Source organism: Mercenaria mercenaria, chromosome 18 (genome assembly GCF_021730395.1).
Source record: "Mercenaria mercenaria strain notata chromosome 18, MADL_Memer_1, whole genome shotgun sequence".
Taxonomy (NCBI): domain Eukaryota; kingdom Metazoa; phylum Mollusca; class Bivalvia; order Venerida; family Veneridae; genus Mercenaria; species Mercenaria mercenaria.
In genome coordinates, this window is record NC_069378.1 from 24,724,886 (window position 1) to 24,796,974 (window position 72,089).

Here is a 72,089-nt window from a genome sequence, read left to right on the forward strand (position 1 = left end):
ATAAATAAACGTATTTTATCTTTGCTATCTTAGAAACAACAGGAACCTCGAGCATTTCCTCCACAAACGAATGTGGCAGTTAATTCAGGGGAACGACGCACTTATTCAGACATTGTCAACAAAGAAATGGAAACGGTCTACACTGGTAAAACAAGGACCATTTTGTCAAACAATCATATCGAAACAAAAGAGAGTTTTGAGAAGGACGCACCGAGTGAAAATGTTTCTATACCATACACAACGGGTGAGAATAGTCTGTCAAAAGCTTCACTGGAAGTTTCACATATAGAATTCTTGAAAGTTCATAAAGCCGCCAGCACTACGGTACAAAATGTAATAATGAGATTCGGGCTTAAAAGAAACTTGTCTTTTGTGATTCCAACACCAAGGCATTATATATCTGTGGAAAAGACTTACTTTAGTGACCTTTGGCCGCCCCTGCCGAATAGAAAATATACGCATAAGAATAGAGTGCAGAATAACAAAGCTTCCAGAGAAAACAACAAATTTGATATCCTGTGTAATCACATGGTTTTTAACAGCAAGAAAGTTTCGAGACTCCTGCATGATGATTCAGTTTATATTGCCATTGTGCGTGAACCTTTTGATCAGTTCTTATCGGCAGCTTTTTACTACAAGTTCAAGTGGAAGTATCCGTATTTAGCGAAACTACCAAATGAAACATTTATTACTGACTTGATACGAAATCCTCGCCAAAACGAGGCTACCACAATGTCTGAGTCAATGACGTACAACTCAATGGCGTATGACTTTGGTTTTAATTTGGGGACTATAGTAAGTTCTCAGAATAAATCGCAAGAACAGTTTGACGAGTTTCTTAACGAGACGGGAAATATTTTTCATCTTGTTATGGTTTTCGAAAAATTTGACGAATCCTTGGTGTTGTTAAAAAGATATTTAAACTGGTCGTTAGAGGATATTTTATACATTCAAAGCAATACGTTTTCGTTAGATGCAAAAAGCAATGTGTCCAAAATATACAACATTACTGCAAATGATACTATCACATTTAGAAAGAGAAATAAGTTTGACTATGGTTTATATAACTTTTTTAAAGCCCGTTTAGAAAAGCAAATTGACAAAGAGATCTTATTTAAAGAAGAAGTTAGCCATTTCAAGAAAATACAACGTGACGTGCAGACATTTTGCCTGGAAGAAATGGAAGAAACGGTATATGCAATAATGGAAATGCTTGCAAACTATACATTCTCAGAGAAAATGTCTTCACAAGTTACGCGGCAAATGACATCAAAGGCGGAAAGGGAAACTTTTAAAAATATTACGCGGAAAGAACCCGAGATTAAACAGAAAGAACCTGAGAAACTACTCGCAGTAATAAATTCAGTCATAACATATAAAGAAATGACAAAAAGCCAAGCATCAGAATTACGCGAGTTGGCTAATTTACAAAGCAAAGAATCATTTAAATGGCCCCGTCAAGATCTTATAAGCCTGTTACCGTTGCTGTTTTATGATAAAGGTAAAGAAGTAGGCGATAAAACTCGCAAGGCTCATTTTCTCGTTTCAAAATCAAAATGGAACAAACAGTTCTTTGTTACGTCATCTGATTGTAAATTATTGACAATGGATGAAATGTCCCTGTTTAACGTAGTGAAAAATCAACATTTGAAGCTTCTGGTACGCAGAAAGTTTGGCGAGAATTTTTCTATTATCGAGGCTATTAGATATATATTAACATTTTATTAGGAATGTTCACACTAGGAATTGACATTCAAATATAATAGCAGACACCTTGCATGTGAACCGCTGCTAAAGGGAGAATTCCTCCTCGTGAACAGAATTGAAAGTGCGACCGCATTTACCATTACATGTCGAATACGAGGAACCTGTGAACTCTAAACAGTACCTTGCGTGTGGATATTTTTAATCAATTTTAGTCAAGAATGGGATTTGTTTAGACTTAAACATCTGCTTCAATGTAATTTTAGGTCATAGTTTTATTAGTTTTTAATTGAGACGCACCATGAGATAACCAATATAGTGGCTTTGCGACCAGCATGGATCCAGACAAGCCTGCGCATCCACGCAGTCTAGTCAGGATCCATGCTGTTCGCTTTCAAAGCCTATTGCAATTAGAGAAACCGTTAGCGAACAGCATGGATCCTGACCAGACTGCGCGGATGCGCAGGCTGGTCTGGATCCATGCTGGTCGCAAAGCCACTATGTTGGTTTTCACATGACACGGCTCAATTAACGATTAGCAACACATCTTGGTTTTATCACTATAATTATATGTACATGTGAGTGATGGACATAGTGTAGTATGAAATAACAAAAGTCTTATAATTCTAATGTATTGTATGACTGTGGACTGATGTTTTAAATATGTTAATTAATAATATGTACTTGTATTGTATGTACACAGATGAGACTAAATAAATTCTGCTCATTTACGCTAACATTGTTCACACTAAGCACTTGATACAAGTTACGTTTTTATTGGAGAAACTTTTAAATTGTGATCTTCCAATCCTGAATGACTTAATAAGATAAGAGATATTTTAGAATAAGAATAAATTTGATAAACATACTTTAAATAATTAATAATATAAATATAAGACCTGTTGTGTCACATTTGTCAAAGATTTGCATTTATATTTTGCTGACATTTATTAGAAACGCAAGTTTGAAGTTTGGTATTTGTGTTCCTTAATAAAACTCAAACAAAATTATGATTATCATTATTATTATTATACCAGATTTATGTAGCGCCCTTTTCATAATAACACGTTCATTAAAGGCGCTTTACATAGCGTAAACGAAGCCATACAGGGCGCGAAATTCAACCTCTACTAGTACAGATCTGACCAGAGGGACAGAGTGGGACATAGCCCCCAGAACAGAGAGAGAAATCCTTTTTCAGATACAGGCCGGTCCGGTTAACTTAGCCTAGACCTTTGCGAATAGACAGTCTGGTTCTTTAACGTGCTCGGTGTATAGCAGCACTGTTAAAAACACGGGGAAAATCCGGTCTGGCATGCCAGAAATATGCTTCTACAGTGAAACAAGACCAACTGATGTCACCAGAAAATGATCTGATCAAAATGATCAACGATATCACTGTACTTTTAATGAATTCTTTGACATACTACGAAACTGCTATGAACAGAACAATGCAGAAATTTTCAGACAACATACTCAAACATGTCTGATTTCTAGACACAATATTAACAGTTACGGACTTCAAATATCAATCATCCTATGAAGTTTTAATGACAGTAGGCCAAAACTATCTGTTGTTAAACTGAAACTGTTTTCAATCTCAATATTATTGTGACCTTGACCTCTGACCTACTGTTCCCAAATCAATAGAGGTCATCTGCTGACCACAGGCAATAATCTAATGAAGTTTGACCATGGTAGGACCAAGCATTTTCTAGTTATTGCGTAGAAACCAAATGGTTTACAACATGACAACTGATGGACCAACCGGCAATGAGCAAACAATACATCCCCCATCTTCTGTGAAGGGGTAAATACAAATATACAATCAACAAGAAACCCAAACAGGTGTTAGTTGCTCACCCGAGGACCTTGAATTTCTAAATTTAATTCTGATCAAGTTTGGAGTATTTATTTCATTTAAATGTATGTAATGTTTTTTCCTATCTTTTTGCTGTTACAGCCCCATTTTGTAACCACTGGAACAACTATGGCGACGGGTTGGATGAAGATCCATCAAGCATGACAAGAAGTTGATAAAACATTTTTCTACTCTTAGCTCCACAGCTAAGCTGGAATTTCTTAACAAAATAGACAAAACTTAAAGTTCATTTAATGATGATACAGACCATGTTCAGCACAGACTTTCTAGTAGTTCATGAGAAGAACTTACATGTACTTGAAGTTATTTCACCTTATAACAGTGGTGGCCCCTAAATGGAGCCCAAGTGGAACCATTACAACATACCTAAGAGGGATCCAATACAAGAATGCTACATTGGTGAAAATCCATCAGGCAGTTCTTAAGAAGTTGGTAAAAAGTTGTTTTTATTTTTTACTCTTGCAGTGGCAAAAGTCAAGTGGAACAATTTGAACAAATGTGAGAAAGATCCACAAAAGGATGTTATAGACCAAGTCTGGTGAAGATCCATCCAATGGTCAATGAGAAGACGCTGTTTAAATGTTCTTTTATATTTAGCCCTGTTGGCACTTAAAATGGACCAAGCAGTTCTAAGCATTTGAACAAATTTGAGAAAGGCCCATGCAAGAATGCCACAGGAAAAATGCTGTAATGTTCAACCAAGCTATTCATGAGTAGTTTAGTTTCTTTTCTCAGTTTTTTACTCCGGCAATCCTTGAAAGTGACCAAGATAAACTATCTGAACAAACATGTGAGATGTCCATATTAGGATGCTAAAAAACAAGTTTGATGGAGATCCGTCAAGTGGTTCATGAGAAGATATTTTCTAGTTTTTTTCTGTTTTTAGCTCTGGCAGCACCTAAAATGTGACCTTTGAATACATTTGAGGGAGGACCATACATGCGTGCTTCAGACCAAGTTTGGAGTTATTTTGACCAGCAGTTTAAGGGGTGATGATTACATAAATTTTTGTCGTAGGAGATAAAAAAAAGAAGAGATATTAAGGGTTAAATAGTCATTACTGATCACCTAGGTTATATAATATTTAGACAGAAAAAGTTCCATAGGCAGTGCTCTGTATACATGAACTTGCCACTATTGTTTGTAAAGTTACTAAGGCAGGCCTTTGCACAGTTTTATGTGTGATTCAACCAGGTTCAAAGTTTAGATGTGCAGGAACTGAGCCATATAAAATCTTAAGCTGTGGTTTAGTAACCCAAGAATCTGAAGATGGACCATGGTAAATCAGAAGATAAACTGCAAGAACGCATTTTTTATTTTCATTTTAACATGCTAATTGAAATATTATGATAAAAATTTAGCCGTTCAATTTAGAGTTCAATATTACAACAGTAATAAACCAGATGTCATGCCACAACCTGATGTCATGATGTTCTCTTGCAAGTGTAGGAGCCGATCCTCCTTTATCAAAGAATATACAAGATTTTAGTACTTCCTTTGTTTAACAAACAACACATTCTAGTCATGTTAGAATTAAGGATTTAAGCAGTGGAAGAAATCTGAAAATGGCCTCTCATATAAAATGACTCTCTGTCACTGAATATTTAAGGAACTGATTAAAATATGGAACAGGAATTTTACATTTCTTTTTAACCCTTACCCTGCTAAATTTCTATAATGAACTTGTCCATCTTTCAATTTGGACAGTACCATTAACTGTTAAAAGGGGTCGCAAAGGCAGAATTACTTGCGGACAACAGGCTAAAGGTTAATTTAGAAAATGATACTATTAATTAGTAACTTTTAAATAACAAGAGGGCCATGATGGTCCTAAAATACTCACCAGAGTTTCACAATTCAAAGAGGTATAACAAAAACATTTCTGCCAAATTACTTAGGAAACTAGCCTGGGGATTCAGTTGAGACTTTTAAGCTTTTTCATTGAGCTATACAGTGAAAACCTAACCTGCCCCCTGCTTCATAATTTTAGTACATGTTCACTCAAGGGATATTTCTGTGAAATCTGACCAGTGTTTTTTTTAGACAAATCAAAACTAGAAGGTATTTTTGCCACAAAAACATATGTCTTCCCCCTATGTATACCTTTAGCTATGGCGGCCATTTGTGCAGCGAAGCATAACATGTTGGCGATATGCACAACTAGGCTTGGTACATGTACTGATCATTCCTGTGAAGTTTCATCGATGTCTGTCCAGCAGTTTGACCTGTGAAAGCCGGACAAGATTTTTCTATTTTTAGCTCTGGTGGCCATTATGTGCAGCAAAACGCAACATGCCAGCGATATGCAAAACAAGGGATGGTACTAATCACTGTAAATTTTCATCAAAATCCAGCCAGCAGTTTGACCTGTGAAAGTCAGACAAGATTTTTCTATCTTTAGCTCTGGCGGCCATTTTGTGCAGCGAAGTGGAACATGTTGAAGATATGCACAACTAGACTTGGTACTGATCACTTGTGTGAAGTTTCATTGAAGTCCTGCTAGCAGTTTGACCTGAGAAAGCCAGCAAGCTTAATGTGGACAGACGAACCAATGGACGTACAGACGGCGAAGGCAAAAACAATTTGTCTCCCGCACCTATGGGGGAGACATAATAATATGACCACTCTTTAAAAGTCCACCTAAGGAACATTTCTGTGCAATTGTTTCAAAATCAATAGGAGATATCGTTTGAAGATTTTTTTATATTTAGCTCTGTGTGACAGACGGACAGACAGATGACATATAAAGCATAATAACAATACCTCTTCCCAATCACGAGCTTAAAAAGTAAAGACACGGTGATCCAATGAGTTCTAATGAGTATTTACCTGTTCTCGTTAAAGCACACAATCATGCTGTCTGTAAAATGTTAAAAGCAAAATAATTTGTTATGCAGTAATAATCTGATGTTAGTATAGCAGAAATTTGGTTCTTCTGTATACAAGTACCTTACTCCGGAAATATCAGTCTGAGTACTGTAAAAACACATATTTTCGCTGGGTCAACATTTTACAAATTTGAAATTTTGAGTATGTTCGTGAGGTTTAACATTCTCGACATTGTAAAAATTGTATCCCACTTGAATTTGAATTATACTAATAGTGAATATTTATGCGAGGATTAATTTTCAGGAGATGTAGGGCCTTGGGAATACAGCAGAAATTAAACCCTCATGAAAATTTCTGTTTTTACAATTACTGGTGTGTGGAAAACTGACCAAATTCCCATTTTACTTTTTTTATACATTACTAAATTTAAGTTGATTAAGTTCAAAAACACCTGATGTCACCTTAAAAAGCGTGCATTTTTCAACTTTAAAAGAAAATTTCAGCTTTAAAAGAAATTAGAGTTACCCAATTAAAAAGACCCGTCTTGTCACATTTTCATTTTTACCCGTTTATGCTTATTAGACTATGATTTTAATGTTTAAAAGCACTGCAAATGTTATTTCTTATTTTTCAATGGTAAAGAATTACACTTGAATGAGAAAGAATATGAATTATAAATAATCGGAAAATCTTTCCAAAATACATTATGATATTAATGTGTATTTTTACCTATGTTAACAAAAAGATACATGTATATCCTCCACCATCCAAAAAAGTAAAAGAAATCTAGACAGAAATTCACAGAACTATATAGATTATGACATTGTGACCTCATAACGCAATGTCACACTGCATTGGTAAAACGAGTACAATTTGGTTAAAACCATTGAAAATGTGTGAAACAAAAATGAAATTTATTTGTTTTACATGTAACATCAAGATATCTTTCACTTGTGAACACAACATGTTACATTTTCACTTGTGGCTGTGCTAATCCTGGAAGTCATTTTCGTTTTACCATCCTGCTTAAGATATTGAGGATATTTAAATATCTTTGTACTAGTGAACATCAGGTCTAACATTTTCATTTTGTTTTGTGTTTGGTAAAATGGCATTTTTCAACAGTATTTTAGTTATGTAACGGAGGGCAGTTAACCTTACCAGTGTTCCTGGTTTCTGTACCAGTATAAACCTGTTCTCCACAAGTAACTGCCAACTTCCCCACATGAATAAGGGTCGGATGACAAATGATTTCAGACACAACGTCTTTTATCAAATTGTCATTGACAACCGCCCTGCCCGTGGATCAAACTGCAGACCCTATGATCCATAGATCAGCGCTCTCCCTATTGAGCTAGGCCGGTTGTAATATTTTCATGCATGGCCGACAAGTGAAAGCTATTTCTTTCTTATATGTAAATCAAAGAAATATTCTTTTTATTTCAAATCTAATCAATGATTTTAACCAAATTATGCCCAATTTTCCCGTGCATAGGACAGTGCCACACACAAAGTCATGAAGTCACAGCTTTTATGCTGGTAAAATGTTAAATAATTCTATGGCATTACAATTTCATATAAAAGAGTATACATATATATTTTACATTTTATTGTTATTTATATACACCCATTTACCTGGTTTTTTTTTAATTTATGAAATGATTTCCTATCATTTATAATTCATATTCTTTCAAGTGTAGTTCTGTACTGCTGAAAGTTGAAACAAGAATGATGTCAACATTGTAAAACACATGCCCCTTGAAAATGCTTGATAGAATAAAAAGGGGACAAAAGCAAAAAAATCTGGCAACTTATTCCCAACTAATGATGAATACCAAGTTCCATTTGAACTGGATGGAATACGAAGGAGGTGTTGGGTACATAAGGTATTGGGAGTGCATGTAGAAGTAATACTGTTAAATCATAACAAGTGGACCATGATGGTCCTGAATCGCTCACCTGTCCCCACATGACCCAGTTTTGAACTGAGTATGACGTTTTTTTCTATTATTTGACACAGTGCCCTAGTTTTTGAGCTCATGTGACCCAGTTTTGAACTTGACCTAGATATCATCAAGACAAAAATTCTGACCAATTTTCATGAAGATCATGAAATATGTTCTACATGTCACAAGTTTTATTATTGACCTACTGACCTAGTATTGACCGTAGACGACAGTGACCCATCGAATAGCCTAGATATCATCAGGAACATTCGACAATTTTATGAATCCATTCAAGTGGCGCTAAGAAGCCAAGTTTCTATTTAAACTATGACCTAGTTTTTAGACCACGTAACCCAGATTCAAACTGACCTGATATTACAAGTTGACATTCATGCCAAATTTCATCGATCCCATGAAATATGGCCTCTATAGAGCACAAGTTTTTATTACTGTCTACTGACCTATATTGATGCACATGACCCATTTCGAACTGACCTAGATATCATCAGTCAACATCTGACTAATTTCATGAAGATTCATTTAAGTTGACCTCTAGAGAGGTCACAAGGTTTTCCATTTAGACCTACTGACAGGTTTTGACCACAGAGACCAGTTCAACTTTACTAGATACTCAAGATGAACATTCACCAACTTCATAAGATCCCATTAAAAATATAGGCCTCTAGATCAGTCACATTTTTTATATTGACCTACTGACAGTTATTGAGCAGACCATAAACTTCACCTAGATATCATCAAGATACTTCGACAATTTCATGAAGTCCATTCACATATGCTTCTAGAGAGTCACAAGTTTTCTATTTTAGACCTACTGCCTACTTTTGACCGCATTGACCAGTTCGACTTGACTAGAGATATCAGATGACATCAACAATATCATACAATCCATGAAAAATATGGCCTCTAGAGAGGTCACAAGGTTTTTTTATTATTTGACCTACTGACCTAGTTTTTGAAGGCACGTGACCCAGCTTCCAACTTGACCTAGATATCATCAAGGTGAACATTCTGACCAACTTTCATGAAGATCCATTGAAAAGTATGGCCTCTAGAGAGGTCACAAGGTTTTTCTATTTTTAGACCTACTGACCTAGTTTTGGACAAGTGACCCAGTTTCGAACTTGACCTAGATATCATCAAGATGAACATTCTGACCAACTTTCATAAAGATCCCATGAAAAATGTGACCTCTAGAGTGGTCACAAGCAAAAGTTTACGCACGGACGGATGGACGCTGTGCAATCACAAAAGCTCACCTTGTCACAAAGTGACATGTGAGCTAAAAAGGGCCGTAACTCATATTAAAAATCTGACATGACAGTCATTTGTTGGTTTGGGTTTAACACCGTTTTCCAACAGTATTTCAGTTATGTAAAGACCGGCAGTTAACCTAACCAGTGTTCCTGGTTTCTGTTCCGATTCAAACCTGTTCTCTGTAAATAACTGCAAACTTCCCCACATGAATCAGAGGTGGAGGAGAAATCATTTCAGACATGATGTTTAGGAGTACATACACCTCAACCAGAAATGGAACCCATGACCCCGCGGTCAGCAGATCTGTGCTCTCCCTACTGAGCTAAGTGGGCGGGCTGACCTGACAGTCCTGCAGTATGCTGAAAGTGCATACCATATTTTATCTAAATTCAATGGAAGCTTAGGAGTTGAGTACTAAAGGAACAGAGGAAGTTCTAATACGGCCAAGTGCAAAAAGAGGCACAGCTCAAAAATTAATTATTGGACTTGGAAGTTCTGACGATACGTCCCTTTCATGTTGACAAGGTACTTTTAGCTTCATTTGAAATAGATGGAAACTGTAGGAGTTGGGTACAGATGTAGCTGTTATACCAATGAGTCCAAAAACAAGAGGGCCATGATGGCCCTATATCGCTCACCTGTTATCATTGCACTTGAGGACAAGAAGGTCCTCAGAAAAAATATCTAAGTCCAAAGGACAGGAACAACAAAGGAAAGGAATTTAACCAAAAAGAAAAAAAAAATCTTACAAGGTATAGATATGTTAAAATACACCTAAAAATTGGAGGTACCATCCATGTTGTACCACAAGAAACTGGTCTTGTATTTTCCCTACGGCCAATAATAAAAAAGTTACAAAAATAAGCTATTTATAGTAACGTAAAAGGGAAGTAATTAAAAAAAAAAAATATTGTAAGTGGGCAAAAGAAGGATCTGCCAAATAAATCTGTTGACATAAATGAAATTTCAGATCAGTATCTTCATAAGTTATGGAGATATAACAATTTAAATTTGAAATAAAGGGAGGTAATTTGACATAAAATCAGTCCATACTTATCTATCCTGATCGTCTCAGTCCAACTAATAACAATAATGAAATTTCAAATAAGTCCTGTAAGTACTTACTGATATAAATCCATTTTGATTACAATCAGGGGAGATAACAGATATAAAATAACTCTGGAACATATGATTGGATCTGATTTGTCATGGAATCCAAGATTTATTGTTGCTGAAGATATTTTGGAAGTCTGTATCAAATAAAACCATAAATGAAGTATCTATATGGCTGCAAAAGCCAAAATAGCCGATTTTGGACCTTTAAGGGGCCATAACTCTGGAATCCAAGATGGAATCTGGCCAGTTCAAGAAAGGAAGCAAGATCTTGTGGTGATACAAGTTGTGTGCAAGTTTGGTTAAAATCATATCATAAATGAAGCTGCTACTGTGCAGACAAGGTCAAAATAGCTAATTTTGGCCCTTTCAGGGGCCATAACTCTGGAACCCATTATGGGCTCTGGCCGGTTCAAGAAAGGAACTGAGATCTTATGGTGACAGAAGTTTTGTGCAAGTCTGATTAAATTCAAATCATAAATGAAGCTGCTATTGTGCAGACAAGATCAAAATAGCTAATTCTGGCCCTTTCAGGGGCCATAACTCTGGAACCCACAAAGGAATCTTGCCAGTTCAAGAAAGGAATCAAGATCTTATGGTGATACAAGTTGTGTGCAACTTTGGTTAAAATCAAATCATAAATGAAGCTGCTATTGTGCAGACAAGGTCAAAATAGCTAATTCTGGCCCTTTCAGGGGCCATAACTCTGGAACCCATGATGGAATCTGGCCAGTTCAAGAAAGGAACCAAGATCTTATGGTGATACAAGTTGTGTGCCAGTTTGGTAAAATTCAAATCATAAATAAAGCCGCTATTGTGCAGACAAGGTCAAAATAGCTAATTTTGGCCCTTTCAGGGGCCATAACTCTGGAACCCATCATGGGATCTGGCCAGTTCAAGAAAGGAACCGTGATCTTATGGTGATACAAGTTGTGTGCAAGTTTGGTTAAAATAAAATCATAAATGAAACCACTATCGTGCAGACAAGAAATTGTTGCAAGACAGACGGACGCACGACGGACGAAGGGTGATCACAAAAGCTCACTTTGTCACTATGTGACAGGTGAGCTAAAAAGCGGCGTAAATCAAAAGCATAATCAGACATACATGCAAGTGTCCTGATAATATGCACATGTCCACTTCCATAATGATGATGTATACCATGATTCTTTTGAATTGAAAACTGTATTGAAGAGAAAATATGTACAAAAGAAAAATAGTTATGTCCAAGTTATGACGGACAGTTCAAATCTTATATGCCTTCCTGGGGGTGAGGGGGTGTATAAAAATTAAAACTCCAGTTTAAAACACTGAAGCTTTCTATTATATTATTTATCTTTTTCAAAAAAAGAACTCTAAAAAACATTGATTAAATGGTACTATTCCTTCATTCTTCATTTATGTACAATAAAAGAATATTAAACAAGAGCTGTCTCCATAGGATGACATATGCCCCCGATGGCACTTTGAATGAGTAGTTATGGCCGATGTTAGAGTTTAGGACCTTTGACCTACGGAGCTGGGTCTTGCGCGCAACACGTCATCTTACTGTGTCACACATTCATGCGTAGTCATTTTAAAATCCATGCATGAATGACAAAGATATGGACCAGACACGCCCATCAATGCACTATCATGAAAAATGACCTTTACCTTCTAAGTGTGACCTTGACCTTTGAGCTATGGACCTGGGTCTTGCGCGCGACACGTCGTCTTACTGTGGTACACATTCATGCCAAGTTATTTGAAAATCCATCCATGGTTGACAAAGATATGGACCGGACACGCCCATCAATGCACTATCCTTTAATGTCTAAGTGTGACCTTGACCTTCGAGCTACGGACCTGGGTCTTGCGCGCGACACGTCGTCTTACTGTGGTACACATTCATGCCAAGTTATTTGAAAATCTATCCATCGATGACAAAGATATGGACCGGACACGCCCATCAATGCACTATCCTTTAATGTGTAAGTGTGACCTTGACCTTTGGACCTGGGTCTTGCGCGCAACACGTCGCCTTACTGTGGTACACATTCATGCCAAGTTATTTGAAAATCCATCCATCGATGACAAAGATATGGACCGGACACGCCCATCAAAGCACTATCCTTTAATGTCTAAGTGTGACCTTGACCTTTGAGCTACGGACCTGGGTCTTGCGCGCGACACGTCGTCTTACTGTGGTACACATTCATGCCAAGTTATTTGAAAATCCATCCATCGATGACAAAGATATGGACCGGACACGAAAATTGCGGACAGACTGACAGACCGACAGACTGACAGACGGTTCAAAAACTATATGCCTCCCTTCGGGGGCATAAAAATCATACAGTGGTAAACAAAAAGAATTTTTTAAGGAAAGCACAACATGAACAAAACTAGACATACAATATCCACTAATTTCAAGTCTTAGTTTTCATCAAAATATGTCTTTACTATGTATTTTAAATTATTACATATTACTCATTTTTAAAACTAATTTAGGTAGTTCTGCATGTTTGAAACAAACTTTGAAGACGAAATAGAATTTAATTAAAATAAATTTAGTCAATAAAAATGATATGGTTTTGGTGCTTGATTTTTTTACTTGACTGATTTGAAAAGACTGGTCCTTCAGTCAATTTTCACAATGGGGTTCTACAGGAGATTTTAAAAACTCACTTTTGATGACCTTTTCTAATACAGAAAGAGTTCCACAATGTAGATTAAAATGAAACTTTTCACAGCTTGAGATTTATATAATCTGTTCAGTCATATGACCTGATGAAATATGTAGATCCACGTGCTTGACTTTTTGCTTTTACCCAAATATTAACTGGAGTCCTTTCATTGCTGCTTATTTTATGTCAGTTTTGTTTGTTTGTTTGACCTTGGGTTTCATGCCATTTTTCAACAGTATTTGAGTTGTGTAACGACGGGCAGTTAACCGAACCATTGTCCCTGGATTCTTTATCAGTACTAACTGCCAACTTCCCCACATGAATCACAGGTGGGAAATGAATGATTTTAGACAAAATGTCTTTTATCAAAACATCATGGAGACCCTACGATGCACCCAGATATCAAATTCATGACTCTGTGATCTGTAGATCTGCGTTCTCCCTTTTGAGCAAAGTGGGCAGGTATTATTTTGAATCAAAATTTAAGGTTACGAGGTAGGCCTTGAGAAACAAAAATCAAACAACACCAAATCATAGAAAGAAATATTTGTTTGACGTGAAAATTGAACAGCATGTAAAACATGTATATTACTTTACGAAACAAGTGTCAGTATACTGTTAAAAACATTGAATTCCAGAAAATGACTGCCTATAGGTGCCCCACTTCCGGACAGTCAAACGCCTTTAAAAACTCACCATTTTCAAAGAACTGTTACACATGTTCGTTTTGAGGCATTTGCAATAGCGTGCGAATGGTGAAATTTCACATAACAAGGTGGAACACAGTTTTCAGCAATTGTTTATCTTTATTTCTTTACAAATGGCATTCATTTGCAAAGGGAAACAACTTTTTCTAGACGATTACTTAAAATAGTCGGAAAAAGTTGTCTCCCTTTGAAAATGAATGCCATTTGTACTTAAAATAATCGGGAAAAGTTGTCTCCCTTTGAAAATGAATACCATTTGTAAAGAAATAAAGATAAACAATTGTTGAAAACTGTGTTCCACCTTGTTATGCGAAATTTCACCATTCACACGCTATTGCAAATGCATCAAAACGAACATGTGTAACTGTTCTTTGAAAATGGTGAGTTTTTAAAGGCGTTTAACTGTCCAGAAGTGGAGCTCCTTTAGGCAGTTATTTTCCTGAGTTCAATGTTTATATCAGTATACTGACATAAAATGCAGAACTACCTTAATTAAGTTGTAACATAATATCAAACTTAATATATTTCCATACTGACATTTCAATTTCACATCAGGTACACAACACCATTTGTGACCTCCTTTTCATACGAGTCATCCAATAAAAACGATCACTAATGACAATATATTCTACCTCACTGTTGCTACCGAACAAACTTGTATACCGAAATAGATACAAAATATAACAGTAATAAGTGTAAATGTGCATGTAATAAATAGGTTATTAGATGTGCATCGAGGAATGTGTACTTGTACTTTCGAAGACTAATATTGCACTTATGAAATTGCGCAACGCCTCCGCTGCAGAACTTGTGCAAATTTCTCGATACAAAACTAAAAACCTGCAATGATTTGTGTACTTTTAAAGCACTAAACACATAAATGAGTTAACAATACTGACACTAAATAATGGATGCATTTTTAATACAATCCAAATTGTTCATAAAGCATTGTGATCCACACAAATGAAAGAAAATATGTCACAATGATATTAGCTATGATGCAATAGTAATAAAAAACCCCAGATATTTTTAATTTGCAACACAGTTTTCTGACAATGTGCAAACAATTAAACTATGATAGAGGGGTCTGGAGCTGAAGTTCTGTAAATCAAATCGCAAAATGTCACCATTCATCCTCTTAGTGCAAAACATTTCAAGGTATTAAAAACTTGTATCCTGCTAAGCTGTCCAATGATATAATAAACAGTCTCCCTATTAAGGTAGGATTTATCCAACAACTCAGTTAATTTGAACTGTTCACTGATCTCTAGAACACATTCCTGACTGATGTTTGAGAAAATCTATGCTATTGTATTCCAACCCATCTTCCCAACCTCTTTTCAGTTTCAATTCTCTACACAACATCTCCCACAATCCCTTTCAACAAATCACCGGTCTGAAACTACACCGATGTTCGATTGCTTCCATGTTAATTCAACTCCAGCAATGTAAAAAAAGCAAAATTTTCTGAGGGCAAGTGAAGCAAATGTTTCCATGGTAACTAAACACTAAACAGACTGGACTCCATGGCAACGAAAAAAATTATTATAAAAGTATCAGAGGTAATTAAACAGGTTCGAGCCCTGTTTCAGCAATCAATTTAACGTCACTTTGCGTACTGAGACTGCTAAGTGTCTTTTTGATGCGTAACGCTGTTAGACGTGCAGCAGCGTTGTGGTACCAGCATTCCTTCATGATTCTAGCCATAACCCGCAATGCCTGAAAATAAGAAATGTAAGATATTGATAAAATGGTAGCAACAAGCTGGTGTCTTGGTTCCTTCTGTAAATTATGACGAATATTCTGTTTTTCTGAAAATAAAATTTAATTCGAAGTTATATTCATATAATATTTTTATTGAACTATAAAACTGGAAATTTTTATTTTTGATATGGTAAATGGATGTGTGTCCATAGAACACAGGTGCCACTGTCATTTTTGGTCAAATGTAACTTGTTGACAAGGCAGTACTAAGTAAACAAATTATCTTTATTATTAAGGTAGTTCTGCACTTCAAATAAAAAATTTTGTAGGCAGTTTTCAGTGTGAGACAGCCAGTATGAGGTAATGCTTTTCAACATAAGCGATTCATTTAGAATACTCCAATTCTGTATGTGTAAACATATTATTTTGATTTTTTGATTTCAATATCATGCCAATGAAAATTATAAAGAACTGATTTTAATAACATACATTTGTGTGAATTAATATCATAATTTGTGATTCAGTTATAAATCTAGAAATTCTATTTTTCTTAAGGCTGTGTCATTCATTTCCATGTGTATAACATGGGTTATTCTAGCATTCATTAGCCCAAGCCCAACAACGATCCTGGAAAATCTCAGCCCTACAAAGCCAGTTCTGAAAAGTCCCAGGCCTACAGGGTCAGACCTGAAAAGTCCTAGGCCAACAGAAATGGTCCTGGTAAGTCCCAGGCCTACAGGACCAGTCCTGGAAAGTACCAGGCCTACAGGACTAGCCTGGAAAGTCCCAGGCCTATAGAAACAGTCCTGAAAAAGTCCTAGACCTACAGGACCAGTCCCGGAAAGTCCCAGGCCAACAGAACCAGTCCTGGAATGCCCTAGGTCTACAGGATCAGTCCTGAAAAGTCCCAGGCGTATAGAAACAGTCCTGAAAAGTCCCAGGCCAACAGAACCAGACCTGGAGTGTCCTAGGCCTATAGGATAAGTCCTAAAAAGTCCTAGGCCTATAGAAACAGTCCTGAAAAGTCCCAGGCCTACAGAAACAGTCCTGGAATGTCCTAGGCCTACAGAAACAGTCCTGGAATGTCCTAGGCCTACAGAAACAGTCCTGGAAGGTCCTAGGCCTATAGAAACAGTCCTGAAAAGTCCCAGGCCTATAGAAACAGTCCTGAAATGTCCTAGGCCTACAGGATCAGTCCTGAAAAGTCCCAGGCCTACAGAAACAGTCCTGAAAAGTCCCAATCCTACAGGATCAGTCCTGAAAAGTCCCAGGCCTACAGGATCAGTCCTGAAAAGTCCCAGGCCTACAGGATCAGTCCTGGAAAGTCCCAGGCCTACAGAAACAGTCCTGAAAAGTCCCAGGCCTACAGAAACAGTCCTGAAAAGTCCCAGGCCTATAGAACCAGTCCTGGAAAGTCCCATGCCTACAGGACAAGTCCTGAATAGTCAAAGGCCTACAACACCAGTCCTAAAAAGTTACAACACCAATAGCACTAGTCCTGAAAAGTCACACACAAACAGGACCAATTCTGAAAAGTCCAAGGTCAACAGAAACTTCCTGAAAAGTCCAAGGCCTACAGCACCAGTCCTGAAAAGTCACACACCAACAGGATCAGTCCTGAAAAAGTCCCAGGACTACAGGACCAATCATGAATAGACCCAGGCTCACAGTTAAGATAACTTCTTGTGACCTACCTCATGACCCTGCCACCTATTTGGTATATCAGGTCGCCGTTTCTCTATACATACAACTTTCTTCATCTCCTCTAAATATGGGTCTGCAGGTACCATGTTATAGTATGGCTGTTGGTAATCTTCAAATATACCTGAAAAATGAAACTGTACTGTAAAAATCTTTGTATTTCATATATTTATTAAACAGCAATGTTGTGCCTTCTGTGGTTATCAAAAAACCTGTATTTGCAGGATGGCGTCTCCCAAGTGCCAATGTCAGCTTAGGTATGCTAGAAACTATGAAAGGAACACCTAAATAATATATGCCTAAATGCTATTAAAAGAACTGGATTTTATAAACCGTTTCATCATAGTTTAGTCAAAATCAATCTAGATAAGTGGGTATTTTTACGATTTTAAAAAAGTTGACTGATTTTGATAAATTATTTTTGGAACTGTTACGATGTTGTTCAATGGTCTTTTTGCATTGACCAAATTTTAGACAATTTCGGGGTCGTTACTGGTCCAAACCCGAAGTATCTGTGTTTTTCACCTACCTATTTGTAAAAATGGATTATAGAAATCCTTTTATGGCCACAAAGGAATATCATGCATAGAACCCCACTGAAAACCATACAACATCAAACTTCTGTGTATTATTTTGTCACTTTGATTTTGATCTCAAGCAGGTGATAATTTTTTGTTTGCCACCTAACAATCACAAATGTTACCCAAGTAGGTGTGAAAAAAAATTTGTGTGTTTGTATTTTGTATATTATAATTAAATAGGAATACGCCTACACATGCTGAACAATACTCCTATAAAGTTTCACGACCCTCAAGTCAAATAGATTTTAAAATACACTTGACACAAATTTTAAGACCCTTTGTCTTGGCAAAGTTAAGAACTGATGTTAGCTTTATCACAATCGTCCTACTGGTTTATAAGACATGGAGAGGACACTATGGACAGACAGACACTCATGCATGACTCCAACGCAGTCCCCATATACTTTGCATCTGGGGGTACAATGTCACTTGAAAGATTCAAATAGACAAATTTGGATTTGTGCAAAAACTGAACCAATTTCCAAGTCCAAAAAGGGCCATAATTCAGTTAAAATAGTTGACAAAGTTATGTATTCATGCCTACAGATAGAAATTGTTATAATAAATAAGTGATAAAAGTTTAAAAGTCATCTGTCAAACAGTTTACAGAAAATATGAACAGGTACGAAAAACTTAACCAAGATTTGTAAGTTAAAAGGGGCCATATTTCAAACAAAATCCTTGGTGGAGTTATGTACTATTGCCTAAAACTGGAAATGGTTATGGTACACAAGTGATGGAAGTTTCAAAGCTATATGTCGAAAAGATTTGTCAAAGTGTGGTCTGGTACAAAAAACTTAAGGTGTGACGCCAATGCAGACACCACCACCATGGCAAGTAGGATAGCTCTACTTAACAAGAGCTGTCTGATGACAGCATGCTCGACTATTCAAAGAACTGATTGAAGAATGGGGTCAAAATATTAACACAGATATTCAGACAAAAGAAAAAACAAGATTAGACAAACAATGTTCCTGTAGTTGTGGATTTCGATAAGTCTTGCACTAAATGGCAATGTGTTAACCAATTTCCAAGTCCAAAAGGGCCATAATTCAGCCAAAATAGTTGTCAGAGTTATGTACTCTTGTCTACAGATGGAAATCATGATAATAAACAGGTTTTCAAAGTTTAAAAGCCATATGTCAAATAGTTTTGACAAAATGTGGACTTATATGAAAACAGAACAAATTTCTAAGTCCAAAAAGGGCCATAATTCAGCCAAAATAGATGACAGAGTAATGTACTCTTTCCTACAGATAGAGACTATTATAATGAACAAGTGATAAAAGTTTCAAAGCCATATGTCAAACACTTCTACACAATATATGAACTGGTACAAAAACTTAACCAAGATTTCTAAGTAGAAAGGGGCCATAATTCAGCCAAAATACTTGATGGAGTTATGTACATTTGCCTATAACTGTACATGGTGATGGTTAACAAGTGTTGAAAGTTTCAAGGCTTTATCTCAAAAGACTTTGGCAAAATATGAACTGGTACGAAAAACTTAACCATGATTTCTAAGTCAACGGGGGCCATAATTCAGCCAAACTCTTTGATGGAGTTATGTGCTCTTGCCTATAACTGGCCATGGTGATGGTAAAGAAGTGTTGAAAGTTTCAAAGCTTTATCTCAAAAGACTTTGTCAAAAAGTGGACTGGTACGAAAAACTTAACCAAGGTGTAACGCCGACGCCGTGGTGAGTAGGATACTCTACTTATTCTTCGAATAGTCGAGCTAAAAATAGTCAAGCTAATAAACAACTGCATGGATGCTGTTTTAATTTTGCATAATACTTAACAACCAATTAAACATGAAATTTATTATTGACTTTCTTCAGAGTTCAACTTCTGAAGCATAACTGGAAGATGAGTTTTCACTTACCCAAAGGAGATATTTAGGAATGGATTATGGAGCTTATACAACAAAAGAGAATCTAATACTATCTAGCTTAATTCGTTCAATTTATAGAACAAGGCCACATTATGGCACCAAAATTACAGACATGTATTGGGTATTTTTGTCTGTTGGGTATATCCAGTTATGACCTAAACATTCCCTGTACAAGCCTATTATAGCAAATGCTAACTAATGCACGGAAGTGTTTTCAAAGAAATAATTGTATGTCATTTTTACCTAATAATCATACAAAAAATAAGAAATATTGAACATCAAATTGGCCATAAATATTTTTCTATTTCAAATACAAAAAAATAATAGAAAAAAAAAACAACTTTATTACCTCCCTTTAAATTTATGAGAAAAAAACTATTGCCTCCCTTTACTTCTCTATTTTTAGCACACCAGGGAAATTGTGATTTAATACCTAGTAATAACTCTGAAAACACTGCAAATCAGACATTTTTCAAGGTCCCAAATTTTTCTCATACACATTTAAGAAAGCACTCTGAATACCGAAATCTCTGCAATCTGAAAACCTGGCAACAAAGGAATATTTCTGAAAAAGGGACAGCAAGTGACAAATTTCTATACTGTCATTTTCATTTAATCTCAAGCAAGTGACAAAATTGTGTTTGCCAATTAAAAATCATAAATGTTACCTAAATAAGTGTGAAAAAAATCATCTGTGTATTTGTATCTTGTATATTAGCTACTAAGTCAGAAAGTGCAAAATATCTAAATCTAACAGGTGATTTTTCATAAAATGACATTTTTTTAGCAATATAAAAGATAATGATGAAGATAAATATTCTTACTGATCATCAAATACCAATATTCATATAACCGTCATGTGAAAACCAACATAGTACGTTTGCAAACAGTATGGATCCAGACTAGCCTTCGCATCCGCGCAGTCTGGTCAGGATCCATGCTGTTCGCTAACAGTTTCTCTAACTGCAATAGGCTTTGAAAGCGAACATATGGATCCTGACCAGACTGCGCAGATGCGCAAGCTGGTCTGGATCCATGCTGGTCGCAAACGCACTATGTTGGTTTTCTCACGGCGCAGCTCAATTTTCATTAATAATTAAATGCATTATGATCAATGTTCCAGACTTTTTAGGGGAGGAAGTCTTAAAGTCTTTATATCTCCATAAAAAGTTCATCAAAGTATCATTTTAACTGATGTTTTTTTCTTTTTAAGAAAAGAAAAACCTAAAAGACATCAACCCTTACCATGCTGGACACGATTGATTCTGCCTTTGCGACCAGTGAAGATCATGATCAGCCTGCTCATCCTGATCAAGATCTTCATTGTTTGCCATTTAGTCAGAATCCTTTTGGTAAACACCCCTTTAAACAGTTAATGGTACTGTCCAAATTGAAAAATGGATAGTTAATTATAGAAATTTAGCAGGGTACGAGTTAAGTGTAATACTGTTTGATGAAACATATAAGAATGAACATACACAACACCTCTCACAAATCTGTGCAAAATCCTCTGAAAACCAGACTTTGATTTGCTCCGGACAAGGTCTGCTTTTTAGAGTTTTTACTGTAGTTAACTGAAGTGAAGGGAATTTCTTAATGAGACTAAATGGGTAAATCTGAAATAAAACACCAGGAATACTCCTAAACATGCCGAACAATATTCCTATAAAGTTTCACGACTTTTTATTATAATAAGTCAAATACATTTTGAGATACACTTGACACAAACTTTAAGAACCTTTGTCTTGGCAAAGTTAACAACTGATGTTAGTTTTATGAAAATTTTCCTAATGGATTAAAAGATATGGAGGGGACACTATGGACAGACAGACACTCATGTATGACTCCCAACATATCCCCATATACTTTGTATCTAGGGGTACAATATTGCTTGAAAGACTCTTTGACAAATACCTACCCCCAATAGAACACCTTCTGGCGATCTCCCACAGCACCAAGCCAAATGAGTAAACATCGGCACGCTTGAAAGACTCAAAGTGATTCATATTTATAGTTTCATCGAGGACTTCTGGTGCCATGTAACGTTTCGTACCAACACGATTATTTGGGGCGATGTCCACAGCATCCTTGGCAGAATCATGGCGTACAGCTAATCCTGAAAACAGAGGGATATGGTGTAACCAGTCTTCTGCAAAAACCTATCAGATATTTAAAGGGGAGTGGATTTTACGGCGCATCAACACAAAAAGGTCATATATAGCCGAAAAGAAGTTGTGCTGAAAATGTAAACTGTGAAACATTCTTTTAAAACATTAATGTAAAATGTATATTCATATAATGGGTTAAAATATCAGTGGCAAACAATAATATTGCAAACTATGTGGAATATTTAAAGGTTGTACCTGTGAAAAATTTAATTTCGTAAAAAAGTTAATATATTCAAACCTGTATTACGCAGCCAGCCCATGGAACAAAACAATCTCACTGCTTATGGCAAGTGGCTACTTAATACAAGTTGAAAATAATGCAAAAAGTATTTTTCAGAAGTTAACTTTCTGGTTGCTTAATGCAACTGGCTGCTCTGATTTATTTTATTTTACTTATAGAAAATGAAGAAAATGTACATACCCAGATCTGCAATACAACACTGGCCGTTGTTTTTTACTAATATATTTTTACTCTTTAAATCTCTGTGGGCAATGGCAGGCTTTCCTGAAAATATATAAAACTTATAAATATTTTTACTTCTTACTGTAAAATCTTTTTCTTGTGAGGGGTTTTATTGCTGTATTCACCAACACAAAAATTAATTCCCGGGAGACACTATTATCGTTCTACTTTGGTTATTTGGCCACATATATACTACTCTACCATGGAAACCGATTTGAATTTGAAATACAGCTAATTTTAGCCTCGCAAAAATATCTGACTTTACGGTACACAAACTGTGCTTGGAAATGTTATCCAAAATACATACAGTGACATACATGTTCATTATTCCATATCTTTCTACTTAGGTCTTAAACGTCTACTGAAAATATAATATTATTTATCCTCAGTTTAAACTTGAATCAGCAGTGCAGTGCAATAAAGGGAGATAACACTTCATCTGTCATTAAAACTGATCAATGCACGCAACCATATAAAATTATTATAATTCAAAGTTATGCCAGGGTTTTTTCTAGCTAATTTGGGAACATAGCCTATACCCCCAAAATTGGGAATTTTGACATGTAAATGTTCCAAATTGGGAAATATTTAGTCCCATAGGATTTAGTAAGGATGTATTTAAGCACTTTCTCATACACTTGCTTCACGCTGTAGAACCTCTTTAACATACTTCCATTTCAAAATTGTCCATAATTTGGTCAATTTTTGTGAAATTTTGATGTAATTTTTTTTCAGAATGTAGATTGGGAATTTTTGCACTCATTTTGGGAAAAATACATACTTTTTAGCATTGGGAATATAGCCGAATAACGGCTATAAAAATGGCCGAAAAAAAACCCTGTATGCCTTTCAGTAAACTAAGAAAACTGTCGTGGCATCCTGGCAGGTTAAAGTTCACTTTGTAGTGTTAAGGCATGTTATTGCTTAGTGGCAAAAATATCAATTTCTGACGACAATTACTGAATGTCAGTGGCGTGCGGCAATAAATGTTATCATGCTCTCTGTACATGTCCATATCTTGTAAATAAGCAAATAACTTTTGATGATATTTTCATAAAGTATTGCAAACAGATCTATGTATTTGTTTTCTTTTTTGTCGCTCTGCCGACATAACTTACTGGTCAACCTGAAGGAGACGAGCTAAAAAGCATTCCCCAGAAAATACAAACATCAACTAAAGTTTATTACACTGATACAATTTTACCGAAGCCAATGCAACTACTCTGGTAAAACTAGTTAAATAATGTTTACTGATTGCTCAAAAAGGAAAATGACTTGAGCTTTCCAGAATTTCGAGCAATCAATACAGCGCCCAATATAAGGAAAATGACCAGGACTTTGAGGATTGATCGAGCTGGACCAGGTGCTTGAGTCATAAATGCTCCAGCAAGCTGTGTTTCATTCTAAGTTGATTTTCATATGCAAGTAAGCAGTTTTGAGTGAATACCAACTCCCCTATATCAACTGAAAATGATTAACCAATACTAAGCAATGGCTCTTGAAGGATGGGAAGACAGACACAAACAATGTTGCTTTTCTCAAGGGATAGTAACCCTTACCCTGCTAAATTTCTATAATGAACTTGTCCATCTTTCAATTTGGGCAGTACCATTAACTGTTAAAAAGGGTGCATACCAAAAAGATACTGACTAAATGGCAAACAGTGCAGATCATGATCAGACTTCATGAATGTGCAGGCTGACATTGATGTGAAGGCCGGTCTTGATCTGCACTGGTTGCAAAGGCAGAATAAATCGTGTCCAGCATGATAAGGGTTAAGTGAAATTGATCACATACCTTGTGTGCCCATGATTTCAGTGTGTAAGTGTGCAAGACCACAGGCTATGGACATGGACATTTTAACCATTGCTTGAGGACTGACTGGCGTCCTGTTCAGGTAGTCATACAGTGATCCCTGTTCATGGTGGTCGGTTACCAGCCACAATTGGGTCCAGGTTCCATTATCTGGAAAGGAAAATATTGATATACATATAACTTAAGTGATGTAAATATAGTGTCTGTGAAATCATTAATAACAGTGAGGGGCAAAATACAATATGATATCCCAACTAACAAATAAAATTCCTACTTTTAATCAAACGTTTGAAACCTGTAATTCATGAGCTCATGAGGCTTTGAAATGGTCACTTCTGCTGCAACCATTAAATTCATGTCAAAGCAATTTAACTATATCACTGCATAGGACTTTTAACCTGGAGACCGCAGTTTCAAATCCCAACCATGTCAGAATGTGAATGCCGCCCTTATTCCTAAATCCTGCATGTATATTGGTCAGAAACTCTGAAAAGCATGTTAAACAGCAGAGTTTCAAGTTCTTGTACACAATTCTGAATTCTGAACAAAATCTAGAAACTGTCTAACAGCAAGCCTGAATTCTGAGATAGGACACACATTCCTTGTTTGATAACCATCAAAAGGGAAGCTGTATAACACAATTAACAAATAAAGTGAAAATTTCCTAATATGTGAAGCACTAAATTTAACACATATATTAAATGGAGTTCAAGTATAAGACAGTTCTCCAAAACACAAACTGAGAAAATTTCAACTGTAAATGCAAAAAACTATGCTTTTAACCAGATTTAGATCGCAAACAGTTATAAAAGAACTGTGGATAAAGAAGGTATGAAAAGCTGAGAAAGAAAAGAAACTAGAAAATGCTTTTGTAAAAAAGCGCATGTCTCCCCCAATGCAAAGTCGTATAGGCAAGAAGTCAATAGGGGTCAGAAGCGAAAGTCAAAGAGACACTGATGGTTGGCTGCAATAGGGATCATCTACTTGGCATGTCCAGTCATCCCGCTAAATTTCAACATTCGTGGCCTAGTGGTTCTCAAGTCACTGTTAAGGCTCCTGTGACCTTGACCTTTGATCAAGTGACCTCAAAATAAATAGGGGTCATCTACTCTGCATGTCCAATCATCCTATAAAGTTTCAACATTGTAGGTCAAGTGGTTCTCAAGTTATTTCCAAAAAATGGTTTTACATGAACAGGCCACTGTGACCTTGAACTTTAATAGACTGACCCCAAAATCAATAGGGGTCATCTACTCTGCATGTTCAATCATCCTATGAAGTTTCAACATTCTGGGTCGAGAGCTTCTCAAGTTATTGATTGGAAATGGTTTTCCATGTTCAGGCCCCTGTGGCCTTGACCTTTAACAGAAAGACCCTAAAATCGTTAGGGTTCATCTACTCTGCATGACCAATCATCCTATGAAGTTTCATCATTCTGGGTCAAGTGGTTCACAAGTTACTGACTGGAAATGGTTTTCAATATTCGGGCCCCTGTGACCTTGACCTTTCACACAGTGACCCCAAATTCGTTAGGGGTCATCTACTCTTTATGACCAATCATCCTATTAAGTTTCAACATTCTGGGTCAAGTGGTTCTCAAGTTACTGACCGGAAATGGTTTTCAATGTTCAGGCCCCTGTGACCTTGACCTTTAATGGAGTGACCCCAAAATCGATAGGGGTCATCTACTTTGCATTTACAATCATCCTATGAAGTTTCAATACTCTGGGTCAAGTGGTTCTCTAGTTATTGATTGGAAATGGTTTTCAATGTTCAGGCCCCTGTGACCTTGACCTTTGATGGAGTGACCCCAAAATCAATAGGGGTCATCTACTCTTCATGATCAATCATCCTATGAAGTTTCAACATTCTGGGTCAAGTGGTTCTCTAGTTATTGATCGGAAATGGCTTTCAATGTCCAGGCCCCTGTGACCTTGACCTTTGACGGAGTGACCCCAAAATCAATAGGGGTCATCTACTCTTCATGACCAATCATCCTATGAAGTTTTAACATTCTGGGTCAAGTGGTTCTCTAGTTATTGATCGGAAATGGTTTTCAATGTTCAGGCCCCTGTGACCTTGACCTTTGATGGAGTGACCCCAAAAACAATAGGGGTCGTCTACTCCAGCAGCCCTACAACCTTATGAAGTTTGAAGGTTCTAGGTCAAATGGTTCTCCAGTTATTGCTCGGAAATGAAGTGTGACGTACGGACGGACGGAAGGAAGGACGGACGGACAGGGCAAAAACAATATGTCTCCTGGGGGAGACATAATGAAATATTGATATTACCTTTGTTATCAGCAGCAATGAAACCGAGGATATTTTCATGACGTAACATCACAGTCTGATATATTTCTGCCTCTCGGAACCAAGACCTCTCATCTCGTGATGAAAATATCTTAACTGCTACGCTCTCTCCTTTCCACTTCCCCATCCATACCTCACCATAACGTCCCTTCCCAAGAATTTCCACAAGCTGGATCTGGCGTGCAATAGTTCTTTGCACCAGCAATGGTAGACCTGTTAAGTATTGAAATTAAAATATCATTGCATTCTCAAACAAGGCTCGTATTTCATTTTTAAGACTTGAACAACAACTTGCAAATATACAAAGACTTTATGCCCCAAATATCAACCCCCTAACCAAAATTACAAGAAATAATCTGACACTTGGAATCACTTGTAATACTATACTGTTACAGTGTAATAAAATATATTATGACAGAAAGGTTAGCAATTAAAGTTTGTAAAGTATCATAGTTTTTTCAATATCATTTTGGAAAGTGCCACAGAGTTAATATGGTCTTAGTATATTAAGAAAGATCACAATTTTAACTTGTGAATGAATGCAGCGATACAGATTAACTAGATGTGTGTCTATAGGACACTGGTATCCCCACTTCTTGTCACTCTATAGTTACGAGGGTTGTCCCAGAAAATCGCAAACTTTTTTTATTATTTCGAAATTAAGCGACGCATCAAGTAACTATTTCAACTGATGCTATTTCAATGTATACTCGACAGGACTACAGAGTTTAAAATTAAATATCTGTCATATTATCTGAGTATTTTTTAAATAATGGACGGCAGTCAGTGCTGGTCAGCGCATGCTCAGTTTTCCTTATACAAACAGAAGCGGCTTCCTTTTAAATTCATGTATTAAATTTGATGCATGGCTTATTTTCGAAATAATAAAAAAAGTTAACAACCCTCATATTTAGGGAAATTTCTGAGATGCTCAAGTATTTTCCACCAACTAAGAGGCAAGTACTGGTTCATCCCAAGAAAGACGTCTTTGTGTGTATCGGTGCTATACAAGGAGCATGCTAAAGAACCAGACTGTCTATTTGCAACCAGCCAGGCAAGAATAGGCAGACAGGCCTGTATCTAATGATTTCTCTCTCTCTCTCTGGTCTGGGGGCTTTCTCTCAATCTGTACCTATAGCCAGATCACTCTGTGTACCTCTATCCCTGTACTAGTGGAGTATAAATTTGGCACCCTCAGAGGTTAGCATCTTTGAACCTGTTTATCATGCAAAGGTGTTACATAATAATAAATCATAATTATGTTATTTTTTGACAATACAGGACAAAATTAACTTTCATATTACCTCCTAAGGTTTAGGGGATAAGTTTAGTATCATTAAGAAAGGTGACTCTGATCTCAGTGAAGGTTCAAACAGTAGACTTCCAGCCTCAAGAAGATAAACCTACCTGAGCCTGACCCTGAATAATCAAACATCATCTCAGTCAGGGTGCTTGGCTGTCCATCCGGCAACAATGGAGTGTCAATAGGGTTTGGTTCCACCGCATGGAACAGTGCCTGTTTCTTATGCTGATACCGGTGGTACATAATGAAAATGGCAACAAACACAACACACAGCAGGACAACTGGGCCAGCTGTCACGGCTACCAACTCCCAGATTCCAAGTTCTGTCTTACCGCTGTCACCTTTTTCTGAAATTGTGCCAAATAACACTAGCTATATATAGAACTATAGAAAAGGATTTAGTCCCATAAATGTACATGTATATAAATTTTATGTATACGCTATATTTACAACTACTGAACATAAAACGGTAATTACAAGCACCTGTTTTACCAGCCTACATATTTGATTTTCTGCTATTTTTTACTTCTATATTGTTTTTAATGAAACTTTTCCATACAGTTAATTGCTACTTAGTTTCAAATTATATAATGGCAGAAAAGTTATTTTTATAGATAAAATTTAAAAAGCAACAGACCCTATCAAAACTGTGAAACAAAAAAGTTCAACACATTTTTTCAATCTGTAAATAAGGTTAGTATGCACTGCTAAAAATTTGCGCTAAGTGGCATATTACTCAGTATAGATATCTCAAACCAGACTGAAAAAATCAAAGGCCTGAATGGCCTGAGTCGGCTAATGATTGATGTACTGACAGTATAGTCTACCAGTTTCAGTTGTTTTTAGTTTTTTCTTAAAATTTCATAACACAGCTCGATATTTACCCAAAATATTATATCCGGATACGATTACACTTTTCTCCAATTTGAACAATATATTTTACAAATTGTGATGATACGAAGACATTTAGCAGCAATTGGCAGTATCTGACATTGAAGTTTACGGTTAAATTACCTCTTATTTAAATCTTTTCATAAAAAGGTTATTTCGTTTCGTGAAAGCAGCCAAACATAGACGATCTACTTTCGATTTCAAAAACTACAAGAAAATACAATTTAATGTTTCGCCGATTTGTTTATTTCTCGAAAAATAAGAATTAAAATCATTTTTAATATCAGTAGAAACTAAACAAACCAGTAAGAGCTTCTTCTTCCGATAATTTATCCGTTTACTGACTGCAAAATTCAACCCACGCAAAGTTTATAGAAATCATACGATGCGTGTTTACGTTCAATGTGGGAGAATTAAGGCTGATCGGCTACGTTACCTAACGCATCCAGACGATTCAGATTTTGTTTTTAAAAAAGCATTGTGTGCGTTTCTGTAATTTTATATACGTTTTTATACGCTTAGAAATTATTAGACATGTGTATTTGCATTATTTCTATACGTAATTTACGCTAATACGCATCTTATCTGCAGCCCTGTCCAGGAACTATTTTTTATCTTTCGCTGGATGTTACCCAAGCTTTGTAAGCCTGCGCAATTCTTAAAATGCACATTTATGCTTAATGAGTTACATTCGAGAATTGCACAATTACAAGTCATAAATATGACAGATTACATCGTATATTGGTCATAGCAAAGGGAATTGACACAACTTAACTTCATTCATGCAGTGAACTGTTTTAAGTTTGAGAAATCTAATGGAACTACATCCCTTCGCTGTGTTATTTGGTCCATTTAGAGAATCGTTGGATAGCAAGGACTCGTCAAAAGGCTTTCAGCCTTTAGCCGACTCAAAAATAGCCTTTTCTTTTTTTGAAAAAAGAATAGGAAATCAAGTAATATTCATTTAGGTACCTTGGAAGTGCTGAAGTTTGTGCATATTTAAATGTACAATAATCATATGGGAGTTATAAATGTTTGGCGAAATGAGCCGCGCCATGAGAAAACCAACATAGTGGCTTTGCGACCAGCATGGATCCAGACCAGCCTGCGCATCCGCACAGTCTGGTCAGGATCCATGCTGTTCGCTTGCAAAGTCTAATGAAATTAGCGAAACCTTTAGCGAACAGCATGGATCCTGACCAGACTGTGCGGATGCGCAGGCTGGTCTGGATCCATGCTGGTCGCAAACCCACTATGTTGGTTTTCTCATGGCACGGCTCATTAATGTGTGCTTGCTGGGGAACTATATAGTATGTGCAAAACTTTTGCTTCTAAGGAAAGGCAAAATGATTTCAACTTGTCAAAAATTTACTATTTTTTAAGTATCACCATCAGGCAAGAATTTGCTGAAAAAGATAAAATCAACTTCTTAAAGTAGAAATATGATCATGCAACTACTGGCTTTCTTAATATTATTCATTCTAAATAATTAGTAGATCTTCACCAACTATTTTATCCCTATTTACAATATGTACTTTTTACTTGCGACAAGGATTGCTTAAGACACGATTTTCAAAATTATTGGGTGGACTTGTAAAGTAACATTCAGTATGAAGATTTACATAAAAACATTTAGCAAATTGACCTCCAGCTGTGGTCAACCTTTAATAAGTACTGTCACACTGTGACTCCCTTTTATCTTACAAAACATAATATAACAAGAGGACCATGATGGCCCTATATCGCTCACCTGTTATCATTGCACTTGAGGAGAAGGTCGTCAGAAAAAATATCAAAGTCCAAAGGACAGGAACAACAAAGGGAAGAAATTTAACCAAAGAGAAAACAAAAATTCTTACAAGGTATAGATATTTCAAAATACACCTAAAAATTGGAGGTACCATCCATGTTGTACCACAGAAAAGTGGTCTCGTTTTTTCCCTACGGCCAATAATACAAGAGGACCATGATGGTCCTGAATCGCTCACCTATCCCCACATGACCCAGTGTTGAACTGAGTATGACGTCGTTATTTCTATTATTTGACATAGTGACCTAGTTTTTGAGCACATGTGACCTAGATATCATCAAGATAAAAAATTCTGACCAATTTTCATGAAGATCCATTGAAAAATATGGCCTCTAGAAAGGTCACAAGCTTTTTCTATTATTTGACCTAATGAAGGCACGTGACCCACTTTTAAACTTGACCTAGATATCATCAAGGTGAACATTCTCACCAATTTTCATGAAGATCTCGTGAAAAATATGGCCTCTAGAGAGGTCACAAGGTTTTTCTATTTTTCGACCTACTAACCTAGTTTTTGACCGCACATGACCCAGTTACGAACCTGACCTAGATATCATCAAGCTGAACATTCTCACCAGTTTTCATGAAGATCCATTGAGAAATATGGCCTCTAGAGAGGTCACAAGGTTTTTCTATTTTTAGACCTACTGACCTAGTTTTTGACCCCACGTGACCCAGTTTCAAACCTGACCTAGATATCATCAAGGTGAACATTCTGACCAATATTCATGAAGATCTCATGAAAAATATGGCCTCTAGAGAGGTCACAAGGTTTTTCTATTTTTAGATCTACTGACCTAGTTTTTAACCCCACATGACCCAGTTTCGAACTTGATCTAGATATCATCAAGGTAAACATTCTGACCAATTTTCCTGAAGTTCCATTGAAAAATATGGCCTCTAGAGAGGTCACAAGGTTTTTCTATTTTTAGACCTACTGACCTAGTTTTTGACCGCACGTGACCCAGTTTCGAACTTGACCTAGATATCATCAAGGTGAACATTCTTACCAATTTTCATGAAGATCCATTGAGAACAAGAGCTCGTCGAACACGAAATGCCCCCCTTGATGCATTTAGTAATTGTACAAGGAACAGAAATTATATGCACACTGTAAATAAGAATATGTAAACCATGTGACCCACAGGGCGGAGCCATATTTGACCCTTGGGGAATAATTTGAATAATCTTAGTAGAGGATCACTAGATGATGTCATATACAAAATATCAAAGCACTAGGCCCTGTGGTTTTGGACAAGAGGTTTTTCAAAGTTTTTTCCTATATAAGGCTATATAAACCATGTGACCCTAGGGGTGGGGCCATATTTGATGCCAGGGAAATAATCTGAACAATCTTGGTAGAGGACCACTAGATTTTGCTACATACCAAATATCAAAGCCCTAGGCCCTATGGTTTTGGACAAGAAGATCAGAAACCATTTAACTGTTCCTGGCCAATGTGACCTTGACCTTTGACCTAATGACCTCAAAATCAATAGGGGTCACCTGCTGGTCATGACCAACCTCCCTATCAACTTTCGTGATCCTAGGCCTAAGCGTTCTTGAGTTATCATCAGGAAACTGTTTTACTGTTCCTGGTCACTGTGACCTTGACCTTTAACATACTGACCTCAAAATCAATAGGGGTCATCTGCTGGTCATGGCCAACCTAACTATCAATTTTCCTGACACTAGGCCCAAGTGTTCTTGAGTTATTGCCTGGAAACCATTTTACTGTTCCTGGTCACTGTGACCTTGACCTTTGATATACTGACCTCAAAATCAATAGGGGTCACCTGCTGGTCATGACCAACCTCCCTATCAACTTTCGTGATCCTAAGCCTAAGCGTTCTTGAGTTATCATCCGGAAACTGTTTTACTGTTCAGGGTCACTGTGACCTTGACCTTTAACATACTGATCTCAAAATCGATAGGGGTCATCTGCTGGTCATGACCAACCTCCCTATCAACTTTCATGATCCTAGGCCCAAGTGTTCTTGAGTTATCATCCGGAAACCGTTTTACTATTCAGGGTCACTGTGACCTTGACCTTTGACATACAGACCTCAAAATCAATAGGGGTCATCTACTGGTGATGACCAACCTCCCTATCAACTTTCATGATCCTAGGCCCAAGCGTTCTTGAGTTATCATCCGGAAACGGATAGGTCTACATTACGACCGACCGACCGACCGACCGACCGACCGACCGACATCTGCAAAACAATATACCCCTCCTTTTTCAAAGGGGGGCATAAATATGGCCTCTAGAGAGGTCACAAGGTTTTTCTATTTTTAGACCTACTGACCTAGTTTTTGATCCAACATGACCCAGTATCGAACTTGACCTAGATATCATCAAGGTGAACATTCTGACCAATATTCATGAAGATCTCATGAAAAATATGGCCTCTAGAGTGGTCACAAGGTTTTTCTATTTTTAGATCTACTGACCTAGTTTTTACCCCCACGTGACCCAGTTTCGAACTTGACCTAGATATCATCAAGGTGAACATTCTGACCAATTTTCATGAAGATCTTGTGAAATATATGGCCTCTAGAAGTCACAAGGTTTTTCTCTTTTTAGACCTACTGACCTAGTTTTTGATGGCACGTGACCCAGTTTCGAACTTGACCTAGATATCATCAAGGTGAACATTCTGACCAATTTTCATGAAGATCCCATGAAAAATGTGACCTCTAGAGTGGTCACAAGCAAAGGTTTACGGACGGACGGACGGACACATGCACGGACGGACGACGGACGCCGCGCGATCACAAAAGCTCACCTTGTCACTTTGTGACAGGTGAGCTAAAAAAAATTACTAAAAATAAGCTATTTATAGTAACGTTAAAGGGAAGTAATTAAAAAAAAAATATTGTAAGTGAACAAAAGAAGGATCTGCCAAATAAATCTGTTGACATAAATGAAATTTCAGATCAGTATCTTCATAAGTTATGGAGATATACCCATTTTAATTTGAAATAAAGGGAGGTAATTTGACATAAAATCAGTCCATAGTTATCTACCCTGTTTGTCTCAGTCCAACTAATAACAATAATGAAATTTCAAATAAGTCCTATAACTCACTGATATAAATCCATTTTGATTACAATCAGGGGAGGTAATCAGATATAAAATAACTCTGGAACCTACGATTGGATCTGATTTGTCATGGAATCCAAGATTTATTTTTGTTGAAGATATTTTGGAAGTTTGTATAAAAAAAAACCATAAATGAAGTCTCTATATGGCTGCAAAAGCCCAAATAGCCAATTTTGGACCTTTAAGGGGCCATAACTCTGGAACCCATGATGGAATCTGGCCAGTTGAAGAAAGGAAGCAAGATCTCGTGGTGATACAAGTTGTGTGCAAGTTTGGTTAAAATCAAATCATAAATGAAGCTGCTATTGTGCAGACAAGGACAAAATAGCTAACTTTGGCCCTTTCAGGGGCCATAACTGTGGAACCCATAATGGAATCTCGCCAGTTCAAGAAAGGAACCAAGATCTTATGGTGATACAAGTTGTGTGCAACTTTGGTTAAAATAAAATCATAAATGAAGCTGCTATTGTGCAGACAAGGTCAAAATAGCTAATTCTGGCCCTTTCAGGGGCCATAACTCTGGACCCCATAATGGAATCTGGCCAGTTCAAGAAAGGAACCAATATCTCGTGGTGATACAAGTTGTGTGCCAGTTTGGTAAAAATCAAATCATAAATAAAGCTGCTTTTGTGCAGACAAGGTCAAAATAGCTAATTTTGGCCCTTTCAGGGGCCATAACTCTGGAACCCATAATGGGATCTGGCCAGTTCAAGAAAGGAACCGTGATCTTATGGTGATACAAGTTGTGTGCAAGTTTGGTTAAAATAAAATCATAAATGAAACCACTATCGTGCAGACAAGGAATTGTTGACGCACGGACGACGGACGAAGGGTGATCACAAAAGCTCACCTTGTCACTATGTGACAGGTGAGCTAAAAATTGAAAAGATGAATCAATGTAATCTAAAAGAATTGAAAAATAACAGCTGGAGAGCAAAACATTTCTAATTTTGAATTAAAGGCCAATTTCAATTTCCAGACTAGACAAAATAGCATATGAATCAAGATGTCTTTAAGAAAAAAAGAATCAAATATTGTACAATGCAGTTATGATTATCTTACCTGTGCTAGGGGGAGGCGGCGCCACAGTTGGTTTGAGCTTCATGTTACACATATCTTCGTAGCAACATTGCACCGAGGTTTCATAGTCTACATTCCTCGATGTCTGACATGGGATTGGATTCCCAGGAGGGATTAACATTGCCTTAGGCTTACAGCTGTATAAAAAAAGAATTATCAGGCCTGAAGTTGGCACATGTATGTTTCCAAAATAATCAGGCCCTTAGGTGGTGAGTTGTACAACAGTCAGCCAATAGTCTAAAGGCTGGCACAGGTTTGCTTGTAATCAGGCCTGAAGTGTGCACATGCTTCTAAAATAATCTGGCCTTTAGGTCATGAGTTGTACAACAAGTCTGCCAATAGTCTAGAGATTGACACAGGTAAACTTGTAATAATCAGACCTGAAGTTGGCACATGCTTCCAAAATAATCAGGCCTTTAGGGCGTGAGTTGTACAACAGTCAGGCAATAGTCTAGAGGCTGGTACAGGTTTGCTTGTACTAATCAGGCCATAAATTGGGACAATTTTGTACTGGATGTGGCTCATGTTTCCACAAAATTCAAGCCAGGAGTTGGTATATGTTTCCACAACAATTAGGCCAGAGATTCTTCAAAAAAAAAAAAAAAAAAAAAGAAACTGAAACTGTTCTATCTAAATCCCGAAATCTCTGTTTTAACAATTATTATAATAGGAAAATTCTAGCAGTCAAAAGCTTTCAATCCTAGACCTGAACAATGATAAACATCTAGTAAAATTGATCTTGCAATGACTTTCCATGATGCCAAGATTTCAATATTTACTGTTCTGTGTAAGAGGTTTCTTATACAGGGTGCCCATGCAACACGGTTTTTGGATTCCTTACACACAGAGAAAAAGTCCCGATTCAGGTGACATTTTGCTTGTATTTTCCTCATTACTAGACAGATTTTCATTAGATATAAAGCATCGAAGACAAAAACAAGAGTGCTTTCCTCTGCATGAAACGTCTGCAATTGGTACTCAGTATGTTTTAAAACACTTTGCCCAACTGCCAAATGGTGTACGTTATCTACACAATTAGTCCATGATAAGCAATTCAGCGAAAAATTTGAATGAAGTATTGAGAACTGATGGCAGATGCTTTGAGTGAAGGAAAGCACTTATTCTGCTGTCTTCGAAGCACTTTATTTTATGAAAATTTGCCAAGTAGTAAGGAAGAAACAGGCAAAATATTACCCTAATCGAGACATCTTCTCTTCATGCATGCTATTCCAAAGTCATGTGCTTGGCCACCCTGTGTGCATTATGCTGAAATGAGGAAAATATATCTTTTGCATGTAAATTTTTTCCTCTCAGCCTGGCCTGGTCTGCAATATGTGCAATGATATTTTTGAAAGGTTTGGTCTGAATCAGTGAGGAAAGATGTGCTTTGATTGGCAGGAAATATATGTCAATCTGCGACGGGAATTCTTTGCTCAGCAATGCCTATGAATAGTTTTCAATGTTTACCAGTAAAGGAAGAGATTTTTTTTTGTCTCTTGCATTTTACTACTTTGTACCATATACACAACAAGGTATATGCCCTGCAAGGTTTGGACCTGTGATGTGTTAAAACTTACTGGCTTTAACTCCAGTCTCTTCAACCTTTACCCTGCTAAATTTCTAAAATGGACTGGTCCATCATTTCGGCAATACCACTTCATATTCAAATTTACTGACTGCATTGTGACATGACTGAATGGACATGCAGGCTGATCTAAGTGATCTTGGGCTACAATGGTTGCAAATGTAAAACCACTTGCTGCCAACAGCCTAACAGTTAAGAAATCTGATCCAAGGTTATTAACATTAACAAAATATTGTATAAACATAATTCACAGGTTTCAAACTTGTAGTCACTTTATTTGTAATTAAGTAAATCTGTATTTGTTTTCTTCAATGATGTTCTGGTTATGCACAAAATATTCATTTGATTTGGGTTTTAATGCCATTTTCAACAGTATTTCAGTTATGTTACGGTGGGCAGTTAACCTAATCAGTGTTCCTAAATTCTGTACCAGTACAAACCTGTTCTCCGCAAAATAACTGCCAACTTCTCCACAAGAATCAAAGGTGGAGGACAAATGATTTCATACACAATGTCTTTTATCAAACTGTCACAGAGAGCATACGCTTTGCCCTCAGATCAAACTCACTATAGACTTTAACCTATGTACAGATTACAACTACACCAATGACCACAATAGACATTAAAGGCAAAACTGACATAAACTATCAAAAGGCATTGCTAAACGAAGAAAATTTAAGGTATGTTTGCAATTTAACATACATGGGAATAACAATACCTTCCTTAACTGTCACTGTCTTTAAGGTGGGTGACAAATATCTGTTACACATGTCAGTATAACAGCAGTGAGAGTAGGTAAGGGAGTTAACTCTTGTATTCTGACATAAATATGGCGCTCCTGGTGTCAAGCTCTCCGAGTTATCTATGCAACTGAGAAATTTCAGGAATGTATTAATAATTTTATTTTTTTGTAATTATGTACTGAAAACAAAATGATAATTATAACCTATATGCAATACAAGTTATTATAGTTTTATATAAGACGGATGAAATCTTACCATGAAATGCTATTTATAGAAAACTGCATGAATTATATATAATTATATATGAATTTTCTGGTAGCAAACACGTAATGTATTTTATTACTTTTTAGACTGCTGTGAAAGAGATTTTAAATCTGCATTTTAGTTTTAATATATCAGAAAATCTTTCAGCTGCACACTTCTATATAAGAGGATTTAATATCATAACGATCAATATAAAATTTTAATGGTTTCCTTTATCATATATTGCCATCAAAACTACAGCTGTGTGAAGTTTACTTAACAAGAATTTGCATTACGATACAGAACTTGCAATAACATTTTAAACTTTCATGCGCATACTTACTTGAACTTGTACACCTTTTTCCCCTTGTATCTGTATATAGAGGTAAAACACGCCCCATCTGTAATGCAGGTCTTGTTGTTAGGACACATTTCATCTTCACAAAGGCAAATCAACCCTGAAATGAAAAGAATAAGTCCCTTTACTGACCGATGTACATGTAGCATTCTAATCACTCCAGTTAGGTTTCTAAACCCAACAAAAGAACACTGTCCCAAAATAAAGGAAAATGAATGCGATTTGAAATAAAAGTAAAAATGCATTCACAAAAAACATATGCAAGGGAAGACTTGTCCACATAAATCATTGATATTTTTGAAATAACAAAAATGTGGTTCATGGCGGTGGATAAGGATTCAGTAAGCTGACATCTAGATGTCTGGTAATCAGTAATACTGATAGTAATGAGACAGTATATTATTTAAACCTTTAGCCTACTGGCGGCAAGTGATTCTGCCTTTGCGACCAGTACAGACCAAGATCAGCCTGCACATCAGTGCAGTCTGATCATGGTCTGAACTGTTCGCTATTCAGTCAGTAAATTTTCAGTGAACACCCCTTTGAATAATAAATGGTATTGCCCAAATTGAATGATGGACCAGTCCATTTTAGAAATTTAGCAGGGTATGGGTTAATATATTTCATTACATGATTTGCAGACATAATACATAATGAAACAAACCTCAGAAAATAAGGTCATAAATTCATAATTGTAACTTACAACCTTTTATCATTTTATTACAATCAATTTACGGAAACTGCACTGAAACAGGCCATAATCAAGTTCTGCGAAACTCAGTTATTGAGCCAAAACACGACATATCTGTTATTTACTACTCAAATCTGGTCAGTTTTAGAAATACTGTATTTACTGAAGATGAGAGCACAGTCTGCATGTGCTACCACTCTTCTGTAATTGCTTGACATGTGGCACTATGCAAGAAAACAGCGAAGGCCTATAATGTTTCAAAACTAAAATATTCAAAGGTGACCTTGAACAGAAGAAATAACCAAAAATTCCAATGTTCTAACTTAAAACGGGTCAAAAATTTCTGACAACTGTGCAAGAGAGAGTTATGGTTCTGACCTACCTACTTAACAAGTACCAACATCTGCCGCCTAGGGACATTTTCACAGAATACGGATCCATACCTATAGACAGCCCTGTAAGGGTTTGTCTAGGAGTACAAACCTCAATTTTCCAGATATTGTGAGTTATTTACATGTTTAATGTATCGAATATGAACAGACCCAATCAAACCGAGTCTGCTATTTATTCTACTTGGCTGCATTAGATCTATGCTTCCAAAGGATCCTATTACAGAATTTATTAATCAACATTCAATGAAAACTTGAATCTAAATGGTTCAAAGATACCAGCATTTACTCAACTGTTTATACTAGTTTCCTTTCAAAACAAAAATAACTGAGGAACATCATATACATTACAAAGAAAGAAACTAGCGCAACTAGATTTGACAAAATGTTGTTAAATTATGTTGTGACAAACCCTTTTTTCATTATATTAAGGGCAAAATTAAAGACAGACAAGAGCTGTCTCCATAGGATGACACATGCCCCCGATGGCACTTTAAATGAATAGTTATGGCCGATGTTCGAGTTTAGGACCTTTGACCTACGGAGCTGGGTCTTGCGCGCGACACGTCGTCTTACTGTGTCACACAATTATGCGTAGTTATTTTAAAATCCATGCATGAATGACAAAGATATGGACCGGACTTGCCCATCAATGCACTATCATGAAAAATGACCTTTAACGTCTCCTTGACCTTTGAGCAACGGACCTGGGTCTTGCGCATGACACGTTGTCTTACTGTGGTACACATTCATGCCAAGTTATTTGAAAATCCATCCATCGATGACAAAGATATGGACCGGACACGCCCATCAATGCACTATCCCTTAATGTCTAAGTGTGACCTTGACCTTTGAGCTACGGACCTGGGTCTTGCATGCGACATGTCGTCTTACTGTGGTACACATTCATGCCAAGTTATTTGAAAATCCATCCATCGATGACAAAGATATGGACCAGACACGCCCATCAATGCACTATCCCTTAATGTCTAAGTGTGACCTTGACCTTTGAGCTACGGACCTGGGTCTTGCGCGCGACATGTCATCTTACTGTGGTACACATTCATGCCAAGTTATTTGAAAATCCATCTATCGATGACAAAGATATGGACCGGACACGCCCATCAATGCACTAACCTTTAATGTCTAAGTGTGACCTTGACCTTTGAGCTACGGACATGGGTCTTGCGCGCGACACGTCGTCTTACTGTGGTACACATACATGCCAAGTTATTTGAAAATCCATCCATCGATGACAAAGATATGGACCGGACACGAAAAATGGGGACAGACCGACAGACTGACAGACAGACGGTTCAAAAACTATATGCCTCCCTTCGGGGGCATAAAAAATAGGGTATTTGTTTTCTGCACATTCAGTTACCATATTGAGATTCAAACAAAGATTTCACAAATAAATATTTCTGCTTGGTCGCTTTGGATAACTTGATTTTCTGTGCCAAATGATTTCTTTTTGAACAAAAACATAATATGGATGCAAGTATGATGATGATGTACCTTTTCATATTGTAGCTTGTTTCTGTCAATTTCATAGGGTTTTTGTTTTTTTCTGCTGAATTCCAAATATAGTTGTTTGAAAAGCTTGTTTTAACTTAACTTCTATTAACTGTTATTCAACAGAAATTAATCAGCACAGAACAGTATATTTCTTTATTTGCTGTTCCTGTTATTTAAAATTGTCAATCAATTGCAAACAAAATTAAAGCTGTAAATAACTCACACTATCTGGAAAGAGGTCCTTACTCCCAGACAACCCTAACATTGCTTGTCTAGAGGTACAGATCCCTATACCTCTAGAATCAGATTCTAGAGGTACAGATCCATAGCCCTTCAAACTATTTATTGAGCCAATTCATTTCACATTTGGGGCACACAATGTCTCCCCATCGGCAACCAGCTAGGCGGTCCTTTGGCTCCCTGGCACTGCCTGGGTCAATCATGCGTCACTCAATCAGGTATACGCCAATATGCACCGGTCTTGCGAGATAGGCCAAGCATCAAATCAAGTATTTTCATGGTATATATTCAGATAAACATTTGAAAATTTGTGGTGAATACCAGTAAAGGAAGAAATATACAAGCACAAGAAGAAATCAAAGGCCTGAATGGCCTGAGTCGGCTAATGATTGATGTACTGACAGTATAGTCTACCAGTTTCAGTTTGTTTTTAGTATTTTTTCATAACACAGCTCGATATTTACCCGAAATATTATATCCGGATACGATTACACTTTCTCCAGTTTGAACAATATATTTTACAAATTGTGATGATACGAAGACATTTAGTAGCAATTGGCAGTATCTGACATTGAAGTTTACGATTAAATTACCTCTTATTTAAATCTTTTCATAAAATAGTTGTTTCGTTTCGCCAAACATAGACGATCTACTTTCGATTTCAAAAACTACAAGAAAATACAATTTAATGTTTCGCCGATTTGTTTATTTCTCGAAAAATAAGAATTAAAATCATTTTTAATATCTGTAGTAACTAAACAAACCAGTAAGAGCTTCTTCTTCCGATAATTTATCCGTTTACTGACTGCAAAATTCATGTGTGTGTGTAAAACCCACGCAAAGTTTATAGAAATCATACGATGCGTGTATACGTTCAATGTGGGAGAACTAAGGCTGATCGGGATCGGCTATGTTACCTAACGCATCCAGACGATTCAGATTTTGTTTTTAAAAAAGCATTGTGTGCATTTCTGTAATTTTATATACGTTTAGAAATTATTAGACATGCGTATTTGCATTATTTCTATACGTAATTTACGCTAATACGCATCTTATCTGGAGCCCTGTGGAACTATTTTTTGTCTTTCACTGGATGTTACGCAAGCTTTGTAAGCCTGCGCAATTCATAAAATGCACATTTATGCTTAATGAGTTACATTCGAGTATTTCACAATTACAAGTCATAAATATGACAGATTACATCGTATATTGGTCATAGCAAAGGGAATTCACGCAACTTAACTTCATTCTTGCAGTGAACTGTTTGAAGTTTGAGAAATCTAATGGAACTACATCGCTTCACTGTGTTATTTGGTCCATTTAGACTTAGAGAATCGCTGGATAGCAAGGACTCGTCAAAACGATTACATCGTTTAGCCGACTCAAAAAAAATGCTTATTTGGGACAGGTCACAATAGAAAAATGTAACAAAACAGGAAGTGGCTAAGGGTCAGGAAACTGGACCTCGCAACCCAGAGTCTAGAAGTCCAGTAATTAAAATACATATTCTCCATTATCGACATTATAGTGATAAATCTCGTTTTCCAGTATAAGCCACCAATAAACACCCGTTCCCGATTTTATGGTGAGGAGGGTATCGGCCATTACACTATATAGCGGTAGTGTTTAAGATTATCCTTTTTTCAATGTTTAAACAAAGAAAATGAATAAAAAGGTATTGCAGATTAACAAAAAACATTGTTGTAATTAAGATGTAGGGGTGCGTATTCACTATTGGTCAAAATGGTCAATATGATATTTGTATCGATACAAAATGATCGATATTCAACATATGATATGATATTTTCTAACGGAATAATAACAGAGTACAAGACCATTATAGTAGTGCAATATGAACTTTATTACTAGTATTGATTAAACACTTTTAAGGTCGGTCTGTTTTGAGACAAAATCACAAGATTTGGATACATTTTTCTTCAGGAAAGTCATGCAGTCTTATGGATTTGCACCCAACATCGACCTTGTTTGTAAAAAAATTGTGTAATGAATCACCTGCAACAGATGATGCGGCGTACATTCAATCTTGTGCGCTCTTCACAAGTGTACCGCAAGATCTGTAGTGTTTCCACCCTTACAAACAACGTTTTTGATGCAATACTTGCAGTCTGCACCTCCAATAGTTTTATTATAAAAGTACGACAAGTATGTACGTTTCGGTGGCGGCATGCTTATGATGGAGATTTATTCTTAATTTTGTTCAGTACGCTTAGAATTTGCAGACGAAAAAAAATCACTGCCGCAAAAATTACCTTAAATTACGGGAAGAGTTCTGTTCCAGGTACCGTATACTTAACATTTTTCCGATGTTGTTGAACGCTGATTGGCTATCAGGCATGATGTTGTAAAAAAGCATTTCCGGAGTAAACAAATTACGCTGGAGGAAAACTATTACTGAGGCTATTTACCATGTAGTTAGTTTGATTTTGATCGATACAGGAATGTTCGACCCGATGTATCGGTCGAACCCTGAATACCGGTATTCGATACATATCGAGAGCCGGTATGCACCCCTATTTTGATGTAGCAAAAATATCCTCAAAGTTTACTTTATTTTTGAAATTTTATCTTTTATTCTACACTGCTGCCTCGTGGCTCGATACCAGTGGTGTGAAATTATTCACATTTTTCAAGGTTAACAAATTATTTTTGCAAAGATTTTGTTGCCAAGGTCGTAAAATAGTATTTTCATTGTGAGAAAGTAAGAACTTTCTAAATCCTTATCTTCTGGCAAAAATAATCGCTAATATTGTACAAGGTCTTTATATCGGTTAATCTCGCCAGAACCGCTGACCCTATTTACGGAAATACTGAAGGACAGGATTTATCCTATATAGGGAACGAATTTAGCGGTCGCTAACTCGCAAAATTCGAGTAAGAATAAAAAAAATGCGAGTAGAAAATCACGGCGTTCGAAAATCTGGGAATTCGCTCAAACTGTCCTTTTCTCTTTAAAAACTCCTTTGGGGCAGTTAATTTACTGATAATCACGTGACTGCTTCTAGACGCTTGTCGTTTTATACAAAAGTAATTATCGGATATCTAAGTAAGCATCTAGGCAATATTTGTTTTCATTTTGGTCTGTAATTTGCAAAGTTCTGCGAAAATGGAGAGGAAAATAGCATGTTTCTTGGTGCAAACAGGCCCGCGAAGACCGAAAATGCTAGCAAAACCAGGGGCAGTGACCTGAGAAATACTTAAAACTTCAATGTCCAGCCAAAAGTCCAAAGAACCATTGAGTACTTCGGTTTGTATCGTACTTTCAAAACCAGAAAGTCCCGGCCTGTCCGGACTGTGAACTTTTATATGAAACCAAACAACAACAAAACAACTTAATAAATTTAGCACGTAAACAGCTTTTAAATAATTGCTAGTGGAATCCATCATTTTGCTAGTGGAAAAAAAATGGTACTGCTAGTGGGAACAGGGTTTTTTTTTACGACTGGGGGAAGAGGCCCCAGCCTGTCACTGGGGGAAGAAAATAGCGCGCGACGAGCAGTTTTGGGGAATTTTTTCACTCAGGGGGGAATTTACAATTATGCATAATAAACACTTTAAACTATGTTTTTATTACATATTCTTGCAACTTTTAGCAACTATACACACTGTCACTTAGCAATAGATGGACTTGCACTAATGTTCACTTATCATTGTAACAAGGTGGGTGGGGAGCGTTGAAATGCTCAAATCATTGAATATTTAAAGGTCACATGCTTTTATTCACAAAAAATGCTTTAAAATAAGAGTTGCTTTTGCAAGAGTCATCATATTATTATTAAATGCATACTTTTGTTGGCTTTTTATTTCAATTGTACTAGAAAATCTTGTAAGAAAGGATAAAAAAGTCCGAAAATCACGATCGCGAAAACGTGTGACAAATATGAAAAAACGAAAGCAAACATTAAAAATTCTTGATAAAATACCCGTTTTAAATTTCATCTTTTCACCAGAACTATTGCATACTTATAATATCTGATTAGTTAAAACATTTATATTTTATTTTGCTCTAGCAAAATACCTCGGCAAAGATAATAAATTTGCGTAACGGCCGACCGGCTTATTTAATCGAATCAAGCACATAAAATAATTACTTTAAATTAACAACACATATTACACAATACAGCATAAGCTGTTACCGCTAATTAACAAGAGGTACAAACACAATAATCTGACGCTGCATTGTTTATCAATCATCTATATTACATACTGATGATAACCACGTGTCAGTCGGCGCGTGGCGTGATTGACATCTGTCAGTAGCTAATTAACATACGACGCTCCACCTACTGTCATACGCTGGTGTCGACAAACAGTATGAAGTTCACTGGGATTTTGATTGACAAGGGACAGAGCTTTCGAACTCGTTACGCATCAAAGAGTATTACCGCGAGACAAGCAGACGCCCACGGCATATTATGTGCGGGTCAGATACGAGTTTTTATCGATTTTCGCTGGTCAAAACCGGAACCTCGGGTCCACTGAACGCTCTTCAAACATTTTTCTACTATTTCTAAGGTTTCCACACCCATTGAAAATTGTGAAAGACCGTCAGCAATTGTGAACGGGTCCGATATTCGGTCGGGAAAATCGCTGGGAGTAATCTCCATTGCTTTGTTTACGATTTTGGAGGGGGGGAATTTCGGACGTAGGGGAATTTCGACTGCGGTAGGGGAAATCCTTGGCTGTGGGGGAAATCCTCGGCTGGGGGACGAGGCCGATATTCGGCCTCTGCTATAGAATAAAAAAAAACCCTGGGGAAAAAAAGTTAAAATTCGATCCCTGCTATAATGTTGACATGGTCAATAGTATTATGTACTGTATTACAAGTGTATAAGGTAATTGCTAGTAAATGTTATGATTAGTTGTCATAAAGAAATGTATGTACTGGTACTCCGGATCTGAAGGTCTAGGTTTACCAGACCCCTAACCACTGCCAATTTTTACTTGCAATACACGTAGCAAGTGGATGCCAAATTGTTCATATTTTAACCAGCCAGTTATTTTTTTCTGCTCAGTGTTGTATTTAGGGTTGGGTGAAACAAACTGGCCCATTATGCCTGTGACCTATTATGCCTGTTGGTGAGAGCAAAGGCAACATCATGAACATTCAATTTTTTGTTAAGATTGGCAGAGATCTGGAAAAATTACCTGTGACAGTAGTACAGGCGAATGCAAGGAAGAATACCGCTGAAGATAACATCTTGTTCTCCATGTCAACAGGGCTACATTTACTGTTTTACATTAATTTACTCTCTCTACCTCTCATGTTTTGGTGAAAGCCATTTTGTTCACTTTTTTGCTTCCGCCTAAATAAATAAACCCGAAAATTCATCCGCATTTTGAATTCGTACATTAAATATCAATACATGTTTTGGAATTCCTATTGATGAAATTAAAATATAGAGCGCAACCTACATATATTGTACTAAATAATGACTACTGAAAATGCATAACAACTTGACAATTTGTGCTAATTAGTTTGACGCGTATTAAAATAGTTCGGTGTAAAGATACAATACTACCCGCGTGGAAGTACCTACAGTAATGGTTACAATGTACTAAATGTTGCCGCACTGCCAGTTGCGGGTACAATCGACTGTGCAAGAAAAGAATTATAGCTCTTGGCCTTCTTACTCACATACCAGTGATAAAGAAATATAAACTATAGCATTTGCAGATCAAGAAAAGTGGATTTCAACAAATATTTTAACTGAAAAGTATAAAGAGGGCCATTATTTTGAAAAAATAAAATGCATGACAGTGTTATTGTCTTAATTTACTCATACATTTATTAATAATAAACAAGTGGACAATGTTTCAAAGCTATATCTGGGTAATTCTATAATTAATGGCCATACACTACATAACCAGTTTATTTTGTCACATATATCTTTCAACAAATAATCAAACATATACATTTTAGGTAGATTCTACTATTTATCTGTTGATCAGCAGTTCGAAACGGAGTAGATAATTCTCAATATCGGAGACAACTTATTTGGACGGTCCTCATAAACAGACTGTCACGTATTGCACATTTTGTTTTGATTTAATTTCACTTTTCCCCTAGTTAAACGTTTACAAACCATGATAAAACCGTTACTTAAAAGAAAGTAAAGCAAACTTGATTAACTTGCTTAACTTTTGTTTCCATGTACCATTTCATTTCCTAAACAATCTTTTTTTTTCATAACGACAATATATTCCATTCTTTTCCACACGAATGTGATGTAATAAAATACTCAGATGGCGCGAAACTATTCAAAGTCTAATAACGCCGTTGTCGAATTGTTATTTTCTAACTGTTACAAGATAAATTGCTAGGTTTATATCATACACTTTCTACCAGTCGTCACCGAACATGTTAAATACATAATTTGTTGTGTTTTATACAGGAATATCTACTGTGAAAATACAGTATACTTGTGAAATGTGTGTTTAACGTGTTTAAAACTGCCATTTCTATATGTAACTGCTGTCTGTTAGGAGTTGTGTGAAAATATTCCAAGAAATGTCATTACCGAATCTGTCATTTCCAAACCAATATTACGTTTAGGAGGTGACAAATATCTTCATGAAGATGACTAGATTCAATTCTGATTCGGAAAATGTATATCAATTTATATTTCTCCAGCCCCTCCACTGCCTGTCACAATCCGACACACAAACTAGATTCCATCCACGAATTTTCTTTATAAATTGTTAGTAAGAATTGTTAAATATTCATAAAAAATTCTCCCTCAATTAAGACTGCTGATATTTGTTAATTTTTGCATATACGAGGGGCGTTCAATAAATACCCGGAAAAGGCTCTCAATTCTTCATGTATCATCAAAAATAAATGAAAATGCTACAAAATGTAAACTAGGGAATACTGAGTTGATACGTCAAAATTAGATTGTCTTTGGATAAATAATAAGTAAATGCGAGTCCCCATGGCAACGACATATGACGTCATCCGGCCCAATTTTGTCTCTTTTTCTATTTTACATGCGCTAAGACATTACTCGCCACTTACCTATTTTTCAAGCTACCTTTTCTTAAATTGGGTGAATATTGGTATGGAAAGTAAGCGTTACGCCAATAACGTCAAATTATAAATGAGACATCATTAAAATATTTGGCAGGCATATTGAGTTGGTCGTCGCTTGAAAATCAGTGTTGAACAGAGATGTGAGATAACATTTTGTGTTCTGAATCAAAAATCAAGGAAAGAGACAAATGCTATGCTGAAAGAGGTTTAAGGGACAATGCCCTGAAGAAAACAAAATTTATTAGTGGGACGTGACGTTTAAAAGTGGTCAGGAGAATATTGCTGACGACTTGTGTTACAGACATGAAAAATAACGCTCAGTCACATTTAATAAATTAAAGAGTTCCTTGATAGGGCATCAGTTCAGTGTCCAATTTCTTCAATACGACAGAAACATCATATGAGCAGTATTTATTTATTCTTAGGAAGGTGTAAAACTGCATTTAATGGTGACAAACATTGAATCAATGGTAATCACGAGTTGTATTGATTAATTGAGTGTGATATAACAGCATCATAATGACTTTGGGCCGCTTTTGAGGTGATGGCGTTGCCTAGGAGACGACAAATAAATATTGTGCATGTTCTGAAATCTGTAATTTAGGTATTTATATTCAGTATGTTCATATCCTTCATTTTTTCAAATGTTACCAAAATGAGACCATAAATAAAGAAATGAGAGCACTTTTCCGGGTATTTATTGAACACCCCTCGTACATATGTCCTGGCTCCAAATAATCCCACATTTTTCTGTTATAGAGTACTACCCCATATGCTGTATCGCAAGTTCTATATATTACTCTCCCCCTCCCGCCCCATCCCCGATTTTGCTTGTTCATTATGAATATTGACACGTGATTGTATAATATAATTTTGTCCCCACTTAGAACAGAGCTATGTTATTGTTATGATAATTATAAATGTTCAAGTTCTAATTATTTAAGTGAGCCAGCTCTCGACAATTTTCAGCGTTTGATCTATCCGTCTATCATACACTGATGACTTCATTCTTGATTTGAATAATGTTATTATATGCTAATTTTGATTTTTTTTTACCCATTTCCCCCGCACTCACTGCGCACCCCCTTCAACCTCTTCCCACATTTTTTTTCTAGCCTTTACGTTGATGTTTGATTAGAAGTAAAATGTTTAAAAAAACTGTCATACATCTTTTTAACAATAATGGTGATTTATCGAAAGAAAATTCTAAAGGTTATATGTAAATCAACTCCCTCCATGAAATTCAATGTTTTATTATTTGAAAATGTTCTTAGCTCTTTATGTTCCGCTATACTCTGCAGTTCTTTTAAATGACTCTATGGAAGATGCTGACGAGTGGCTTCTCTGAAAAGTCTTATATGCTAAAAAGTAAACTTCTATATAATTGTGTTTGTTTTATTAAACTTTCCTTTCTACTACCTCAGCAATCCATAATTTCAATATTAACTGACCCTTTTCCGCAGAAAGAACTGAACAGAAACAGAACATTTTTATCTTGGAAAGGAAAACTGATGCTAACAATTTGAATAGGCAGAGTCTGATTTCATATTAGTACATGAAGATTTAATAACATATCAAGGGTTTATAGCTTATTGCATTCCATCTGGTACTTGTAAAGGACTAATTTAGTTAAATCATTATTCAAATAAATCCAGTACAGATAACTTTTGTCATTTCCGTAATAAACCTGTTACTCCCACAACAGACTGTCACTCAACGCTGATGGTGACCAAGATAAATGGAAAACAAGTTTTCAGATACAGGAAGGGACAGGATTCAATTCCTAAAATTACTACTAATAGCATCCAACCATTCACGTGATGTCAGTTGATTGAAATTTAGTCATAGTATACCGCCATGTTTTTGGGTAAATACATACTTCTGGAACCGTACACTTTCCATTACGTCTCACGGACAGACTCAATCAGACGGAGTTTGATATCATTTTGCTTGGTTGCATTCTAGGCTCCCAAATGATCGTCTTATAAATTTAAATTACCTATCAGGTCATTGATAAATATGCAATGCCATGTTGAATAAAGTTATTATGAGAAGAGTCTACCTGACTGTGGAGTAGACCTTTAGATTAATCATACTTTATTATTCTCTGTTATAAAGATACATACAATAACTTCGTTTTTACTATAAAAAACAATGTGACTGGACTACGAAGAATTTCAACATCAGCACACAACCCTTCCGATATAAAAATGGGACACATCACTAAACCGATTTAATAAGAGTAAAATACTTGCAAAAATACAAGAGCACATGTTTTAATCGAGCTACTGTGTTGTTCCTGAAAGCGACTGAAAGCGACTGTACCCAACCCGACTTAACAGCCTGCTTTATGTAATAATGCAAGAAAACACAACATGCATTACGTTTTCATGGCACATAATTTAAAACAAAAAGCATGTAAAATGTAATATAAAGCAATCAAGTGTTGGTGTGGCTAGTCTGTCCAACCAGTGTACTCATCTAGTTGATGAAATTTAGGCTATGACAAACAGAAATGGCACAAAGGGCACTCGTAACTGATGGAGTCCTGCAGTACTAGAAAAAAGCAATATAAAATACAATTAGTGCATAAAAAGTACTTATGTGTCATATATTAAATGCAAACAAGAGAAAAAGCAACAAAGTGCAAAAACCATTAAGGAGTGTAGGCGACTACAAACTACGGAATATATTCAAACATACATGTATGTATATAACAAGAGGAAATATTCAGAATAGTTCATAGCAAGAAATCACATGCAAGCGCTGAAGCATACAAATACGAGGATTATTCTTTCACTAATACACATTTAGCATATACAAGCTAACACAAAAACAAAGAGAAAAAGATACAACTCATTAGAACAGTAATAGCACAGAACAATCATTTTAACATAAACTCAATGCTCAACTTTGAATTTATAAATTTTTGACAGGCTGGGCATTAGACTGGCATCAGTCGTTAGAGTCATTAAATGTAAAGCACTTGGCCATAAAATCAAGCCTCTCTGATACCACTTTCTGAAGAAAAAAATCAATATCTCCTACCTCTCATAAGCCTAGAGAGAAAATGGTTTTCTGAGAAAATATCAATGTCAGTATGAAGAAAGAATAAATTTTATTACAGATTACTTGATCTCAACAGACTTTGTAAGTCTAGCTGAGCATTACAGTCTTTACCATCACCAAACAACAGGATTGGTGTGATGACGTAGGGAGAGAGTTCCAGAGTACAAGAGTTTTCACTAGTGCTAATTTATTTCACCAGAGGGAATTGAAACAGATTAGAATAATGAAGCTTATACATATAGCTAATATTTTCGTTTTGAACAAAAGCATTCAAAACTAGAGATAATAATCCATAATTTTTAAAAGTAACCAGTGCAATACATTTTGTAGTTTATATGCGCCTGACAAAGAGAGTGTTATTTTGCTTTCAATACAAAATTCAGTATATGATGATGAATAGTACTTATAACAAATCTATGTGCTCTTTCCTGTATCTTCTCAATTTTCCAAATACTACCTTTTACATTGAAGTGCCATGGCAGAAGTCTTTAGACATGAATTGAAATTGGACTGAACAGAAGAATGAAAAATAGTACAGATAGTAACTAGTAAAATAAACAAGAGGGCCAAGATGGCCCTAGGTCGCTCACCTGAGAAACACACTATAACAGTGTAAACATGTTTAACCTAGTGATTTCTTGGAAACAAATATTTTGGCCAATTTTCATTAAGATTGGACTAAAAGTGTGGTCTCTTGAGTTTAAACAAGTATTTTCTTAGATATGACCTAGTGACCTAGTTTTTGACCCCAGATGACCCATATTCGAACATGACCTAGATGTTATCAAGGCAATCATTCTGGCAAAATTTCATGAAGATCAATTGAAAAGTACAGCTTCTATCGCATACACAAGGTTTTTCTTTGATTTGACCTAGTGACCTATTTTTTGACCCCAGATGACCCATATTCAAACTCGACCTAGATTTCATCAAGGCAATCATTCTGACCAAATTTCATGAAGATCAATTGAAAAAAAATACAGCCTCTATCGCATACACAAGCTTTTTCTTTGATTTGACCTAGTGACCTAGTTTTTGACTCAGATTACCCATATCCAAACTCGACCTAGATTTCATCAAGGCAATCATTCTGACCAAATTTCATGAAGATCAATTAAAAAATACAGCCTCTATCGCATACACAATGTTTTTCTTTGATTTGGCATAGTGACCTAGTTTTTGACCCCAGATAAACCATTTTCGAACTCGTCCTAGACTTCATCAAGGTAATTATTCTGACCAAAATTCATGAAGATCAATTGAAAAATACAGCCTCTATTGCATACACAAGGTTTTTATTTGATTTGACCTAGTGACCTAGTTTCTGACCTCAAATTACCCATATTCGAACTCGGCCTAGATTTCATCTAGGTAATCATTCTGACCAAAATTCATGAAGATCATTGAAAAATACAGCCTCTATCGCATACACAAGGTTTTTCTTTGATTTGACCTAGTGACCTAGTTTTTGATCCCAGATGACCCATTTTCGAACTCGGCCTAGATTTCATCAAGGCAATCATTCTGACCAAATTTTATGAAGATCAATTGAAAAAAATACAGCCTCTATCGCATACACAAGCTTTTTCTTTGATTTGACCTAGTGACCTAGTTTTTGACTCAGATTACCCATATCCAAACTCGACCTAGATTTCATCAAGGCAATCATTCTGACCAAATTTCATGAAGATCAATTAAAAAATACAGCCTCTATCGCATACACAATGTTTTTCTTTGATTTGGCATAGTGACCTAGTTTTTGACCCCAGATAAACCATTTTCGAACTCGTCCTAGACTTCATCAAGGTAATTATTCTGACCAAAATTCATGAAGATCAATTGAAAAATACAGCCTCTATTGCATACACAAGGTTTTTATTTGATTTGACCTAGTGACCTAGTTTCTGACCTCAAATTACCCATTTTCGAACTCGGCCTAGATTTCATCTAGGTAATCATTCTGACCAAAATTCATGAAGATCATTGAAAAATACAGCCTCTATCGCATACACAAGGTTTTTCTTTGATTTGACCTAGTGACCTAGTTTTTGATCCCAGATGACCCATTTTCGAACTCGGCCTAGATTTTGTCAAGATTATCATTCTGACTATATTTCATGAAGATCAGTTGAAAAATACAGCCTCAATCGCATACACAACCTAAATGTTGACAGACGACAGACGACAAACGACAGACAGACGACGGACGCCGGACATTGAGCGATCACAAAAACTCACCTGAGCATTGCTCAGATGAGCTAAAAAGTGGAAAACTACAGGTCGCCCAAAACGACATAGACGAAAATGTTGCAGGCTCGGTTTGATTGAGCCTCATCATGGACGGTAGTGGAAGTGCAAGTAAGCCTATAATTTACCTATTTTTCCCATACGTTTCGAAGTGTTCAATCGTTTCGCAGCTATCTGACGTAAGATATATGAAATATGAAAGTCGAAAGTAAGTATTCCCATAATGAAGATTTGTTTCTAATTTTATTACCCATGTTATTCGCCTGAAACCTATCTGAGCTTGAAATAAAACCAGTTAATTAAAATATGACTTACTTCCAGGAGTATACTTATCAAGTTGTCATAATCTGGAGGAGTAAAAGAAAGTTTGTCATCTGCATAGTTGTACGAAGCTTGTGGGTCTAATAAACTTTTTAAATTTCTTTTGCCACAAAGTGAGAGATATAACGATCTAAGTGAAAACTCTTTATACATTATACCTAACAGAATACATTTTTCATACTATATATTTTTATAATTTTAGACCAAAAAGTGGCCTTTAATGCAAAATATTTTAAAATAAACTATAAATTTTCAATCAAGTTGTAAATGAAAGGGTTTTGGAAGAACAAAACAAAGAAATGTTGAAACAAATTATGAATTCATTAATAATAAAACAAGTGTTAATTTGTTTTGTCACCTACTTTTTCAAATAACACAACCCTTTCTACAATATGTTCAACAGAAAGTGTCATTTAATACTTACTATTTTTGGTTCATTCGTGAAGATAATTCAATAAACTGAAATAAACTATTTAAGAAATAATTTATAGCAAAAGAGTATTTTAACACTATTTATGCACGATGGGTGGTTATACGTCCGGCGTAATAATTTCACGAGGGCGAAATTACTTGTACGACGTATTTCCGCCCGAGTGTATAAACAGTGTTAAAACACGACTTTGCTATAAATTATTTCGATTCTAATATGCACTTAATTTAAAACAGTAGATAAAATATAGTAACGCTCTTTCTTGGTCGCAACAAAAACATTGACGTCACCGCACGTTAACGTAACGTCATTCCAGCGTAAGAGTGTTTTAACAGAGAAAAACATATTAGAATTCTAGATGAATATGGGGTTTATGCATCAGATAAGGTCTTACTAATCATATGGTTCTTCTGTTTAACTCCAAGCTGATTATGAAAATAAGATCTTAATATATGCATGCTAATTAGAAATATTTATGCACATGCTAAGGTGCTAAACAATGCCCAGGGTATGCAATGTCCCCACTTTAAATACTGTTTAAACCAAAATCTAAACAGGAGCTCGTAGAACACGAAATGTCCCCTTGATGCATCCAGTAATTGCACAATAAACAGATACTATTTGGTCAATGTGCGCTGGGCTATTGACATACTGTCCTCAAATCAATATTTGTGGGTCAGTTACCAATCATACGTAAACTCCATATCAAATGTGATCTTTTTGGCAAAACAAGATCTAGTTTTCTGGGTCAGTGTGAACTTGACCTTTGACCTAAAAACCTCAAAATCAATAGGGGTCATCCGCTGGTCATGATCAACCTCCCTATTAAGTTTCGTGATCCTAGGCCCAAGCTTTCTCAAGTTATCGTCCGGAAACGGTTTAACTGTTTCAGGTCACTGTGACTTTGACCTTTGATTTACAAACCTAAAAGTAAATAAGGGTCATCTGCTAGTCATGACCAACCTTCCTATCAACTTTCATGATCCTAGACCCAAGGGTTCACAAGTTATCGTCTGGAAACTGTTTAACTGTTTCAGGACACTGTGACCTTGACCTTTGTCCTACTGACCTCAAGATCAAAACGGGTCAATTGCTGGTCATGATCAACCTCCATATAAATTTTCATGCTTCTAGGCCTAAGCGTTCTTAAGTTATCATCCGGAAACGATTTTAATGTTCCGGGTCACTGTGACCTTGGCCTTAGACCTACTGATCTCAAAATCAATAGAGGTCATCAGACAAGCGTTCTTGAGTTATCATCCGGAAACCGAATGTTCTACGGACCGACCGACATACCTACATACCGACCGACCGACATCTGCAAAACAATATACCCCACCTTCTTCGAAGGGGGTCATAATTATGATATTAACATGTAGCAAAATATTTAGGTGATTTCTAATAATGGCAGCCTTGCTGAAGAAATTTATTTGTAATATTTTAGATTTTCAATCATCACTTTTGTAATAAATTTTGGTATGTATAATAGTGTCATAGACAGAGAGATGTGAATTTGAAAATGAAGTCGTAGTATCCAAATTGTTAGTTTTGTTTAAATGGAACCCCTACGAATATAGTATCCACCATCAGAGCATGAAACGGATTATCTATATTATGTATATCATCCAGATAACGTGGCGTATTATTAAATGCAGTAATAGTATTGTGCCTAAGGTTCAACATAAAATCTCGTTCATAACAATTTAAGTTTCATATGATTTACGACTATGAAACACTTGTTTGAAATCTTCCCGAATAATGTCAGATTTTATATTTTTCATGATGCTCACTGACCATGGTGTTCTAGGAACCTGCAGCAGAAAAGAATGTGACTCTTCCTTTCTGGACAATCACATTTCTGACCTTTCTTGAATACAAATGCTAATTTGGCAAGACAATAAACATGAGAAACACATCGAGAATTGATATGTTATGTAGTAAAGTCATTGATATTAGTGGGGTCTAATTTTCGCAGATACCGTTGTAGTGTCAATGAAATCTGTTACAATTAAAATCCTTTGGAAGCATAGAATGCAACCAAGAAAAATAATACTGAATCTAAGTCCGTGGAGACTTTTTACGGCCGCCACACGGCACTTAAACATTGCTATTGTGATAGTTGATAAAATATGTAAAAATTAAGATCCTTTGGAAGCATAGAATGCAACCAAGAATATAATAGCCGACTCGGTTTAATTGAGTCTGTTCATGAGAAGTAATGGAAAGAGCAACACCTTTCACGCCCCCCAGAACCGGCGCCACGCAATTATAAAACAAAACTAAATACAGTTCCAATTTATTCTATTATCAAAAGTTGAAATATACGAATTCATATCCCTACGAGATAGCTATTTTGGACAAAAAAGCAAGAAATTTCTTGCCCAAGAAATTAAATGATATCACTGTAGATGGTGGAAAGGATAGGACTGTTCTCTGTCCTCCATTCTTGGAGTCTGCATGCACTTATATTGTCAGGGCCTGTAACTCTACGGATGTGAAGCTTATATAGTAGCTTCTCTAGGTCATTTGTGTCTACCTTCGAGGTAAACACGGGGTGAAACTGCATATTTGACCTTAGTTTCAGAATGAAATATGCTATTTTCACGAAGTTGTGTTATAACTTAGCAATCGTTTCCTTTCTTTCAATACATATCCAGAGTTTTACATTTGTTGTGATATCTCTGCCTGCACTGTAAAATCTCGATCAGTGATTTTTCCAGAAAAAAATCCAACAAAAACACCTCTGATACATTTATGGATATGATCGAGCTATGAAAATTTTATATTTTGCTTATATGTCGTGGGTTCTGTCACTCTGTTAGTTCGAACTGTGTTGCTCGTAATAAGTGGCAGTATAACTAATAAGTGTTTATGGGGATGGGTTCTACTTCTTATTCCTTTGTGGGTCAATGAGCCATACAACTGTATACAGTTTACTATTTTAATATTAGTAGATCTATCTCCATAGTGTATGGTAAAAACACATCCTGAAAATATATAATATGAACAATACTTACTATAAGTTATAAATACTTACAATCATGTAAGACACATAATTGTTGCACAAAATACTGTACAGTTCATATTAAGCATATCTCGTAATCAAATAATAACATTTCAGGATCAAACATATACATGTGTGTGTAGTGGCATATTACAGCTAAAAATACATATACTTCAGGTAGTGTGTAAACATACATATACATAGTTATATAATTAATTACAGGTTACAAATACAAATTATGCTTACCAGGTTGTGGACCTAAATGCACCAAATGTTACAGCAGTACTCAGTCCAGCATAACACACGCACACGCACACGCACACGCACACACACACACACACACACACACGCACACGCACACGCACACGCACACACACACACGCACACGCACACGCACACGCACACACACACACACACAGACTGTGATCTGTTTAGGTCTGTAAATGATTAAATGGTTTATAGTGCAAATAGAGAATAAGACAGTGATGTAAGAAAGACTGCCATTTAAGAAACATAGACTTTACTCAATATATAGACAAACTGTCTAAACAGAATGAGCCAAAAGCATAAAAGATAAAACCATTACTGAGCACTTTATGAGACCTTTGAATTGATAATTACAAACTGTAATGAGTGAAATCAACAAACCTGTAATTAATCCAATATAAATTAAACTATTCTTAAAATAAAAAGTTCCATACATGTTTTCAGATACATGACAATGACCAGATATCTAATCAGAGGCTAATCCAGTGAAATTAAAGCATTTCAGAGGGGAAATAGTGGCCTAGGGTCAATGCACATGAATGCACACAAAACACAATAAAACTGACAAAGGGAGATAACTCTGATTTTCAAATACTGCTATCCAAAACCTTAAAATCAGGACTGTCACAGTTCTGTCCACGATTCACTCTCTCTCATGATACAAAGGTGTTAATGAAACTAGGCACCAAATACCTATATGTGGTCTTTCAGTTTATCCATAGGGGAGTATTTTCGGTTTTACATGGGTGCCTGTCTTGCCTCTTAAGGAGGTAGGTTACCTTCATATTTGTATGTGCGCATGCCCAACCGGAAGCTAACGTGATGATTTACGACGACGTTTACGACAAACCAAATGTGTTTGTATATACATTCTTCAGTAAAGAAATCATGAACCTGTCTCCGATCTGATGCTTAATGGTTAAATAATGCAGAAATAATTGATAAATTGCCGCAGAAACGCTTCAAAACATTGTTGCTTTAAAATGACGTCATTGACGTCATGACGTTACGTGTCAGTTACCGCGCAATATTAATAGCTTTTATTTTGAAAGTACGTAATTCTCTGCATTTTCTTTATTTGAACTATTTTTAAACAGCCATTATTTACTGAAATATATTTTATGTGTCTTTCGCTCTGAATAATAATCAATATTTTGCTTCTTTTATATAGTTTTATTGAAATGTTATGCGGAATGTAAGAAAATGGATGATGGTAACCAATGTTATTGGGAATATAGCTGGGTGAAAGGTTACTTAATACGGCCATTTTCAAATAAAAATTGGACAGTTTGATTCGTAATACCCATTTTTCAGTTTCCATTGATACTTTGTTACTCATATATTAAAACTAAGTTCTAAAATTGTTCAAATTTCACTAGAAAATTGTGGTTTCTTGAATTAAATTGATGTTACTATGGAAACGAAGCCCGTGACCTATATATCTAAATGTAAAATTCAAAAGCGTTGACACTGGTCTATTTAAGGAACACAGTTTCGGCATTTTATTTTCATTTCAACAATATCCATAATAATAATAGCAGCATGCAGCACGATTTTTCCATAAAAAATGTCAGACGAGGGGTACTGCTGTAAGTATTTTAAGCTGTGAAATTTGTTTAAATAAATGCAAATAACACGAAAATATTACTTACGTTAGAATTAAAATGTTTTAAAGCTACATTAACAAGAAAGATTATCTTATTTAATATTTTTTTGTAAGAAATTATGATAAAAAGCAAGATATAAGCTATTTTAAACATCCCTGTTGCCATGGTTACTTTAAACTTTAAGAAAAATAGGGTAACATGTAAAGTGCTTGGTGTTTTGCTAATAATTTTACCCAAATATTCTATGTTGGTCATTAACAGAATGACACTGAAGCCGTCGAAAAAAACTGTTTTCATACATAGTTGTTTAAAAATGAGAAAAAATGCGTTACCATGGAAACACGAGCCCCGCGACATATATATTTTAAGCTTATATTAGAAAGCTAACGCGCATACTAGTAAAATTATTAATTATGCAGACCTCTACGGATATCAATGAAACCAAAATGCACTGAAAACTGTTAAATATACGTATTTTCCTTCTTCTTTCTATATAAAATACCTTTAAAGGGTCATGTTTTTCAAACCTGTATAAAAACTGAACTTGAAGGGCCAGAGATAAAAGAAATTGAGATTGTAGCAGTCAAAACATTAAATTACACGAAACACAAAAAATTGCTGCGGTTAAACTAATTTAAATTTACCCTGGTAACAAGGTAACCTACCTCCTTAAATTAACTGTTTCCTATAAATAAAAACCATATCATGATAAGTCTTACAAAGTAAAAGTGTACGTTTTGCCCTTTTTGCTGGAGATTATTTTGTTTTGTTGTTGGTGTTTTTATTATCATTTATAAATAATATTTTAGGTCAAACATATTTGAAAAATGCCCAGGTGCGCAATGCTTATCACTACCAAATCAAATGTAAGTCTACGCAGGTCTAGTTACAATAAGTACAAATATAAATAGTCATAATCTTTGTTCCTTTCCTTGTGCCCTTTCTCAATAGCATCGTTCGTGTTTTATTTACTCTGCAGCATTTCCGTATGTAGTGTAGCATAATGTCAAAATATTCTTTCAATATGCTAGATAAAAATTGTTGCATAAGAACTTTATGTCTCGCAAAGAGACATTGAAAGAAGAGAAAAGGATTAAATTTAGAGAGATGTATTTAATGAAATGTAGCTTTCTCATTCTTTTTTGCTTTCTCTTTTTCTATAGAAGCGACATAATTAATTCCATATGCTAATATTGTCGGAAAAAACGTTATTAATTAATTTGATTTTATATGAAATAAATAACAGCCAGATTTAGTGGTGTTCAGCTTTTATACCTTTACGGGACGGGACCCGACGGGAAATAGACACCAATTCAAATTCAGTGTTGTGAAAAGCTTTCATGTACAGAAAATCAAGAGCGCCTAATGATGAGAAATTGATGATGAAAACAACGTGGTTTTTGTGAAATAACAGAATATAAACGTTTGAAACAGACTTAGTTACCATATATTTGTTTCAGCTGTACGGAAAACACTTGAATTAGCAGTAGCAGAAATAACTTTAAAACATTTTAGTAAATAAAAGTTTTTGTGGATAAAAAATAGAGCAAAAAGATCATATATAAGAAGTTAAGATGTCGACAGAAACAAGCACCGATGTTGAGAAGAAAGTGATCAGACAAGTAGAGGTATACTATATGTAGAAAGACATAGAATAAGACAATTGGCGGATATTTTTGAGGCAGTGGCTAGAGATCCGGAACCCTAGACAGCGAACTTATTATAGTGAATTTTGGCAGCTTTATGCATAGAAATAAAATTCCGGTTCCCTAGCCTATGCACGGTACTTTGGCTAGAGAACTGGTTCCGGACAAATAAGTTAGGGAACTGATTCCAGTTCTCTAGCCACCGCCTATTTTTTTAAGATACGCTGTACAACCTTTTCACTATCCATAGTCCCGATTTTTCGACTGCAAGGCAGACTTGATTTCACAGACCGATATTTACCGTATGTCTGCCTCTATATCTCAAGTAGTTAGGATCCAAACTGTGGTGGGAATCAATGTGATTTAAACTTCATGAGTTATAGTTTTACGTGTGGTTATTTTTTTACTAGGAAAACATAAACAATGATTTAATATAAACAGTCAGGGGTGTAACTGTTTTAAGTTATGTAACCTATTTCAGTTACTTTTGCATTTTATAACCAGTATTAGTTATAAAATATTGTTAACTCAGGTAAGTTATTCAAAACAAAGTCTTTTTGCTGTTCTCATGAAGTGACCTTTAAAGTAAAATTAGTAGCAAACTGTGGTTTATCAAATTCTCTTTTAGTCTGATCATGACCTGATAAGCATAATGATAATGGGTTGTTAAGAGATTTATAGCTTTAAAACTTTTGCGTAAAACTTTATCAGCCTTGCGTAAAAAATTTATTGTATAGCTGGAAAGATAAAAGTTCAAGGATTCAGGAAATAATTGCATTAGTCTCATTCAAAATGAGGAACTGGCACAGGAGGGCATTGTAATATTTTATGATAACTGAAACAAGTTATGAAAGAATAAGCAATAACTCAAATGGGTTACAAAATGCGATAACTTAAAACAGTTACACCCCTGACTGATAAACAAAAGTTAAAAAATGTCATGTTAACTTAAACCTACCATAATACCTTCCGTATGCGTATTCAAAATTTTAAATGTGTAAACAAGTAACCAATGAAATGCGCGGAACGTATAACCAGGGCTTCGGAAATTTGCCGGTTTGTCGGTTTTGGACCGATTTTTGACTTTTCAGACCGATTTGTGAAGTGAAAAAACGAAAAAAATCGGTCCCGTAAAAATGAAGAAAAGTATAAATTTCGGTCTGATATCTCAATACCCGATCACCTGCCAAGCAGGAAATTGTTGGTCGCACCCTCAGATAATCAATAAACGTGTCAATCGGTCTGATTGTCACTTTGATAATCGGTCCGTAATTAGCACGTGACGCAATCAGCGCTCGCGCGGCACATCCTTTAATGTTAGCAGACAGCCGACTGCCATGTATTAAACATTTTTGACTGGTTTCCAAATGTTTCTGACTGGATCCAAATCATTTCGACGGGGATCCACTTCTTTTATTTAGAATCCGACGGATGGTTTATTTAAAAAGGTTATGTTTGATCACGGGTAAAAAACAAATGGTCACTGCATTTAATCATGTACATTATAGGTCTTTGATTTAAAAAGACATCACACGGAAAACCGCTAAAAATATTTTTTATAATTACTTGATTTGAAAAAATTACATGATTCATTTGTTGGGGCTCCAGTTGAAACAAGTGCAGAAAATCGTCTTTGAAACAAAAAAGAAAAAGAAAAAAAAATGGACCGGCAAACATGAATGATAAAGAAAACCGAAGTGGCGCTGTTTATCAAATTGGTCTTTTAAAAAACGTTTCAGAATGAAATTTTGTTTACATCAGAAGAGAACATATAACTTTATATAATGTAGTTGCTTACTGAAGTACAACGTAAGTGAAATGAAATATGCGTGGCCAACCCGCGTGACCTTTTGGTACTATACGAAATTCGATCTCAGCGTTCACATAACACACATTCGGTCCGCGACAGAGTATTCTTAAAATACTGAGGCTGTTTAGCAGAGAATATGTGTCGTGTAATTCACTTTGACGCATTGTATTTTATAGAATTCCGTCAAAGAATGAGGAAACATCACAAAGTATCTGCCGTGTATACGGTACCGAAGTCACGTGCGTTGGCTTTTAGACTAGTTACGTACACGGTGTCAATGCCGGCAATTTTATCCCTGCAGGAAAGCAGGAAAAACATCGAAATTTAAACAAAGGAACGATCACACATAACACTGAAACACTGTCTTCATTGTATGGTAACTCGCGGTGACCGGTAACTTAGTTTTAATGCATGACATGCTTATTTCTTTACTCTATCACGTTTTACAAAATATGTAATATTGGGAATGCGGTGGGTGGGGTAGCACCGATGTCACGATTTTCGTTTCGGACCGATTGAGTTATCAAAATTTCCGGAGCCCTGCGTATAACAGTGTTTAATTATAAACCGATCGATACATACACAGCTTTACATGACTGAGGTAGAAATGTAACGGTTAAAGCGGAAAACACACCGACATACATGGAGTTTAAAAGTGTTTTGCCTATAAAACAGAGATTTTCTCATTAGTTAGGACATATCTTGACTATAGCTTTCCAAACATGTAATTTTTAGTGTGAAAAAATGGGTTTAAATATGTATTTGAAGCCTCCAAAGGTTATATTAACTTAACTTATATACACATAGAAGGAAAACTTTCCGCATTGTTTTGAATGGTAAGTGGGTTGTACGTGGAGGAGAGATATTGACCTGTGCAAAAATTATCACAATATCGCGACCTGCTTACAATTAGTTGGACTACACTATCCATAACAGTGGCGGGGGATATAGCTGTCTTTCAGACTGCCTTGTCATGGTGGGGGAAAATCCTAGGTACCATTCCAACTGATTTATTAATAGTATGCATAAATAAAGGTCACTTGAGAGTTTCAGCTGACCTGTATTGCTGCATACTATAAATAAATCAGTTGATTTCAAGCAGTGATTTTGGAGGCCTCTGTGACCGAGTGGTTAAGGTCGCTGACTTCGAATCACTTGCCCCTCACCTCTGCACAGAGGGTCACCTGGGGGTCATCCGCCACCATAAAAGCTGGAAATTCACCAATGGCCATATGACCTACACTTTTGTCAACCATGACTATGTTAATTTGAATGGTTCAATAAAATTTGTAATACTAATGGAACATTCTGTCTCTTCTGATGTCTGCTTTCCTGTCATTCTGCATTCAGGAATCCTACTCTGGCTTGATATTGGAACACAATGATACTGAACTGTTTGAAATGGATAACTTACATTTAATAACATTTCCCTGGAAATATAGAACAGAATTCTGTGACGTTGATATTCAGAAATCTTCAGAATTGTTTCTGTTTTTATGTACTCTACATTTTTTAACATTTTTGTCTTGTTTTCTTTCAGTATTACTTTGGTGATTGTAACTTACCAAGAGACAGATTTCTACAAGAGCAAGTTAAGCAAGATGATGGATGTATCTTTTACCTCATGTAAAATAAGTTTGCTAAGAAACTGATTCCAGTGTCTACTTTATTGTTGTCCTGCCTGCCCTATAAACCAGATTTATTGCTTCTTGAGATAACAAGAAATGTATTGTTGTTTACATTTTTGCAAGTACTTTCTTCTGATTCTTCTTGCGCAATTCTGAACTAGCTTCCAAATTTTCTGCTATCTTTGTTCTTATCTGCTTCTTTGCTTCCTTTGTAATTGGTCCTCCTTTATCACTACGTTTTCATATTTTACCTTTTAAAGTAGATGACCGATATTGTTTTTGGGATCAGTAGGTCAAAGGTCAAGGTCACAGGGATGTGAACTTTGAAAAAAGTGTCCCCTCAATAACTTGAGATTGACTTGATCCAGTACCTTCAGACTAAATAGCATGATTAGGGTTATGAAGTGGGTGACTCCCTATAATATTTGGGGTTAGTAAGTCAAAAGGTCAAAGTCAAAGAGACCTGAACCTTTAAAACCGTCCACTCAGTAATCTGAGAACAATTAACATGACCAAGAACCTTCAGACTTGATAGCATGATTAGGGTTATGAATAAGATGACTCCTATTGTTATTTGGGTCATTAGGTCATAGGTCAAGTTCATAGGGACCAAAACCTTGAAAACGGTTTCCCCTCAATAACTTGACCATGTAGATAACCCCAATTTGTTTTGGGGTCAGTCCTGGGTCACTAAGTCAAAGACCAAGGTCACCGGAACCTGGACATCGGAAACTATTTCTGCACGTAAACTTAAGAACTACTTTTATACCTACAACCATTAAACCCGATTACATGATTCGACTTATGAAATAGATGACCCCTGTTGTTTTTGAGGTCAAAGGGCAAGGTCATAGTTGCCATAGGACTGAAAAAGGGACAACTTGTCATGGTGGTATACATATTTTACAAACCAGCTCTTGTTTTTTCCGAATTTAAAATGCATGACATCACTCTTTTAAGCTTCTGAAATGATCAAATGATTCATTCACAGATTTTACTGGTTTTCTCTTTCTTTGTTATTGCCCTATACAAGATACAAGATGTACTTACTCATCTATAAGACAGTCTTTTTTAACCCTTAGCCTGCTAAATTTCTAAAATGGACTGGTCCAACATTAAATTTGTGCCATACTATTTATTATTTAAAGGGGTGTTCACTGAAAATTTACTGACTGAATAGCGAACAGTGCAGACCAAGATTAGCCTGCACAGATGTGCAGGCTGATCTTGGTCTGCACTGGTCGCAAAGGCAGAATCACATGCCACCAACAGGCTAAAGGTTAAGACTGTTTGTTTTAACTGCTTTAAATTTGGCTGCATTTTGTTGACACTTATAAATACTTTAGGGCAATACCACTGGCTCACTTTTTAGATGTGTCAACTTATTACATCTGATTTTAAAGGAGGAAAACCTTGTCTTACTTGTGACTAAATTTGGTAAGTTGGGGAACAGATAAATTTAACATTTTCGTATGACATGTGCAAAACTCTGGCATTTATGGGTGTTCTTGTCCCTTTCTTAAGAAAGTACTTTCCTTAACTGTAGAATAGGGGTTCCTCTGGAAATCATGCTGAACTTCAACAGGTTGAAGCAGATTACGGAGGATACTGCGGTGATTGCCGAATCTCTCAGAAAGTCAACATCAGGACTGATAGAGGTAAATTATGTGCTCTATACTGCAGTGTATGTTTTATGTATGATAAGATATTTACTGTACACTTTTTGGGTTTGAATTTAAAGCCTGCAAAGTTGCCACATGCAAGTGACTATTTCACATGTAGAAAAAAATACTACTTGCGAAAAAATATAAGTACAAAAAATTCTGACACTGTAAATTATCTACTGCTTACTTTTGTTTTCTCTTTACTGTTTACATAATAGATATTTGTTCTGTACTGTAAATGTGTGTACTATGTATACTGTGAATGTGTTTGCTATGTATACTACTGCAAATGAATTCTCTCTATACTCAAGTACATATATTGTATACTGTAATGAATTTGTTGTACATATATACTGATATCTGGGATATCCCAGCTGTAACAAAGAATACTGTAAAATCATTTAATTTCGTGGGCATGAAATTTCGTGGTTTTGGTCAATATGGCAATTTCGTGGGGATATGAATTCATGGATTTCAACTTTTAAATATATATAGAATGGGAATTTTACTTGTTCGTTGGAATTAAATTTCGTGGATTGACTCAGCCACGAAATCCACGAAAATTAGTCCCCCACGAATATTAATGATTTCACAGTACAGTCATGCCAGTTGTTTATTAGCAGAGATATTTTCAGGAATCGCCAATATAATATTTTAGGTGCTGTCTCTTGCGAAGTGTCTGAGTACTTGTTTTTAGTAGCCTGAACATTTAGCACAGAAATAAGCTGTCATTTCTAGTTAAAATGGGTTCTTTCTTTTGATTAATATTTCTACATATACCTAGTATAATTGTGTTGCAGGTGAGTGAAGATGGTAAGAAAATCCGCAGAAATCCTGACCAGCCTATCCCAGAGAACAACGAACAAAGAAAACAAGAGTTAGCTGCTAGATCTATATACGCAGTAAGTATTGCACGTGTACATATACTGATGTAGCCTTCAGAATTCTGCAGACATATTCCTGGATATAATATTTAGTGCAGGATCTGATGCTGACACCTATCATCATATGAATCTATACCTTTAACCAACTATATTTCTGAAATGGACTGGTCCATCATTCAGTTTGGGCAATACTAATTATCAAATTTGAAGAGGTGTTTGCTAAAAACTTGTTGACTGAATAACAAACGCAAAATCGCTTGCTTCCAGCAGGCTAAAGTTTAAACATCCATACATCAAGGTGACAGAAATTTGACTTGGAATGATATTTTTTTTGTATGTATTTTTGGGAATGGACTTAAAAATGTCTTCGAGATAGCTGGCATTTTTAGATAAGTGAATTCATGATAACGAGTTTCAGCTGTATTTACAGTAAAACTGTTACAGGTGTTTGCGTATGCGACCAGCATGGATCCAGACCAGCCTGCGCATCCGCACAGTCTGGTCAGGATCCATGCTGTTCGCTTTCAAAGCTTATTGGAATTAGAGAAACCGTTGGCGAACAGCATGGATCCTGACCAGACTGCGTGGATGCACAGACTGGTCTGGATCCATGCTGGTCACAAAGCCACTATGTAGGTTTTCTCATGGCACGGCTCATATATTTTAAAAAAAAACCTAAAATTTCAGAAAATGTTTCCTTTGGATTCTACGCTGGATACTTTACAAGCGTGGTTTGAGACATTTGGAGAAGTTGAAAGTCTTTCAATGAGAAAAGATGTCAAGAAAAAGTTCAAGGTGAGATAACATTATATGATTTTGAAAAAGAAAGGAAAATCAATCTTGTTTTAAGACTCTTTTTTTTTTCGGTATCCAAAAAATACTGATAATTATGGCACAGTGATGTAGAGGTAAAATGTCTGGCTTCTGAACTAAAGTTGCAGGTTTGAATCCTAGTAATAGCTAAATTTGACTGGTTTACCAGGGATTTGACTGGTTTACAAGGGACTTGACTGGTTTACCAGGGAGCAAGTGCTGGTGAGAAACCCAGGAAACAGTCATACCTTACATGTATTGTTGATGAGAACTTCCTATAATTTAATAAATTCTAATGTTATGTAAAATAAATCACCATAAGATCTTGGTTCCTTTCTTGAACTGGCGAGATTCCATTATGGGTTCCAGAGTTATGGTCCCTGAAAGGGCCAGAACTAGCTATTTTGACCTTGTCTGCACAATAGCAGCTTCATTTATGATTTGAATTTAATCAAACTTGCACAAAACTTGTGTCACCATAAGATCTTGGTTCCTTTCTTCAACCGGCCAGATCCCATAATGGGGTCCAGAGTTATGGCCCCTGAATGGGCCAGAATTAGCTATTTTGACCTTGTCTGTACAATAGCAGCTTCATTTATGATTTGATTTTAACCAAACTTGCACACAACTTGTATCACCACAAGATCTTGCTTCCTTTCTTGAACTGGCCAGATTCCTTCTTGGGTTCAAGAGTTATGGCCCCTTAAAGGTCCAAAATCAGCTATTTTGGCCTTTGCAGCCATATAGAGACTTCATTTGTGGTTTTATTTGATACAAACTTCCAAAATATCTTCAACAACAATAAATCTTGGATTCCATGACAAATCAGATCCAGTCGTAGGTTCCAGAGTTATTTTATATCTGATTACCTCCCCTGATTTTAATCAAAATGGATTTATATCAGTAAGTACTTATAGGACTTATTTGAAATTTCATTATTGTTATTAGTTGGACTGAGACAATCAGGGTAGATAACTATGGACTGATTTTATGTCAAATTACCTCCCTTTATTTCAAATTAAAATGGGTATATCTCCGTAACTAATGAAGATACTGATCTGAAATTTCATTTATGCCAACATATTTATTTGGCAGATCCTTCTTTTGTTCACTTACAATATTTTTTTTTTAATTACTTCCCTTTTACGTTACTATGAATAGCTTATTTTTAGTAACTTTTTAGCTCATCTGATTTTTTGAAAAAAAAATGATGAGTTATTGTCATCACTTGAGCGGTTGTCGGCGTCGGCGTTGCCTGGTTAAGTTTTATGTTTAGGTCAGCTTTTCTCCTAAACTATCAAAGCTATTGCTTTGAAACTTGGAATACTTATTGACCATCATAAGCTGACCCTGTATAGCAAGAAACATAACTCCATCTTGCTTTTTGCAAGATTTATGGCCCCTTTTGTACTTAGAAAATATCAGATTTCTTGGTTAAGTTTTATGTTTAGGTCAACTTTTCTCCTAAAATATCAAAGCTATTGCTTTGAAACTTGGAATACTTGTTCACCATCATAAGCAGACCCTGTACATGAAGAAACATAACTCCATCTTGCTTTTTGCAAGATTTATTGCCCCTTTTGGACTTAGAAAATCAGTTTTCTTGGTTAAGTTTTATGTTTAGGTCAGCTTTTATCCTAAACTATCAAAGCTATTGCTTTAAAACTTGCAACACTTGTTCACCATCATAAGTTGACCCTGTACAGCAAGAAACATAACTCCATCCTGCTTTTTGCAAGATTTATGGCCCCTTTTGGACTTAGAAAATATCAGATTTCTTGGTTAAGTTTTATGTTTAGGTCAACTTTTCTCCTAAACTATCAAAGCTATTGCTTTGAAACTTGGAATACTTGTTCACCATCATAAGCAGACCCTGTACATGAAGAAACATAACTCCATCTTGCTTTTTGCAAGATTTATTGCCCCTTTTGGACTTAGAAAATCAGTTTTCTTGGTTAAGTTTTATGTTTAGGTCAGCTTTTATCCTAAACTATCAAAGCTATTGCTTTAAAACTTGCAACACTTGTTCACCATCATAAGCTGACCCTGTACAGCAAGCAACATAACTCCATCCTGCTTTTTGCAATAATTATTGCCCCTTTTGGACTTAGAAAATCATTTTCTTGGTTGAGTATTATGTTTAAGTCAACTTTTCTCATAAACTATCAAAGCTATTGCTTTAAAACTTGCAACAGTTTTTCACCATCATAAGTGGACACTGAACATCAAGAAACATAACTCTATCCTGCTTTTTGCAAGAATGATGGCCCTTTTTAGACTTAGAAAATCATGGGTAGGACAATATTTCTATTACACAAAAAAAATCAGATGAGCGTCAGCACCCGCAAGGCGGTGCTCTTGTTTATTATTGGCCATAGGGAAAAACCGAGACCACTTTTCTGTGGTACAACATGGATGGTACCTCCAATTTTTAGGTGTTTTTTGACATATCTATACCTTGTAAGAATTTTTTTCTTCTTTTTGGTTAAATTTCTTCCCTTTGTTGTTCCTGTCCTTTGGATTTAGATATTTTTTCTGAGGACCTTCTTGTCCTCAAGTGCAATGATAACAGGTGAGCGATATAGGGCCATCATGGCCCTCTTGTTTGTACTATCTACCTATTACAATTGCTACCAGTCTTCTGGAGGGTTTGCCCATATGGGTTTCAGGTAGCAAATGTAGTTAAGTCTAAATACAATGTTACGTTATTTATGCTTCATTCAAACCTGCCTTTTCTTAAATATATAGAAGAAAATTGTTTAACATGTAAAGAAACAGTTTTACTTGGTAGTTCAAAATCATCTGTATTTGATCCCCAGCACTAACATGCAAGTGTTTCGTCCATTTCTTTGTGAGAAGCCTTTTTATAAATAAATACCGTATGTTAATGATTGATGTTTTCAGGGCTCAGTTTTTGTGACTTTCAAAGCAGAGGACAGCGTGAAGAAATTTCTTGAGGCAGAATCTGTCAAATTTAATGATGTGGAGTTGGAGAAGAGATTGTCAAAGTGAGTAGCTGGTATATACACCCATGTTTTTCAAAATTTTGTAGGTACAGGAAAAAATGAATGAATGCACACATTCATATGCAAGTATAAGAAAAAAATTTTAAAAGAAAAACATTTAAATTTGTTTTATTTTATTTCTTCAATAAACTGAAGAGTACAGCATGCAAAAAAAAAGAATCTATGACTAGTTGAAGGTGCAGATGGAAATATCTGGCTCTCGGGTAATTGTTCTGCGCTGGCAGAGCCACTTGTCTGCTTTAACAGTTACCATCCAGCCAGATATTTCATGTGGCACCTTTAACTAGTGAAGATTGTTATAATAGGATAGTACTGATCTACTGTACTGATTAATTATAACATTGACAAATAGAACTTTTCATCATTGACGAATACTGACATCGTAACATTGTTCCCAATGTGAACTGGATTTAGTGTTCTATAAATGTTCCATAGATGAAATTCCCACTCTGAAAGTATGTATTAATGTGCGTAAAGAATGATTTATAAAAAAAAATGTGAAAAAATTACCATACCTGGACAAATATGTTAAATATTGAAGGAAATATATATAGTTGAATGATATTCTTGCTCAGAAACAAGATGAACTGCGCCATTGGAAAACCAACATAGTGGCTTTGCGACCAGCATGGATCCAGACCAGCCTGCGCATCTGCGCAGTCTGGTTAGGATCCATGCTGTTCACTAACGATTTCCCTAATTGCTGTAGGCTTTGAAAACGAGCAGCATGAACGGTTTCTCTAATTGCAATAGGCTTTGAAAGCGAACAGAACAGTATTGCTGGTCGCAAAGCCACTATGTTGGTTTTCTTATGGCGTGGCTCAGATAGTTTTTCTTTAATATTTGTTCATGTTACTGATTTTTGTCTGGTTTAATCAGTGATCATTCTGTTTTGTACTGATTAATCAGTATGGACATTTTGCCTTATTCCCAATTAATTGGCAGGTCAACTTACACTGGGTTTAACAGATATACTGTATAAGTGGAAAAGTTCATGATGTAGAAATGTTTGCAAATTCAAGAAATACGTGAAAATAGCAGCCAGCGTAAATTTCCGACCACATTTTTACCAAGACTTGTCCTTAAAGTCAAGTAAAGATGAATTAAACTTACCTTTGGCACTTCAGTTTTTGGCAAGCTGCAATTCATGAATATTTCTGCTTGCGAAATGTCTAGAATCCCCATTTTGCTAACTTTTTGACTTGCAAGTATATTCGCATTGAAAAACCAGCAATATCATAAAATAAGAGAAAGCATGATTGTATTATATAAATGAGAAAGGGAAATGTGTTTATTGCACAAATTTAGTTAGAGTTCTACTATGTATTGTAGAAATGCATACTACCAACAAAAACAAGAGGAAAGAAAGCAGTTTCAAGAAGAAAAACAGAAGAAGAAGGACAAGTATGTATATATATAAACAAATGACATTTGAGTCGCATCATGAGAAAACCAGCATAGTGGGTTTGCGACCAGCATGGATCCAGACCAGCCTGCGCATCCGTGCAGTCTGGTCAGGATCCATGCTGTTCACTTTCAAAGCCTATTGCAATTAAAGAAACCGGATGCTGGTCTGGATCCATGCTGGTCCAAACCCACTATGTTGGTTTTCACATGGCACGGCTCATTAATGACATTTCCTTCTGAAGGTCTTATAGCATTACAAAATTCCTACTACAACTTCGAATACTTGTTTGCAAAGTATTTTCATCTTAAAAAATATGCCCCAGATTATTGGCTTTTCTTCCATAATATTTTTGATTTTTTACTTGTACATTGGATCATTGAAGCCTGTGTGGCTGAGTGGTTAAGGCCACTGACGTCAAATCACTTGCCGTCAGCCCTGAGGGTTAGAAAACCTGTTTTGGGTGTAGAATGGTTTTCTTGCAAGAGAGCCTTCCAGCTGGTC

At 36.0% G+C, this 72,089-nt stretch overlaps 3 protein-coding genes across 4 annotated transcripts in view; 2 read left to right on the forward strand and 1 right to left on the reverse strand.

The window, feature by feature from the left end:
- Window positions 1–2,715, forward strand: part of LOC123538574 (galactose-3-O-sulfotransferase 4-like) — a 12,392-nt gene extending 9,677 nt beyond the window's left edge. The window contains exon 5 of the mRNA XM_045322773.2: window positions 34–2,715. Within this exon, the coding sequence (XP_045178708.2) occupies window positions 34–1,728 (1,695 nt within the window). The 3' untranslated portion in view covers window positions 1,729–2,715. The remainder of the gene's footprint in view (window positions 1–33) is intronic.
- Window positions 2,716–14,968: 12,253 nt separating this feature from the next.
- LOC123538944 (TGF-beta receptor type-1-like) lies at window positions 14,969–46,186 on the reverse strand. Of its 2 annotated transcripts, none has more exons than XM_045323366.2 (10): window positions 45,880–46,186; window positions 37,861–37,975; window positions 37,250–37,401; window positions 28,164–28,406; window positions 26,739–26,969; window positions 24,430–24,597; window positions 22,591–22,674; window positions 21,920–22,117; window positions 17,521–17,651; window positions 14,969–15,841 (listed from the first exon to the last, which is right to left on the reverse strand). In XM_045323366.2, exons 1-10 carry the CDS (start codon window positions 45,941–45,943, stop codon window positions 15,689–15,691), a joined length of 1,539 nt encoding a protein of 512 aa, XP_045179301.1. In that variant the 5' UTR covers window positions 45,944–46,186; the 3' UTR covers window positions 14,969–15,688. The 2 variants fall into 2 exon arrangements, with proteins under 2 accessions (XP_045179301.1, XP_045179300.1); XM_045323365.2 differs by lacking the exon at window positions 37,250–37,401 and adding an exon at window positions 34,929–35,083 and having other exon boundaries at window positions 45,880–46,169.
- A 13,867-nt stretch (window positions 46,187–60,053) lies between these two features.
- LOC123538364 (lupus La protein-like) overlaps window positions 60,054–72,089 on the forward strand; it is a 20,427-nt gene continuing 8,391 nt past the window's right edge. The window contains exons 1-7 of the mRNA XM_053530481.1: window positions 60,054–60,337; window positions 63,706–63,775; window positions 65,345–65,451; window positions 66,258–66,359; window positions 67,029–67,136; window positions 70,059–70,162; window positions 71,513–71,584. Of these exons, the coding sequence (XP_053386456.1) occupies window positions 60,284–60,337; window positions 63,706–63,775; window positions 65,345–65,451; window positions 66,258–66,359; window positions 67,029–67,136; window positions 70,059–70,162; window positions 71,513–71,584 (617 nt within the window). The 5' untranslated portion in view covers window positions 60,054–60,283. The remainder of the gene's footprint in view (window positions 60,338–63,705; window positions 63,776–65,344; window positions 65,452–66,257; window positions 66,360–67,028; window positions 67,137–70,058; window positions 70,163–71,512; window positions 71,585–72,089) is intronic.

Bases quoted from the DNA above. Each gene is read 5' to 3' on its own strand.
- LOC123538944 (XM_045323365.2), bottom strand. From the start codon at position 45,943: ATGGAGAACAAGATGTTATCTTCAGCGGTATTCTTCCTTGCATTCGCC. The intron at 28,407-34,928 runs GTAAGATAATCA...GCACAATTTCAG, and splicing joins GCCGCCTCCCCCTAGCACAG to AAAAAGGTGACAGCGGTAAG. The intron at 22,118-22,590 runs GTATGTACATTT...CTCTGTTTTCAG, and splicing joins GTGTTGTATTGCAGATCTGG to GATTAGCTGTACGCCATGAT.